This window comes from Coregonus lavaretus, assembly GCF_964263955.1.
Source record: "Coregonus lavaretus genome assembly, chromosome: 13".
Classification (NCBI taxonomy): domain Eukaryota; kingdom Metazoa; phylum Chordata; class Actinopteri; order Salmoniformes; family Salmonidae; genus Coregonus; species Coregonus lavaretus.
The window spans coordinates 38,019,241-38,091,329 of record NC_140000.1 but is presented as its reverse complement, the minus strand read 5'-3'; positions in this window follow the sequence as shown (position 1 = coordinate 38,091,329).

Here is a 72,089-nt window from a genome sequence, read left to right as displayed (position 1 = left end):
ATAAATATTTCATTAGTGGATATTTTCTAATCATGTTAAAGTTATGCATTAATAATACAACAAACAGTCCGGAGTAAAAAACAACAACATTTCAATGCGTTTCAGTGGATACCCTGTGTTCTTCATCAAAGCTCTTCTAAATTAATGTTTTAGAATGTTATTAGCTTGTATGTTTCTCCCATAGTGAAATCGAAAGATTCCTGCTTGCATCTCCTCTATAGCTACAAAATAAAATGGAACCACCAATCATTATGAAATATAGACAGCCCAACTACAAAGCGATGAGTGATGTTTACGGGTAATTGGCCAACGCAATTATGGAAGGTAAATATGGATTTTCATTATGGAGAAAACATGGAGGGTCTCGGAGAAGTTTGCGTGACTAAAATTAATTTTCCAAAGGCCCAATTTACATTTTGATGTCTATACGATTCTCTCTAGATACTCTCCCGTGGGTCTCCTGTAGCTCAGTTGGTAGAGCATGGCGCTTGCAACGCCAGGGTTGTGGGTTCGAGTCCCACGGGGGGCCAGTATGAAAAATGTATGCACACACACTAAATGTAAGTCACTCTGGATAAGAGCGTCTGCTAAATGACTAAGATGGAAATGTATTGCAAGAAATATAAAATACATCATTTGGATACAAAAGCTTATCATTATGTGACTAAAAAATCAAAACATTTCATCAAGAGAATGCATTTCAACCCTGTCCAGTTTCCTTGCTACATCAAAGACAATATTGAACAAAGTTCAGGGTTTCTACTCAAGGGCTTCAAACAGTGATGTGGCCTGAGGCAACGGTGACATCAGACCTAGGAACTTTTATTCGGAATATCACAGTTCATTAAACCACCACAGCTTTGGAAACTCAGGGGCAAGACAGGGACACAACATGTCTTATATAGACTGACAAAACAGTCTGACATTATTAAGAGTATCCGATAACAGTTTAATATTGGAAACATTAACCCATACATTAAATAACTAAAGATGAATGTAAAGATGTAAAACAGAATAGTTTATAATATTTAAAATCTTCCTTGCTATGGTGCTGCCATGCCCTCTGTCTAACCTTCTGCATAAGACAGATATTGTAATTATTCCTCTACTAGAATAACTGCCCAAACTGTGTGGTTTATAAAATAATATTTCCATTGCTTTATTGTGTAACTTCTGTGCGTAGCAGAGTGCATTACCTCATCATTTCCTGAGGCAGCAGTAGTTCACTGCCATAGTTCACCAGTAGGTGGCAGCAGTATGCTGTGTACTCTCGTCAAAAACCCAAAAGCTCTCGTTTACCAATCACAATACAAACCCATAGCGTTATAGTACTATTGTGGTTGATTTAACCAGCAAGGCAAACGAACAAACACCCAAAGGCTTTCATGTTAATGTGAAATTAACTCCTTCCTTTCTAGTATATATAAAAAAGAATACTTATTGCACAGAAATTATGAACATATAATTTTAACATTACCACAGTAAAATTACAAGGAGTACATTTGGGTTTCTTCTAGATGTACAGTATATGGACTCCAATACAGACTCACCAGTCTTATAAACCCAATTGATGTAATGAACCTCCGAGGTGCTAGCACGGTGTTCTGTCACCAAAGAATTTCTCACACCTTTTCTCACTAAAGTTGACACGGATGCTGCAGAGCTGTCACCTGTACAGAATGCCACAGCTGCCAGCGTAACGCGCTACAATGCTTTCACGTGCTGAAGCTGCCAATGGCAACTTTGGAACACAACGAGCACTCTGACACACACACACGCATATGTGCGTGCGCACAGGCACACACACCATAATCTCACCTCCTCACCTGCCACACCAACCCGAGCAGGAAGAAAAAAATAAAATGTACAAACAGTCATCAGCATCCGGCCTGTGACAAGGCTTGTGCACAAGTTAAATGAAATTTGACAGTGAGTAACAAATTGACAGCAGGGCCCAAACATCAAGTGTCATATGTATTTTCATGCCTCGACTCAGAGTTGCCATGTGGTAAACAACATGCTGATTCTGATCCAGCGATCCTGGGCACTGGATACATATGGCAAATTGCACTCCATTACCAATCTAGTACACTACTTTTGACCATCGCCAAATGACACCGTATTCCCTATAATATAATGCACTACTTTTGACCAGAGCCAGAGTGTCATTTGATACTGTAGCGGCCCTCCGCCATACTGTATGATCCCATGGGGCTTGGCCTCCAGTCCATTGAGCCTTTACGAGGCGAGACCACACCCTGACCAGACTCTCACGTCACACGCCAACAAACCATCGCATTAACAACGGAACACAAAGGGATGAAAAATAACCAGCTGGGCTTCGAAACGCTATAAAATTAAAGCGATTTCCAGAGGTTTTTATGAATCGAAACAGATGCCAAAACATAACTTCAAACAAATTGACTTCCAATTATTTGAGCCACACAATTCCAGATGTTCAACAGATGGGGGAGCGGAGGGGGGGACCAAAGGTGTCTCGAACCGCGTTTTTGTTTTATTCTGACAATAAAGGCAGGCGGTTACAGTTGTATGTGTTTTAAATCAGTGGGTGGGGCTGAGAGGTGAATGGAGGGACATGGATAAGAGAAAGAAATCACATCATTAGGAAAATGTAAATCCAACAAGCGACAGAGAGAACAGAACACTAGCATTCATATAGTCAGTTAATATCTCTGTGCTGAAAGCCAGGACCAACCATATCAAGGTTTCTCTGAAATGTTAATGTGATGCCTCTGCATATCTTTCTTTCAGTGTTCAAATTAAATGAAAAAAGGAACAATTACTGAACTCACTATTTTATACGTGTGTTCACATGAATAGCCTAGGCATATGGTCGTGCACATTCAATTACATGGCCAGGTGTTGTCTATACGCACGTCTATGAACATACCAAGAACTACCGTATAAGAATGAAGGTACTGATAAAGTAGTTGCAGCTGGCAGCCTCCTTTTCCACCACAGACTCGGCTAATAGTGTGTCTAACTGCACTGTGTCCAGGGAGGGTCCTGGCTGGCTCTGATCCCATTATAACCAGAGCCCTGGGGCCTGAGGGAGCCATTGGGGATCCACCAGGGATCCAAGATGTCCGTGTTATTCAGCTTGGGCCCATAGAGGAGCCATCCACTGGGGCTCCATTGGGGCTCCCTGATTCAGCCTCAGTCTCCTCACTAACAGGCTGCCTTTAGCACCTCCAGTTCAGCCTCTGATCCGAGGGGGCCAAAAAAATCCCTTATCCACCTCTCTCCCCCTCTCAGGCTAACGTATTCTAATGGAGCAGAAAAGCAGGTCCGTTTTGTTGGGTTAGCATCTAGCTTTCCCCGTTTAATTCCTCCACTATTGGGAACTGCTATGCTAATCCTCCCATCATTAGACCCCTCTCCCTCCCTTCCTTCCTCGCTCTCTCTCTGGTAACCTTCTGTAATCTGGGTGACCTTGGTGGGGCAGTGGGGATGGCGGGGACGGTGGGGGGGATGGCGGGGCCGTGGCCATGGAAGGCCCTGATTGATTTGTAATTCAAAACAGGAGCGACAGGTCTAGGGCTAAGATGGTCGCTGCTATAACTGCCGACACCAGAACCCGCCCCGAACACCTGAGGGGGAAACCAACCAAGCAAGCAGGGAAAATATGCTGTAAAATAAGAGAAAAATACTAGTTGAATCTATTAGTGGAGAGTGCAATTGGACGATGTGCTGTAGTGTGTCTCTCTGTTCTCTTGCGTGTCTCCGGCGTAAGTGAGTGTGTGTGAGTCAAGAGAGAGACGAGGTGAGGCGAGGTGCAGGGCGTGACATGTTGGTAAATGTCAGCCAGGTTTGGGGGGATATGATGATCATTACCACAGCGAGATAATTGGCTCTAGCTGTGTGGGCCGAAGCGTTTGGTGGGCGCCTCTTCTCTCCAATGGGCATCTTTCTACTTGTCTACATTATTAATCTATTCATCCACCTCTTTATCTCCCTCTCCTCTCCTCCCTCACCCAGGAATCCAGGCCATCGCTGGGCCTTCATTCATTATTGATGGGTAATTGTTTATTAAATGCAACACCTGACCCTATTATGCTTATTAGTAGTGACGTGTGGATTCTTCCATATTCTAAAGATCTTATCATCCCTTTTAGGAGATGGGATCATATAGATAAGTGGGTATGGATGGATGGATGGATGGACGCAAGGGAAAACGGAGGTGTAGGGGAAGGGAAAAAAAGAAAGAGAGGAAGCAGGCTGAGGGAGGAGAGGAATTATGAAAAAAGAAGTCAAAGCCCGCGCGATTGGCCCATGCATAGTTAGTGTGGAGTTAGTCCGTCTCCGTACAGATTGAGAGGATAGGACGAGAGACAAAGGAGTTAAATAACCTCTTTTGCTCTCATTACATTGACTCTTAATCTCTCCACGGCCCGTCGTGGGCAATCCCAGCTCTGGGCGTTTGGAGGGTAAAGCCTCCGACGAGACCGTCCGTCCAAAGCGGATTCATTACCTGAGATAGGACTGAGGCTGCGTCCCAAATGGCACCCTGTTGAGCTATGGTCAAAAATAGTGCATTATATAGGGAAAAAGGTTGTCATTTGGGACGCTGCCTGAGTCTGTCTGTCTGGCCACCACTGATCCCAGTTAAATGTCATCTCTGCAAGGGGGGGACAGAGACGCAGAGAGGACCTGATTGGGACCAGGCACCACTAGAGGTCAGTGTGGCTACAGAATTAAAAGGTATCTCTAAATGCCTGACAGGGCTGAGGCTAAGGCTTGGTCTCAAGTAGATGCAAACATCACAAAAGGGAGGACAAAATATAATTCAGGTGATGGAAATGAATCGAAATGAAATGATTAAGTTCAGTTAATTACTCGGTAGCTTAGGCAAATCAGCTTAACTTATATCAAAATCATTATTCCAGCTAACGCGTAGTCAGGCAGGCAGATTCCGGGAAGATATTTAGCCAACATGTACTTAAAACAGCCTATATCAGTGTATATAAAGTAGGAACTCGGTTAATGGATTAGATAGCATACTGTGTGCCCCATGTATCCTAACACATATTAATGTGCCATTAAGTTATATTAAGTCTTGGGGAAAACAGTAAAAAAAAATGCATATCCACAGATGGCTGAGTGTAAATAGAGGAGGTGGGGTGTTTTATTTCCCATCGTACTTGGTGTCATATCATACTAAGTGTTTGTATAGTCGATGTGATGCCACAAAGTGATTGACAGTTTTGTTCAATACAATTCCCTTACGAAAATAGAAATAACCCTTTTTACACACATTCATTTAATGAAAGCGCTCATTGAAATACTATAGTATCTTTCCACAAGAACACAGACAGAGAGATGAAAGAACAGGAGGAAATATTGTGTGAAGTGTAGTGAGTGTAGCGATCTGTATGATGGAATGTCATTACCTTGGCTGGGTTCAAAGTGATTAACATGGAGTGTTAATTAAGAAATCGTAGCCTAAGGAGTGGGTGTGTTGCTAATCTAACGACACAGTTCTGAAGAGTTAGCTCCTCTCTACACATAAACACACAGTAGAGATCAGCTACTGTTGGCTTCTTTTAAACAAAATGTATTAACACAATAATATGGTTGCCATTGACAATAATAATCTAAAATAGACTGAATAAAAAAAGGTGTATATTGAGTTAATCAATGTCAATGTATGCTGTGATAAAATAGCATAATTTACAACATGATAAATACATATTAATATTACCAATAATACTTGTTATGTTCGTACATAAGACAAAATGTTATTGAAACGTTTTATATTACACATACAATGTTGTGGAATGCAGTGCATTTTAACTGTAGACACTGCACTTCAGGCTCACCTAGTGTTATAGAAACATTGTGGGAAAGTGCACTCAGCCTCAACTCATAATCAATGAATTAAGAAATTGGTTTCTTTAAACTGGATAAAGAAATTGCTACTAGTGAAATCAACTATAGGTACATGTGAACAACGGAACATACTATTCTGAAGCAAAAGATTTCAGAAATTAAATAAATTACAAAACTAATTACTATGAACATTTTTCTAATGAACAATGATTATAAACCATTAATAAACTTTAAAACATTTAAATCTCTTTCTTTAAGGACATAAGGTGTAGGCCTATATCAAATACCAATCTAGATACAAATCTCCTCACCCCTCCACCATGATGTACACTACTGAACAGTAGGGGAACAGAAGTTCCAGTGTCAGACCCTCTCAACACTATTGAGTTGATTAACTGAACTAGAGAGAGGAGAGAGGAGAGAGGAGAGAGGAATGAAACGCCCATCTATCCCAAAGCCTATTTATACCAGCAACGCCTGCCGGTGATTATACAGGGGTAGAGCAGGCTAATGCCGTCCAAATGAATGAGCAAGCCAATTTAAAAGAGCTTATCTGTTGTGCTATGCATAACACGCGTCGTGTTCTGTAAATAAAACCACAGCCGCTGTCACCCCCAGCTCAAACACATCGTACGGAGCAGCTACGTAGCTAATGCCATGTTAGGATTAGCTAACACAGATGAGTGAATATCTTATGAACTGAAGAGAAGTCATGCCAGGCCAACAACAGTTTACAGTACAGAAGGACTCTTCTGCAAGTGTAACAAATAAAATGTAATTAAGGAGGGGGAGAGAAGAGGAGAGAGATGTGGGGGGGGGGGGGGGGGGGGGGGGCATACACACACAACATGCAAATGCTCCTTTGTTACTTGCTGTTATGCATCCTAATACCCAGAGAGTAAAATACCTTTTTTCGCATTATGGAATTTGTCATGTTCAGTTGGAGCTGTCATATCTAGGAGTGTGTGCGTTAATGTGTGTAATCTGCTTTGCAACACATCAATTATGATGGATATTCCTCCAGCGACAGGGTTTTGATAGCAGCCTTTATGGTAATCAGTCTTCTCTTGTTAGGCAAGCAACCTGTTTAGTAAATAATGATCCACTTTGGCGGAGGCTGGCTGCTGTTCTATTATGATGCTGGCTGGTGAGAGAGAGCGTGTGTGTTTGTGTGAGTGTGAAAGTGAGTGTGTGTGTGTGTGTGTTTGCCAAGGAGCAAGGATCAAGCCGAGTGGATAAAAAAATGCTTTAGGCTAGAATTCAATCAAAGCCGCAATGTGAAAAACAAATACATATTTTACAAACTATTCCACACAATCTTTCACTGTCTCACCCAAGCATACCACAGAGTGGATGTATGCCAGTTTGTGGCTTCCCCCTTAAGTGGGAAGCAGGTAGAAAGAAGAAAACAGAGAGAACCTTTGCCAGCTTTCCACCTTCTCTCCCGCCATCCCACTCTCTCTCCCTCCCTCCCCCATGTCTCACTCTCCCCACTTCTCTCCCCCCACTCCCTCTCTATCCTCTCCCGCTCTCTCTCCCACTCTGGGGCTGGGGCCTCGGGGAGAGAGGAGCAGAGCGTCAGTCCTAATCCGCTGCTCTCCCTGCAGCGGTCGTAAGATAACAGTGGGGCTTAAAACGCCCGGCCCCTCTCCCTGTTCCCTCTCTCTTCCTCAACAAAGGCATGTTTGTTCAAACTTCCACACCTGAGACTGCTGGAACATCAGCACCGTGAGGGCGTCTTCAAAAATAAATATGTTTAAAACAAGGCCCTCCCGTTTTGCTTGGCTCAGATCCTCCTCTTATCCCCCTCCATTTTTCACGCTCTTATTTGGTGGGGAGACGGAGAGAGGGCCTTGAAAGGCTGGTGATGGTGGAGGGCTGATTACACACACACACACACCAACGGGCTCTGGAGGGCTTTAGCCCCTGAGGCCCATCGGGAGCTGCATGGATCAGATGGAGGTTTCTGTCAGACCCAACACTTCAGTCAGGCTTTGACTCTATTCCCCCAGCATCAGCACAAATCCAGACTGAGCCACCTGGAATTCACTCACAGACCCAGGCTTGTAAGTGCTGTATGTATATTGCGCTGTAATGTTAAGCACCGTAGACGGCTATATTGAAGTTACTTGAAGTGCTTAAACAAATTCAAGCCTTATATTGCCAATCAATGGGAGAATTTGGGGGAGAGTGAAGGGCAGGAAAGAAAATGGCCGCCACCTACTTATCCCCTCAGAAACGACAGTTAAAAAAGCAAGATGAAAAGAGTCAAAATCTACATTCCACTTCTAAAATGACAACAATCAATTGACATTGACAATGATGTGACAATGAAGGAAAATACAATATCAGATACTTTCATTGTTTGTTCATTGTCAATATATTCGATTTACTTCACTACCTCCCTTAGTTCTACCCCTAGAAGTCATTCCATCAGGGTTGAGTGAGTGAGAGAGACGGGGCTTGAATCGGCCCATGACAGAAGAATGAGTACCTAGCTACCTATCCTCAGTGCATTCAGTGGTGTGGAATGGCTTTATTTATGAAGTAGTACAGGCAGGAAGAGAGATAATGCAGTCAGCCACACGCTACGGCCACTAGCCATGCAATCCTCACACATTTTAAAGATTGATGCTGTTTTGCGTGAGGAATGCTCCATCATGTGAGGGCAAGCACGTAAATAAAATGGTGCTAGAATAAAAAGAAGACAGATATTTCTGTTCTGTAACTGTATTTTACAAGGAATTGTTGGTGTTGAAAATATTTCTAAGATGTTATATTATTATATTCTTCTGACTTGAATGTCGTTAACTGGAGGCAGTCACATGTGAGGTCTGCACCAGAGGATTTGAATAGGCCGGAGAAATAAAAAATGCCCTTGAGATGATCTTCTCCCTCTATTGGTTTGCTTGATCATCAAGTCGGACTGACGGGCAATTAAAATTACACTCACGCGACACGGTCATTACATTCAAATCAGCAGCATCAGTAGCTACATTGCAGTATTCACTGACTCTTTTTGACGCACAGTGTTGAGTATAATTTTTTGAATTGTGTGAGGGAAAACAGTTGCTCTCTAACTGGCTATAAAAGCATGAATAGATCCCTTTTTGCAGACACCTGGGGAACTTTCCAGTCATGGAAAGGCATGTCTCTAAAAACAGGAAATCAGGAAATCTCTGCAGTACTGCCCAACTCCTAAGCAAAATTAATACATTACACTCATTACAGATACACCCACCTGTGGAGACAGATGCAGACAGAATACCCCTTATTTTATTTTATTCCTCCTCCTCTACCCTCTCCCTCCTCCTCCTCTACCCTCTCCCTCCTCCTCTACCCTCTCCCACCTCCTCCTCCTCCTCTACCTCCTCCTCTACCCTCTCCCTCCTCCTCCTCCTCCTCTACCCTCTCCCTCCTCCTCCTCCTCTAGCCTCTCCCTCCTCCTCCTCTACCACCTGTTTCTCCACTTCTCCATCTTCCTCCTCCTCTACCTCTCCTCAAGTTCCCTCCTTCTCTTCTACCTCTGCCTCTTTGTCTCCATTTCCACCTTTCCCTTCCTCTCATCACTCTCTCCCCTCCTGCTGACAGGGGTGAGAGCTAGGTGAGGTAGTGTAAGGGGTGTATGCAAGGGAGGGGGTAGGTGGCCTATTTTACCTCAGCTTAAACCTGACACACACACACCTGTGGAGTAGTGAAGCGTCAGGAACACATACCCCATTGTTTCTTCACTTCATTCTGTTACCAACTAACTGCAATCCCCCTTTCCCGAGGGCCACATAGTCCCAGTGGTGTTTACTGAGTAACTAAGGTGACTGGGAATATGGCAGAATACAAACAGTGTAGCTACTCACTCCGCAAGGCAATTAAACTGGCAAAACATCAGTATAGAGACAAAGTGGAGTCGCAATTCAACGGCTCAGACACGAGACGTATGTGGCAGGATCTACAGACAATCACGGACTACAAAAGGAAAACCAGCCGACACCGACATCTCGCTTCCAGACAAGCTAAACACCTTCTTCGCCCGCTTTGAGGATAACACAGTGCCACCGACGAGGCCCACTACCAAGGACTGTGGCCTCTCCTTCTCTGTGGCCGACGTGAGTAAGACATTTAAGCATGTTAACCCCCGCAAGGCTGCCGGCCCAGACGGCATCCCTAGCCGCGTCCTCAGAGCATGCGCAGACCAGCTGGCTGGTGTGTTTACAGACATATTCAATCTCTCACTTTCCCCGTCTGCTGTTCCCACATGCTTCAAGATGGCCACCATTGTTCCTGTACCCAAGAAAGCAAAGGTAACTGAACTAAATGACTATCGCCCCGTAGCACTCATCTCTGTCATCATGAAATGCTTTGAGAGACTAGTCAAGGATCATATCACCTCTACCTTAACTGTCACCCTAGACCCACTTCAATTTGCTTACCGCCCCAATAGATCCACAGATGATGCAATTGCCATCACACTGCACACTGCCCTATCCCATCTGGACAAGAGGAATACCTATGTAAGAATGCTGTTCATTGACTATAGCTCAGCATTCAACACCATAGTACCCTCCAAGCTCATCATTAAGCTCGAGGTCCTGGGTCTGAACCCCGCCCTGTGCAACTGGGTCCTGGACTTCCTGACGGGCCACCCCCAGGTGGTGAAGGTAGGAAAATGGGCGGCAGGTAGCTTAGTGGGTAAGAGCGTTGTGCCAGTAACCGAAAGGTCGCTGGTTCTAATCCCCGAGCCGACTAGGTGAAAAATCTGTCGATGTGCCCTTAAGCAAGGCACTTAACCCTAATTGCTGATGTAAGTCGCTCTGGATAAGAGCGTCTGCTAAATGACTTAAATGTAAATGTAAATGTAAACAACATCTCCACTTCGCTGATCCTCAACACTGGGGCCCCACAAGGGTGCGTGCTCAGCCCCCTCCTGTACTCCCTGTTCACCCATGACTGCGTGGCCAAGCACGCCTCCAACTCAATCATCAAGTTTGCAGACGACACAACAGTAGTAGGCTTGATTACCAACAATGACGAGACCGCCTACAGGGAGGAGGTGAGGGCTCTGGGAGTGTGGTGCCAGGAAAATAACCTCTCACTCAACGTCAACAAAACAAAGGAGATGATCGTAGACTTCAGGAAACAGCAGAGGGTGCACCCCCGTATCCACATCGACGGGACCGCAGTGGAGAAGGTGGAAAGCTTCAAGTTCCTTGGCGTACACATCACTGACAAACTGAAATGGTCCACCCACGCAGACAGTGTGGTGAAGAAGGCGCAACAGAGCCTCTTCAACCTCAGGAGGCTGAAGAAATCTGTCTTGGCACCTAAAACCCTCACAAACTTTTACAGATGCACAATTGAGAGCATCCTGTCGGGCTGTATCACCGCCTGGTACGGCAACTGCACCGCCCGCAACCGCAGGGCTCTCCAGAGGGTGGTGTGGTCTGCCAAGCGCATTACCGGGGGCAAACTTCCCACCCTCCAAGACACCTACAGCACCCGATGTCACAGGAAGGCCAAAAAGATCATCAAGGACATCAACCACCCAAGCCACTGTCTGTTCACCCCGCTATCATCCAGAAGGCGAGGTCAGTACAGGTGCATCAAAGCTGGGACCGAGAGAATGGAAAACAGCTTCTATCTCAAGGCCATCAGACTGTTAAATAGCCATCACTAGCACATTAGAGGCTGCTGCTGCCTATTGAAATCACTGGCCAGTTTAAGAAATGGAACACTAGTCACTTTAATAATGTTTACATATCTTGCACTACTCATCTCATATTTATATACTGTATTCTATTCTATAATATTCTACTGTATCTTAGTCCATGCCGCTATGTCATTGCTTGTCCAAATATGTATATATTCTTAAATTCCATTCTTTACTAGATTTGTGTGTATTGGGTATATGTTGTGACATTTTTAGATATTACTTGTTAGAAAATACTGCACTGTCGGAGCTAGAAGCACAAGCATTTCGCTACACCTGCAATAACATCTGCTAAACACGTGTATATGACAAATAACATTTGATTTGATGATTTGATAAGGTGAGTTACTTTTCCTTTTAAACAAACTTAGCTAAGACAAAGTTATTGAGCTCTGACATGATACTGAATTGGGCTGGCCTATGACAAAGTTATAACTACACACTCCCAGACAGATTTTTAACAGCATGACTTACATGGTTAAATGTAAACCAAATGCCAATATAAACACTACAGAGGAGCATCTGCCAGCAAGACACTTGAGAGGAACTTAAGGTTGTTATCATCAGTATCACTGAAAGTGTGTACTGTATCATTTAAGTCAGACAGGAGAGGAAATACTTTTCTATCTTTTCACAACACTTAAAGACTAAATATAGAGTCTGGCTTTTGTACCATTGGATCACATATTTCAGTCTGACCCCGTTTCAACAGACAAAGTTTTTTCTTCCTCAACACATCTAATATCTCACTTCTTCGTCTGGAGGACGGGATAGGATTTACAGCTAAAACAACAGTGTGGACTCAGATGGGTTCGCTCAGTAAACTGCTCGTTTGTTAAAGAGAGATGTTATACTCCAGTCACGTTGGTTCCCATCTTGTTTTGCCAGGTGGAGCCGCCACAGTCGCATTGTTTTGATACAACCCAGCTGGCAGCAGCCGATACCAGTTTAGTCTGAGGAATCAGCCTGTGCAAACAAACACACGGATCCCCGCTGCATCTGCCAACCATTAGCTATATATCGGCAAGGAGGGAGGGAGAGAAAGAGAGAAACAGAGAGAGAAACAAAGCGAGAGATGGTATGAGTGAGAGAGAGAAAGGGAGAGCTGGAGAGAGAGAGATGGTGTATGGGAGAGAGGGAAAGAGAGAGAGAGAGGGCGAGAGAGTGAGAGAAAGGGAAAGCAGGAGAGAGAGAGAGAAAGAGGAGAGAGAGAGAGAGAGAGAGAGAGAGAGGAGAGAGACAGAGAAAGAGAGGGAGGGCGAGAGAGATGGCGGAAGAGTGAGAGGTCCTGCTAAATAAGCCAGATCCTGTTTCAGAGCCAGCAAATGAACAAGAGCCCCAGCATCATTATTCATTAGAGATGATATGGCTAGGGAGGTTTTAAAAGCACACCTGCACTGTGTGGGAGGGCTGCATGCCCACTCACTGACTGACTCCCCCATGCACTGGTCCTCTGAAAGGAGTGGGCTGGCCTGACGTCTGCATACCTCAACCCCCATGGGAGATACCACCTAATTCTTACAGGTGTGTTGAGTTACCTCCATGCAATGTGAAGTGCTACGATGGGGGTTATTCAAAGTGAATTTATGCCATTTGTTCATTCTTCATCATTCTAAAAGCACAATTCAACAGTGCAATATGAGTAAGTAGGTGAAGTGAAATCCAGAATTGTTTTTATGGAGAATTCCTGGGGTGTGCCAAGAACACGTTCCCTGCAAACATGTATCGGATTATATTTTCAGTCAGTCCAACACAAAGCATGAAACTGATGAAACATTTGCTCCGCTAAGCAATTCCAGAGTGTCAGAACGATTGAAGCTTACTCGTAAACACGCACTTCTCCCGGGAATAGTAAATTGTTACAAAGCAAGGAAAAGCTTTTGTGTTGATGGCAAAGAAGTGAAAGCCACTCACATTGGTTACAAACCCTTATGGTGTGTATGGATAGCTTTTCTGCTTGAAAACATATCCAGTGCCAGAAGTAGAGTGTGACTAAGAGAAAGGAGAGAGGGAGAGAGAGAGAGAGGGGGGGGGGGGGGGGGGGGGGTGAGAGAAAATGGCAGATAGAGAGAGAATGAGAGAAAAGGGAAGAGTGGAGAGAGAGAGTCAAAGGAGGAGGGAAATGGAGAGGGGGGTAGCGGCGGAGTTGGTTTCATTGGCACACCGGTGTTGAAAAACTCCCTCTAACAGGAAGGTCTAAAAGTAAATTACATCACCAGCGAAGCCAAAAAAATAATTCTCACTGATGTAACTGGACAGTGATTTTAATTATGCTGACACTTATAAACTCATCAAATTATTGAGCAGTGATTGCTGCAATAATGCCACACTGGCTGCCTGTGCTTTTTCAACATTTACTCTGTCACACCCATTTCTATTCTAATGAAATAAATGAACATTTGACTTCCTAGTTATGGTAAAGTTAAAGGAGTAGTTCAGGATTTTCCTAGAGTCAGATGAACTTGTGGATACCATTTTTATGTCTCTGCGTCCAGTATGAAGGAAGTTAAAGGTAGTTTCGCAAGCCAACGCTAACTAGCATTAGCATGCTAGCTGTACCCAAAGACTTCCAGTCTTTGTGCTAAGCTAGTTCCCCTCCTGAACTACTATATTTGATCAGAGCCGACAGTGTGTGTGTGTGTGTGTGTGTGTGTGTGTGTGTGTGTGCATTTCTCTGTATCTATCTCCACTGGGATTTCCTTTCTTCCCCTGGCTCTGTTCATTAGCTGAGTCTTGTTCTCCTGCCCCGCTCCACAGCACCGCTCCTGGTGCTAATCATTCTTAATTTCAGAGGCCCCTCAGTGCCCCCACTACCCCAGCTAACCCCTCCCAGGGCCCCAACACAACCCACTCACCACAGCCTGGTCCTCCAGCCTCCACACACATTAATACTCAACACAGAGTGGACCACACCATGCATAACTTACTATTACAATACCCGGGTTAGGCCTGCTCAGCTATAGAGATACTGAAGTAGTTTCAGTCAATCTACAATAACAGACAAGGGCTGGACTGTGGGGTCTAGAGGTCTGGAAGACTCAAAACAACTTTATTGGTAGGAGAAAGAGAGAGTTTAGAATGCTAACATTGACACTATTCATCTCAGATGAGTGGCGTGTGCATGCTGGCTGACTTGTTACCATAGAAATCAATTCCATAGCACACCACCCTTCACCACCCATGATTGTCTCACTGTTTTGGAGGAGAGACTGTGACATAGCTGTATGTATGTTAAATGGTTGAGTAGACATAATTAATCACTTGGTGCTGAGGGGTATTTTGCGGAGGAATGGGGACGGCGTAATTTGTTCCAATAAGGCGTATCTGAAGGAAGGGAAAACGTGCTCAACCACATTGCAGTCTGAGAAAACATTGTGGAGGAGAAACAGACATGGAGCGCTGAGACAATCCTCCCTCTCCACTATGTCAGTCCCGGCTGGGCTGCTACTCAGGCAACCCTCCCCTGGCTGGCTGGGGCTGCTTACTCTGCGTGGGAGGGTGTGACTCTGGAGACATCAGCCACTCCACCATGAGAAACCTTGCTGCCTTCAATCACGCTGTCGCCTGAAATTAATATTAATCATTGTTCCTCCATCTCAGTCCTGCTGCTGCTGATAAATATTGATATGATGCTGTGATGATGACGATGAGCAATAACAAAAAGAATGTACTGCTAACGTTGGGCGAGGTCGTGAAAATGTGAGGAATTGAATACGAGCAAGCACATGCACCTACACACACATGACCCCCCTCCCCCCCACACACTACCATTTCTCTGTCGACTTCAGACGATATGGTTGGCCTGTACGCTGTTAGTGAGATCACGACCCTGTGATGACCACACCCACAGTAGGCCTGGCCAGTCACGGCTGGCTCCTGGTTCAGGAGGAAGTGACACGTTGACACCCAACTAACTGCTCTCTACTCTCCCCCACTGTGTGGACTGTTCCTCTCTCCTGAGGGCCCTGTTTAAACCACCTTTTACAATTTAATTGTCCCTAATCACTGTTGAAGGTCAAAGCCACTCAGTGAAACAGTGCCTCAGTCTCAGCACACACATGCACACTCACAGGAAACTTCCAACTGTCACTGCCAACTGGGAATCAGCGATTGGACAGCCATGCGTTGCCCCAGCAACCATCTAGGCTAGCTACACAGCACTGTACTGTACTACTGTCCATTATTAATAGGTTATTTTGGTAATACAGAAATGGAGTGAAACTGTAATTAGGGCCCTTTAAGGTCCAAGTGCTCTCATTGGAATTCATCAGAAAGGAAGCTGAGAATTAACAGTGAAAACATACATCATCGCTATGAAAATATCCACATTTCTGATATTACACAGCAATACACACAGACACAGACAGACAAAGAGAGAAAGCGAGAGATAGAGAGAATATATGAGCAGTAAAAACAGAAGTAATCATCTGTTTGTGTGTGTGTGTGTGTGTGTGTGTGTGTGTGTGTGTGTGTGTGTGTGTGTGTGTGAGTGTAGACTAGAGCAGAGGATGGTGTCTGAAGGTCAGTGAGACATTGAGGCAATCACCCTAATGAAATCAAACGAGGGAAAGAGAGGGGCTCTGCTATGCCTCAGTATAATCACACACACACGCAGGCCCGGTGCGCACACTCAGTCTCACACACCGCATTATTTTATTTACTGTACATGCTCTTCCAGCCTTTTGAGGCCTCACCAGCCACTAAAGACACTCTCACATGAAGAGAGAAAGAAATATGAGAAGGTTGTTCCTGGAGGGATGTTTATACAAGACGAGCTAGAAGCAGGAGGCACTGCACCCGACTGTGACATTCAACCTAAAGAAAATGATTAATGGCACAGTGCACTATGTATCATCATATAGCATGGAAATATATACATGCTCACTTTGACTGTCCAATACCTTTACACTGAACAGTCTTACACTGAGTCTTAAAGGTCCAATGCAGCCGTTCTTCTCTCAATATCAATTCATTTATGTGGGAACACGTTACTGTGATTGTTTTAAATTCAAATGGTCAAAAATAAACAAAAATAGCTTCTTAGCAAAGAGCAATTTCTTTAGCAAGAATTTAGCTATTGGTTTATTATCTAATCTACCATCTGGTGATGTCACCAGGCAGGCCAAAACTTCATCTCACCACAATAGGCTGACATTTCATGCTGTCTTTTCAAACATGATCATCATTTTCACAATTTCACAGTATTATTCCAACCTCATAGTGTGGAAATATATACACTACCAGTCAAAAGTTTGGACACACCTACTCATTCATGGGTTTTTCTTTATTTTTACTATTTTCTACATTGTAGAATAATAGTGAAGACATCAAAACTATGAAATAACACATATGGAATCATGTAGTAACCAAAAAACTGTTAAACAAATCAAAATATATTTTATATTTGAGATTCTTCAAATAGCACCCTTTGACTTTATGACAGCTTTGCACACTCTTGGCATTCTCTCAACCAGCTTCACCTGGAATGCTTTTCCAACAGTCTTGAAGGAGTTCCCACATATGCTGAGCACTTGTTGGCTGCTTTTCCTTCACTCTGCCGTCCGTCTCATCCAAAACCATCTCAATTGGGTTGAGGTCGGGGGATTGTGGAGGCCAGGTCATCTGATGCAGCACTCCATCACTCTTCTTCTTGGTAAAATAGCCCTTACACAGCCTGGAGGTGTGTTGGGTCATTGTCCTGTTGAAAAACAAATGATAGTCCCAGTAAGCGCAAACCAGACGGAATGGTGTACGCTGCAGAATGCTGTGGTAGCCATGCTGGTTAAGTGTGCCTTGAATTCTAAATATATGACTGACAGTGTCACCAGCAAAGCACCCACACACCATAACACCTCCTCCTCCATGCTTTACGGTGGGAGCCACACATGCGGAGATCATCCGTCACCCACACCGCGTCTCACAAAGACACGGCGGTTGGAACCAAAAATCTCCAATTTGGACTCCAGACCAAAGGACAACTTTCCACCGGTCTAATGTCCATTGCTCGTGTTTCTTGGCCAAAGCAGGCCTCTTCTTCTTATTGGTGTCCTTTAGTAGTGGTTTCTTTGCAGCAATTCGACCATGAAGGCCTGATTCACACAGTCCCCTCTGAACAGTTGATGTTGAGATGTGTCTGTGACTTGAACTCTGTGAAGCATTTATTTGAGCTGCAATTTCTGAGGCTGGTAACTCTAATGAACTTATCCTCTGCAGTAGAGGTAACTCTGGGTCTTCCATTCCTGTGGCGGTCCTCATGAGAGCCAGTTTCATCATAGCGCTTGATGGTTTTTGCGACTGCAATTGAAGAAACTTTCAAAGTTCTTGAAGTTTTCCGTACTGACTGACCATCATGTCTTAAAGTAATGATGGACTGTTGTTTGTAGAAAATAGTAAAAATAAAGAAAAACCCTTGAATCGGTAGGTAGGTGTGTCCAAACTTTTGACTGGTAGTGTATATACACAAGTTTACGCGCTGTATCCCGGTTGGCGCCATAACTCTACACAAATGCATTTCATTTCCGCCGGAAGTTGTTTGCACAACGTCTGCCGGTGTAAACACAGCGATGTCGACGCTAGCTTGGGAACACGGTTCTACTACTTTGACTGGAGATGGCGCTACTCTCCTCCACCCGAATTCAGTGCAGAACTGGGAGGATAACATGACGACGTGGCCCAACATAACGTACAGCAAGATTTGCTCCTACTTCGTGCAATCCATGGCAATCGATGGAAAAGCAATGGACAATCTGAAAGCCTCCGAGGCATATCAATATCTGCACAGCAACAAAGTCGGTTGTGTCATGTCATACAAACATGATCGTTTTGTTTATCTGAAAGCAAATGTAGAGCCTAGCCAGTGTTTGAACAATGCATGGCATAATGATTGGGTGCTGGTAACTGAAGCTGGAGAAGTCAAAACTGCGGGATGTACGTGTGTTGCTGGACCAGGGAGATCTTGTTCCCACTCAGCTGCGATCACACACACACACACACACACACACACACACACACACACAATTAATGATGTAGCTATCGTGGGCATTGTTTGTCCCATCTCCAAAACAATCAACTGCCTTAGCAAAATACCGGTAGCAATGTTAATGTATGACAACTTCTTCATAATTAACAGTATTGTCAGCTTCATAGCTAAAGTTGCTGAACTTACCCTCAGATTCAAGTCTGCGTTTCTTTATCTGGGGGGAGGCAGTGGTCCGCTGGGTGAGTTGACGCCTCTTTGGCTGGGGAGGGCGATTGTATCCCAACCACAACTCTGGGAAAGGATTATCCTTGGTAGGTTTTTGGTCCTTGATTCCGAGTCGGTATCAGGCTTGCGAAAAAATTTAAACAATGGAGCGCATGGACATTGCCTCTTCGTAGCTGGTTTGTGGTCGTAGCACTCTCTATCTAACCACTCGTTCAGGTGCTTTCTCGAGTTTTTGCAACCAACTACCGCACACGTCGTTCCCGAACCACTTTTCTTCATGTTGTAATTGTAATTTTTATATCCTCTTTGTCACTGCGATATCAGTGCTTTGTCGGCACAACGGAGCTAGCTAGCAAAACAAACCCAGCCCGGCAGAACGGAAGTGGATTGCATCGACGGGAGGAGTTCAGGAAGTAGAGCGGAAACGGCTCAAAAACTTGTGTATAAAATAAGGATGTAACGATTCAAATGTTTAAAGTGACATTTCTAAAATGTTCAAATTTATATTAATCATCTCCAGCACCATCCCAACATCAACATATGTGAAAATTGCGCTTTTCTATGTTTTGTAGTAAAAAAGATAGAGGAAATTAAGTGTTTCCAATGACATCATCGGTGTGCATCGTGTTATTTTACCCAATTATGAGGCATTGCCTACTAATTGCCTACTAATTGGTTGATATCAATGGAAACACTTACCTTTATCTTTGAAATGTTCCTTTAAGATAGAGTGCATCCCGGGGCTTAGAGTGCATCCCGGGGCTTAGCATGCATCGGTCAGAAAATCGCTTAAAACGTTACAATCACTGGTTCACTTTCTTTCTACCTTCACGAAAATACCTCTCAGCTTTTGTGACAACTGATAGGTCCTCTCCTTCAGTGTTCAACTAAGCATGTAACTGCGTTGACAGTCATTTATCTATTTTGCATGTCATACAACCCCAGGCAATATCAGTAACCTAGTCAAACTGCGCATTGTGCACTGTTTCACACGTTGACCAATGAGAGGTAGGCGGTCTATTCCTGATCTTGTACATCTGCGCGCCCCCTTCAGCATTCAAATGCTTGTAAAATGGCCTGTGCAATATTAGGCTTTATTAGTTGAGTGACAACCAATGTACTTTGATAGGTTATTCAAATCAAATGCATTGTAGAAAATTGTGTTTTACCGGAATAAAAGTAAGTTACTGGAGTCTTGGCTATAGCCTACCTGCTGAACGGTGCTTGCATTAGATTTTATTGATCAGGTCTACCATCAGCAATAGTTTTGGTAGTTGTTCAGTGTATATGGTCATTTTTAGATATACAGGGTAAAGTTGATAATTTCATAACGAGGACAGCAATCCCTTTTGTGAGCAAACGGGAGGAGAAGCTTACTCCAAAAAAGCTTCCAAACGGTCAAAACCATTTCATTTTGAGATTGGGTGAAATTCAAAGTTGTGCTATATATTTATTGGGTATGTCATGGATGGCTAATTTTTTAAGATAAATATTGATACATTACTAGCTCAAACACTTAAGTGGGTGATGGTGATTTCAGATCAAAAGTGGTGGGAGAAAAAAAGCATAATTTGCCTGCCCCCCCTCCAATCTGATAGTGGGGTGGTAGATGCCCACTGGTCTCCCTTATGGCTAAGCTCAGATGACTACATACACCATACATCATTCCCTCACACACACACACAGAAGTCAGCTCATGAGCTCCATCAGTAGAAGATTTTAATTTAGAATGGAAAATGAATGTTTATGCAACAAATGTTAGTGCATCGAATCGTATCGAACCGAATTGCATCTATTCGTTCCTCTAATCAAACCGAATTGCATCAAATCGTTTCAAACTAAAATGTATCATTCCTGTGTTTTATATACCGTATGCAGTATTTCCACACTATGTGGTTGGAATAATACTGTGAAATTGTGAAAATGATGACAATGCCCTTTTATGAATGGTTTGAAAAGACAGCCTGAAATTTCAGCCTGTTGTGGTGGGATGAAGTTGTGGCCTGCCTGGTGACATCATCAGGTGGTAAATTAGTTAATAGACCAATAAGTAAGAGAGTTTCAAATCTCTCTGCCAATAACAGGTAGTTTTCAGTTTTCCCCTCCCCACTCAGACCACTCCCAGACAATCCAAGCAAAGTTCTTGCTTGATAAATTCTACAAGTGTCTGGAACTCTATTGGAGGGATGAGACACAATACTTCCACGAGATCTTCCATTATTTGGTGTTTTGTTGATGTTGGTGAAAAACACTGTCTCAGGTGCCACTCCAAAATCTCCCATAAGTGTTCAATTGGGTTGAGATCTGGTGACTGAGATCCCTCTTTCAAAGTCACTGAGACCTCTTCTTCTAGCCATGGTAGACAAAATAATGGTCAACTGGCATTTTATACATTATCCTAAGCATGATGGGATGTTAATTGCTTTTAATTTAATAATAATGGCACCGGAGAAGATGGCTGCCGTTTTACAGCCCTCTAACCAATTGTACTATTATGTGTGTTTTTCCGCGTTATTTGTAATTTATTTTGTACATAATGTTTCTGCCATCGTCTCTCATAACCAAAAAGAGCTTCTGGATATCAGGACAGCGATTACTCACCTCGTATTGGAAAAATATTTTTTCTTCAACGAGGCGGCCGCAAAGGATATCCTACAGACACCCGACAAGGCCCAAATCCCCATCATTCGCATGAGGAAGAGACTGAGATATTGTGGACGTAGGTTGGGGTGCCTTGTAAGGATCCGACGGCGAGCGAGTAAACTTCCGCTCCCATCAATCCTATTAGCCAATCTTCAATCATTGGAGAATAAATTGGATGACCTAAGATTACGGTTATCCTACCAACGGGACATTAAAAACTGTAATATCTTATGTTTCACCGTGTCGTGGCTGAACATTTACATTTTAGTCATTTAGCAGACGCTCTTATCCAGAGCGACTTACAGTTAGTGATTACATATATTTGTTATACTGGCCCCCCATGGGAATCGAACCCACAACCCTGGCGTTGCAAACACCATGCTCTATCAACTGAGCTACATCCCTGCCGGCCATTCCCTCCCCTACCCTAGACGACGCTGGGCCAATTGTGCGCCGCCCATGAGTCTCCCAGTCGCGGCCGGCTGCGACAGAGCCTGGATTCGAACCAGGATCTCTAGTGGCACAGTTAGCACTGCGATGCAGTGCCTTAGACCACTGCGCCACTCAGGAGTATAAATAGACAGCTATTGTATGCGTCTGAACGACGACATGGACAACATACAGCTAGCGGGCTATACGCTACATCGGCAGGATAGAATGGCTGACTCCGGTAAGACAAAGGGTGGCGGTCTGTGTATATTTGTAAACAACAGCTGGTGCACAAAATCAAATACTAAGGAAGTCTCGAGGTTTTGCTCGCCTGAGGTATAGTATCTTATGATAAGCTGTAGACCACACTATTTACCAAGAGAGTTTTCAACTATATTTTTCATAGCTGTCTATTTACCACCACAAACCAATGCTGGCATTAAGATTGCACTGAATGAGCTGTATAAGGCCATAAATCAACAGGAACACGCTCATCCAGAGGCAGCGCTCCTAGTGGCCGGGGACTTTAATGCAGGGAAACGTAAATCCATTCTACCTAATTTCTACCAGCATGTTAAATGTGCAACCAGAGGAAAAAAAAACTCTAGACCACCTTTACTCCACACACAGAGACGCATACAAAGCTCTCCCTCGCCCTCCATTTGGCAAATCTGACCATAACTCTATCCTCCTGATTCCTGCTTATAAGCAAAAACTAAAGCAGGAAGCACCAGTGACTCGGTTAATAAAAAGGTGGTCAGATGACGCAGATGCTAAGCTACAGGACTGTTTTGCTAGCACAGACTGGAACATGTTCCGGGATTCTTCAGATAGCATTGAGGAGTACACCACATCAGTCACTGGCTTCATCAATAAGTGCATCGATGATGTCGTCCCCACAGTGACCGTACGTACATACCCCAACCAGAAGCCATGGATTACAGGAAACATCTGCACTGAGCTAAAGGGTAGAGCTGCCGCTTTCAAGGAGCGGGACTCTAACCCGGACGCTTATAAGAAATCCCGCTATGCCCTCCGACGAACCATCAAACAACCAAGAGTCAATACAGAACTAAGATTGAATCGTACTACACCGGCTCTGACGCTCGTCGGATGTGGCAGGGCTTGAAAACTATTACAGACTACAAAGGGAAGCACAGCCGCGAGCTGCCCAGTGACACAAGACTTCCAGACGAGCTAAACCACTTCTATGCTCGCTTCGAGGCAAGCAACACTGAAGCAAGCATGAGAGCACCAGCTGTTCCGGATGACTATGTGATCACGCTCTCCGTAGCCGATGTGAGTAAGACTTTTAAGCAGGTCAACATTCACAAGGCCGCAGGGCCAGACGGATTACCAGGACGTGTACTCCGAGCATGAGCTGACCAACTGGCAAGTGTCTTCACTGACATTTTCAACATGTCCCTGACTGAGTCTGTAATACCAACATGTTTCAAGCAGACCACCATAGTCCCCGTTCCCAAGGACTCTAAGATAACCTGCCTAAATGACTACCGACCCGTAGCACTGACGTCTGTAGCCATGAAGTGCTTTGAAAGGCTGGTCATGGCTCACATCAACACCATTATCCCAGAAACCCTAGACCCACTCCAATTTGCATACCGCCCCAACAGATCCACAGATGATGCAATCTCTATTGCACTCCACACTGCCCTTTCCCACCTGGACAAGAGGAACACCTACGTGAGAATGCTATTCATTGACTACAGCTCAGCATTCAACACCATAGTGCCCTCAATGCTCATCACTAAGCTAAGGATCCTGGGACTAAACACCTCCCTCTGCAACTGGATCCTGGACTTCCTGACGGGCCGCCCACAGGTGGTAAGGGTAGGTAACAACACATCTGCCACACTGATCCTCAACACGGGGGCCCCTCAGGGGTGCGTGCTCAGTCCCCTCCTGTACTCCCTGTTCACCCATGACTGCATGGCCAGGCACGACTCCAACACCATCATTAAGTTTGCCGACGACACAACAGTGGTAGGCCTGATCACCGACAACGATGAGACAGCCTATAGGGAGGAGGTATAGACCATGCCGTGTGGTGCCAGGATAACAACCTCTCCCTCAACGTGACCAAGACAAAGGAGATGATTGTGGACTACAGGGAAAAAAAAGAGGACTCACATGACCAACGAACTATCATGGTTCAAACACACCAAGACAGTCGTGAAGAGGGCACGACAAAGCCTATTCCCCCTCAGGAGACTGAAAAGATTTGGCAGGGGTCCTCAGATCCTCAAAAAATTCTACAGCTGTACCATCGAGAGCATCCTGACTGGTTGCATCACCGCCTGGTATGGCAACTGCTTGGCCTCCGACCGCAAGGCACTACAGAGGGTAGTGCGTACGGCCCAGTACATCATTGGGGCCAAGCTTCCTGCCATCCATTTTTTACATTTTTTTTTACATTTTAGTCATTTAGCAGACGCTAAACCAGGACCTCTATACCAGGCGGTGTCAGAGGAAGGCCCTCAAAATTGTCAAAGACTCCAGCCACCCTAGTCATAGACTGTTCTCTCTGCTACCGCACGGCAAGCGGTAACGGAGTGCCAAGTCTAGGTCCAAAATACTTCTCAACAGCTTCTACCCCCAAGCCATAAGACTCCTGAACAGCTAATCATGGCTACCCGGACTATTTGCACTGCCCCCCCCACCCCATGTTTTTACGCTGCTGCTACTCTGTTAATTATTTATGCATAGTCACTTTAACTCTACCCACATGTACATATTACTTCAACTACCTCAACTAGCCGGTGCCCCCGCACATTGACTCTGCACCGGTACCCCCCTGTATATATAGCCTCCCTACTGTTATTTTATTTTACTTCTGCTCTTTTTTTCTCAACACTTTTTTGTTGTTGTTTTATTTTACTTTTTTATTAAAAATAAATGCACTGTTGGTTAAGGGCTGTAAGTAAGCATTTAACTGTAATGTCTGCACCTGTTGTATTCGGCGCAGGTGGCCAATACAATTTGATTTGATTTGATTTGATTAACTCAGGAACCACACCTGTGTGGAAGCACCTGTTTGACACAATTCTTCCACGAGACATTCCATAATTTGGTGTTTTGTTGATGTTGGTGGAAAACACTGTCTCAGGTGCCGCTCCAGAATGGGATTAATTATTTAATTAACTCAGGAAGCACACCTGTGTGGAAGCACCTGTTTTCAATTTACTTGTTTCCGTTATTTTGGCAGTTACCTGTACATATGCCCATTTCTTATGCACCATATACATTTGCCCCTTTCTTAATCTTAATGCCATGTTAAACAATCATTTTCTTTATTAATCAGAACTGATTAGAATTACAGTGATTAAGAATGTGATTTCAACTGCACAGTTCAATTTTCATATCAAAAGCCTTAACAAGTTAGAACATGTACTAATGAGAGAGAGAGAGAGAGAGAAAGAGAGAGAGAGAGCAAGAGATAGAGCAAGAGAGACTTCTGTCTATGATAGAGAGTGAGATTGAAAGAGAGTCACATTGACTTGCGACACACATCGACTTTGAGTGAATGAACCTCGTTCGTTCGTTGTCTAGATTAATGTAAAGGCCAGGATGTGGGGCCTTAATTAACAGTGCTGCTAATTAACAAGCAGTTGTAAATGGGGGGGGCTGCCACCACCACCGCCATAGTAATCACACGCTTCGTTGAGGCCAGCGCCAGCCCACTCAGTATGCAGTCTGCCCGGCAAGCCCCCGTCTACCAATAACATGAGTGGGAGATCATTGAGACATTAGCACTGATCAATAAATGGAGGCCCCACTATTGCATATAAACCATCCCAACGGAGGCCAACAGCCTCAGGCAGGGTAGAGAGAGGAAGAAAGGAAGGAAACGCCTCAGAGAAAGGCAGGGAGAGAGAGGGGAGGGATGAGGAGAGAAAGAGAGAAGTGGTTGAAAAGGAGGGCGAGGAGGGGAAGAGGGAGAGGGAATGAGAGAGGGGGGAGAGAGAGGGAGAGGACGAAAGAGAGGAGAGAGAGCCCACCACATCCTCTCTGAGCAGCAGGTGAGCAATGGGTTTTGACATTTACACCCACACACACCGCTAACTTTAATTAAGACGTGATTGTGTTGCTTTATTGAACAGTTTTTACTCAGTAGGAGGACTAAAGTGAGGTGGCTGCTACAGTAGACAGGCCGGTGGATGCTCTACCTACTGTACATCCACATTCCCCATAACAGATTCTCTGAAGGTATAAATCAAACCAATAGGCTTTTTGAAAACCAGGAAGTGGAAAGCTGATCAATTCAACTACTCATTGAAGTCCTATTTACAGTGAGAAATGACACATTGAAGAGCCATGATGAGTCAATCTAAGAGCGCAGAACAGCTGTTGACGATACCCAGCAAGACATGTACCCACAAAGCGTCAGAGTAGTAGTGCTGATCTAGGATCAGTTTTGCCTTTTAAATCATAATGAATAATATTATATGGACAGATCCTAAATAAGCACTCCTACTCAGACACTTTGTGGATACAAGCCCAGCACCTACTCTGGGATGCTTTGTGGATACGGGCCCTGGTGTGCTACACAGACAGCCTAGTACATTACACATGAACTGACATCAACCTCTCTACTGTACCTCTGGCTGGCTGGCAGATTCACACAAAACAACCTGACTCAGCATATCTGTCTCTCTCTCTACTGAACTCTGTTGAGCCGTGCTCATCCATTCTCTCTCAGAGAAAGCCTGGTGGTTTATTTTTCATTTGAAGGGTTTTTCATCCCTATCAAGCGTCAGCAGACCAGTATCAAACGCATGTGAACACTGTGCTGTGGGGCTTGTAGCCTTGTAAACAGCAGCTGGCAGCCCTTCAGACCCCCTCCAGTGGCGTGGAGTTGTGACACTGATCCCAGCCCTATCGCTCGCTCACAGCACACACACACCCCTGTGTAATAGACCCTTCAAAGATCACCTCTATCTATATTTTATTTGCGTCTGTGTGTAGTGTGTGTAGTGTGTGTGTAGTGTCTGTCTGTGTGTGTGTGTGTGTTTTCTTCCCTCCTCCGCCTCCTTCCTTCGCCAGCCTTGGCTTCTTTATTGCTTGTTGTTGACATGGATCCTTTTAGCCCTCAACAGGAGGCAGCTAACCAGACGCCCGCCGCCTGCTACCACACTACCCATAGTGCACTGCACTGCTCTGCCAGGGCAACAGACAGAGAGCGTTATTATTGAGCGGGTCAGGACTCAGGCTGCATCCCAAATGGATCCCTATTCCCTATATGGTGCACTACTTTTGGCCAGAGCCCTATAGGGTACCCTACGGGCCCTGGTCAAAAGTAGTGCACTATAAAGGGAATAGGGTGCCATTTAGGACGCACACTCAGACACAGCAGCCAGCCAGTAGTGCTTGAGGCAAAGACACTCCACTGAAATGATGTTCTCAAACAGACTCCATGTTGTCCTCTTTATTCTGACAGCGAGTGGCGGAACATCCACAAATAAATAAGCAGCTTGGCCAGATGTGACTGCTGCTGCCATCTCAGGCTGAGCCACTGCAGGCCTGGAGGGGCTGGAGAGAAAATGATTGTTTTGTCTGTGACACAGGCTAAGTGCTGTGTGTCTGTGCCACTCCGACATAGACAGTTGTGGAGACGAGGGCGAATGGGTGATATGAACCGTGTCTAAAGGGTTTCTAAGGACACATTGAGTTATGGTCAGTTCTGAAGGCCGAATAGTTACTACAAAGGCCTGGTATATACAGACATACTTTGTACAATATAAAGAAGAATCTATTATGAAAGTTCTCGAAATCAACAAGGTCTTGGTGGAGAGTTTTAAAAAAGAAAAACTTTTTATATTTCTATTTCATGATATCCAATTGGTAGTTACAGTCTTGTCCCATCGCTGCAACTCCGCTACGGACTCGGGAGAGAGCCATGCGTCCTCCGAAACACGACCCTGCCAAGCTGCATGTCACGTTCGTTGAATGACGGGTCAGACCAAGGCGCAGCGTGATATGCGTACATGTTTATTGAAACTATTAAACACACGACAAAACAACAACCGAAACGAAACGTGAAGTCCAAGGTAGCACACACAACATACCTTAACCGGGACAAGATCCCACAACTCAATAGTGCCAATAGGCTGCCTAAGTATGGTCCCCAATCAGAGACAACGAGCGACAGCTGCCTCTGATTGGGAACCACACCGGCCAACATAGAACTAAACATACTAGATCCCACATAGAAAATACTACATAACAAAGAATATACACACCCTGACTCAACATATACGAGTCCCCTGAGTCAGGGCGTGACACTGCACTGCTTCTTGACACAATGCTCACTTAACCCAGCCGTACCAATGTGTTGGAGGAAACACCGTCCAGCTGGCGACCGAAGTCAGCTTGCAGTCGCCCGGCCCGCCACAAGGATTCGCTAGAGCGCGATGGGACAAGGAAACACGGCCGGCCAAACCCTCCCCTAACCCAGACAACACTGGGCCAATTGTGCGCTGCCTCATGGGTCTCCCATTCACGGCCGGCTGTGACACAGCCTGGGATCGAACCCGGGTTTGTAGTGACACCTCAAGCACTTCGATGCAGTGCCTTAGACCGCTGCGCCACTCGGGAGGCCCGTGGAGAGGGTTGTTTAAGAATGCATACAGAATTTTAAGCATCATTATGAACTGCCATTTTGTTTTTGCATTTTTGCCAGAGGGAATATAATAGATTTTTGTGTTGACGCCGGTTTATTTAAATGGCCAGAGCAAGAAAAATCTTTAAATGCTGCTGATGATAATGAAAATAATAAAATATCTCCCCAGCCAGCTTATAAAAGAAAGCAGACAGATGTGTTTGAAGGTCCTCCTTCAAAACCCGGCTCGACACCATGGCCGCGTCGGGGGAATTTCTGTTATTAATTGAAGTTAATTTTCTGGGATATCAGTTTGCCGGGCACGTGGGAAAGATTGATAGCCCCGGCCACTGTGTCTCCCGAGTGTTGGGAAAATGACACTGCTCCTTCACCGGAGCGCTTTCACTTTTATCATCACAAATCAAATTATAAACATTGCAGCCAAACCTTGCTGGGGATCTGGCTGGAGGAGATTTCCATAAGATTAATTAGGCTCGCCAGCTAAAGACAGGGATGGGCGGAAGGGACAAAAAATGAAATTAAATAAAATACGATGGGAGGGGGTTGGATAGAGGGGGTGGGCGGGAGGCGGTGGGGAGGCATTCATTGCAGTATGTGAATAAGGGAAGTCAATTGGACAATAGGTAATTAGTGTGGACTAGCATGGATTCTCAAAGACACCAGAGGACACCGGACCCTCTCCCTCCTTCCTCCCTCCTCCCTCCTCTCCCCTCTCTAGGCCTGTGATGTGGAGGGCCGCGTGGTGAACCCCACATTTAATTAGAACACTTTGATACCCACAGGAGTGCCTGGAGAGCCCCGGGGCATCCTAAACACTGACTGACACACGGCACACTCCGGCCGCTCCCCGCTCTCCAATTAGAGACGCACCACGCTGTGCTACCACACACTCCATATACACATCTATGACTGTACACTTCTACACAAGCTCCACACACACACACACACACACACACATCTACAGTACATCTACACACAGCCGCCATTTGCCAGCCCAAACAAGCACAGCCCTAACCCGCCCGTCAGTATTTGCGTGCCTTTCCAAATTGGCATTTGGATTAAATGGTGCCTAAGATGCTCTGAAGGGTGTCAGAGAGAGAATCTCTCACCTGAGCTGATCGGGATGCAGAGAGACTGCAAACAGAGTGATTAAAACTAGGATACATTTTTAGGGGGGATAGAGAGAGAGAAAGGAGGCATTGGTGTTTGCAAACTGTGTCTAGCATGAGGAAAAGACACACAGAGTTTGGTTGGCATGCCGATGTGCAATCTGCAATATTAATGTGGGTTGGGCTGAATAAATGATAACAATGCGGGGAGCTTTGCTGTGTTACACTGGTGTATTTTTTATGTGTTGGGATAAACCTGACACCACAACATTTTACATTGCTTGACTTACGTGAACAAACACTGGGTTCATGCATTATGCAATCAGGATGCTTTCATCCAACACATATAAGTGTTAAGTAAACAAACTGCTTACTCTTTAGCTAACAAGATGTTGCTGTAAATAATAGATATTCAAATTTGCTCTCTGTCTCTCTCGCCAGATGGAGAAAAGAAGAAAGTTGTGTAATTTGTTGTATTATTTAACACTTTCCCCCCGCCGTCGCTTCCCCGCTGCTCAATGACAAACAAACACAAACAACGAAAACATCAAGAGAGGCGTCTCACGCTGTTGTTGTTCTTTCACAGAACACAATCTTGTGAAAATATTTCCTTTTGCATAACAAACCCCTATTAGAAATGTATTATCCAACTTTGAAATATTAATATGAATCTGACATATACTTCTCTCAAAGAGAAAGAGCATGACTATCTCCACCACGACAGGAGAATTGTATGGTTAGAGATTTTAATCAAAAGAAATCAATAGGATAAATATTTTATTTCAAAAGACAATGGCAACTCACAATACCGAACGCCATCACAGACTTTGCATGCGTCTGTCAACGTTAATCCCTCTAGAAGTCTGTCATATGAAAACATAATGCATGTCAGGCTGTGTGAGGAACCAGTTGAGAGACTCTAAGACATTGCTGTAATGGATTGCTAGGACATATGCCTATCTCAACACAACAAGCCTGTCCTGTGTGCTAGTCTGTTTATCCAAGCTTCAGTCGGTTGCAGTGTTTCGTCAATAACCTTGTTTGATCAGAGATTATCTTTATCGATGGAGGAAATCAAACAAACAGAGAGCACTAATGGTTTGATAATCACTGACAAGGACAGGGCTCCTCTTAACCACTAGGGGCTGGATGGGAGGCTTAGTGGTGGCTAGAGGAGGAGCGTTTTGTTTCCAACACCCCCATCCCCTAACCCCCCTTCAGAGATGATAAAACCCTATTACCATACCACCCTATATTCACACTCTCTCACCCCCCGCACACCCTGCCGCCCCAACTCACCCCCACCCCCACCCCCAGACTCTCTCTCACCCCCCACCCCCAGAGGCATTGGGTGTCCCTTCCCTTCCCTCACCACACAACCACCCCCCTGCCCCCCCTCCCCCTTGGTGCATGTGGGGCCCGGGGACCCCAAAACACCCCCAGATGGGTTCTCATTACCCCATGCCGACACCAGTCATGCGCCTTTTTAAGCATAAAACCACGTTTTATACATCTAAATGACATATGCCTTTAAAGCCAGGTCCTATACATATAGATGTTGCTAAAACTTAGCATGACTGGCTGAAGTGAACTCCGATTCGTGTGGAACTCCAACAGCTGTCAGAAATTACGTCCAATCATCTTTTCTCTGGGCAGGGATTGGGCGGTGAGCCCAGACTGTGAGCACCAATGGCTTTATTGGGCCCGACAAATTGAGCGACTCTTAGAAAGCCAGTCATTTGCTTTATAATGCACTTTGTCACTGTTTGCCTAGATTTTGGCGGTAAACCAACAGTATATCACTTTCTAAGGTTGAATGTGGTGTATGGTGCACTCACTGCCATATTTACACCCCTCTCAATTCTTCTGTTCTCCTGTTTTCAATTCTGTCTTCTGTATCAAAGCGCCTCTCAGCACAGCTTGTGTTCCGTTCAAAAGTGATTTGTCAAAACGTGATTGAGGGACACATCTTTCTCACGCTCACGTCAGTCTCTCCGACTTCCCACCCTTTTAGAGGTGATGTGAGCGAGATGGAAGGGAGCTGTCAGAGGATCCTGAACATCTGTATCAATCAACATGGATTTGTTGTTGGAAACAGACTTGTACTGTATAAATCAGTTATCAGGTTACTGACTCTGTCTGTACATTTATGTTATATCCCAGTAGGGGATTCATACGTATGCGATTATTGTTTTGATTTGTTTCCGTCACACTCGTGTATGTATAATTAAGGCCTGGGGCTTTTAAAAATCACCATTCTCTTTGCTATGCTATATCAAGTCAATTTGATGACAGGCATAAACATGCTATGGTGAGTTAGCTATAGGGACCTCGATAGTTCATGTAGCCAGTGTGATCATGGTAAAAGTGAATAGGGGCCAAATACTGTAGCATACACAGATAAAAAATAAGTCTAGGTCTCTCTAGGGTCAGACTGGCTGCTTTTATTATATTATTTTCATTTCTTCATTTTATTTATTTATTCAATCAAAGATTTGATTTCCTCCCAAAACTCTTCCATCTGGGAGAAAAAAAACTGTTTAAACAATAAAACAGTTGAACCTTTTGAATAGCTCCACCAGAAGCCAACTTGAGAGTTAATGCTGAATCATCAGCCAAGTCTGGTGCTTTCCAATGATACACAGCCTGCCTCCTACTCAGTACTACACACTTGATATGCTTCTTCTTCTTCTTCTTCTTCTTCACTGGAGCGTTCATTACTCCAAATGGAATGGAACAAGCCGGTCACAAAATCCAATCAAAGGTCTCAACATGGAAACCGTTGGAACTGGTACATGAGGTAATTCTTAAACATCTCCATGCTCACTCAGGCCAAGCGACCAAAACATATAACACTGCTGAGCTTCATCCATTCAACAGCTGCTAGCCTTTATCATTAGTTATATATTCTGTATATCAACAAGGAAAACATTAAATAAAGAGTTCCATATGGTTTCAAAATGCCATTTGTGTGTTGGACGTTAAACGGCTTTGAGTAATTTAACATGATCCGTTCGGAGAAAGAATCTCTCTCCCCCTTCCAGCAAATGTTCTTCCACAAAGACACAAAAACATATGGCGTGGAAGGCATGCAAGTACAATAACATTTACACTGGAAATCACAACCACATTGGGCTTGTGTTGTGTCAGGTAAGCAGCTCCATCCAAACCAATCCACACACTGTGCTGCGCTGCTGGGCTCGCTGCTGTGTACTCGTGGGTGTCGGACCTGTTGCCTGTTGGCTCACAGACATACAGTGTTGGCAGGGGCCCAGGATAGCCTATTAAGGGGAACGCCAGCCAACACCGAGAGACAAACAAGGCTTGTCTCCGCTCTGTGACATTGTGTTATATTAAGGCTTTAATCGGTGACAGTTCGCCGCTAAACTGTTGTAAACACTCCTCGTCAGCGTGGGCGGAACTGTGAGAGAAGAGCTAACGGCAATCTGTTGGTAAATTAATGAGGGGCTTTTCCACTCCTCCTGCCCCCGTTGGCACGATGCCAGGCCTTGAGTATCAACAGGCTGGCAGGGAGAGGAGGAGAGAAGGTTGGGGGAGAGGAGGGGAGGGAACGGGAGGGAACGGGAAGGGATGGGAGAGGAACCCTCAGGATCCAGTGGAGGAGAGGAGACGGGGGTTTAATGTGAGAGGATCAAGATGGATTCAAGGTTTCCCCTAAAAATAACTCCCAGTCTCCCACCACCATTTTATATCCAGTATCCACATCCTAGACTGGAGCTGGCTGCGCTCTCTGTGAGTTCAAAGTGACAGTTCACATTGAGCAGAGTTGCCCTGCCTGTGCCAGAGAGGGCTTTTAGCTGCAGCTAATTTACAAAATGGCTTGTGTGAACAACCCCTGGCCTCACCCCGCCCCCTTTCCTCACTTCAAAGCAACTTTATTAGGGGAGAGATTAGACTACACTTAACCCCTAACGAGCCATATGAGGGACAGAATAAAAGGTTTCTTAACTGCACTTTTATTTGATGGTTTCAATATGAGCCACGGGGTGGGGAGGGGAGGTCTAGAGCTCTTGATGGCTTCGTATGTAAAAGCAACCTTCTGTCTCCGACCGACACAACTCATACCCACCTCCTTTTGACTATACACAGCTGTTTCCCCTCCCTATTTCTTTCTCTCCTCGCTCTCTCCCTCTCACTTCTTTTTTTTGTTGCAAAATAGGCCAAAGTAACTTCCAAGGGTTTCCCCCTGGGGTTTATGTGATATTTAACTATGGCTACAGTGGCATTTACTAATTTTATATGTGCAGAATTTATGTCAGAATCTTATTCAGAGATTTCCGGGACGCGGAGCAAAGGTGGCCCGGTCTCTGTCCCGCTGTGTATACAGTGGTATTAAGTGAACTATTCACAACACGTACGGTGACATGTGCATCGCTATTTTGTCTATAACTTTGCTGCCTTTCCTCACCTTGCACCACAATTAAATGCTAACCTTAGCATTTGGAGAGGGTGACCTGCAGGAGCCAATTTGTTGTCCGCTGCACCTCACCTTCAATACAGAACAGCCAGATAAACGCAGTGGGGTGTCTTGTCAAAGGAAGCCTCTCTGAGGGGCCATCTTGTTGACAGGGACATGGGATAAATCAGACAACATGAACACAGAGACACATGCTGTGGGTTGGTATAAGTCACCCTGGAAATAGTCTATTGACAAGCTGCATCTAAAATGACACACAGTCATTTCCTCCACAGTACACTTCTTTTCACTACTAGAGCCACATAGGCGTTCCACATAGGGCTCTGGTCAAAGGTAGTGCACTATACTCCCGAGTGGCGCAGTGGTCTAAGAGATCCTGGTTCGAATCCAGGCTCTGTCGTAGCCGGCCGCGACCGGGAGACCCATGGGGCGGCGCACAATTGGTCCAGGGTAGGGGAGGGAATGGCCGGCAGGGATGTAGCTCAGTTGGTAGAGCATGGTGTTTGCAACGCCAGGGTTGTGGGTTCGATTCCCACGGGGGGCCAGTATGAAAAATTTAAAATAAATATTGTATGCACTCACTAACTGTAAGTCGCTCTGGATAAGAGCGTCTGCTAAATGACTAAAATGTAAATGTATATAGGTGAATAAAGTGTCATTTGAGATGCAGCCACAGCTACAGTCCAGAAAGACACTTTCAGCATCCCAAGCTTTAACCAGTGGCCTCCGCATATATATAGGGATTAAACCAGAAACTGTCCTGAAAGACAGTTCTTCACCATAAAAAAAACGTAAATATTCAAGTCAAGTCAAAGTTACAGTATGGAGAATTGGGGGGAAATGAAAGCACGATAAAATAAAATGCCAGAAAAAGGGTTCAGAGGATTGACCCGCGGGGCTTAAAATCAAATTGCAACAGTATTGTATTCCCTCCCATTTTCAGTAGTGCCGGTAAGCTCCTTATTGATACACATGTGATGAGACCACCCATACCTGGGGCTCATCCCCGTCATTGTACAGGACGGAGGATAGTAAGGGGAGAAATCACAGGACCCTTTTCTTATTCTAAAAGCTAAATCCCCTGACTCAATCAAATAATTACCTTCTGGTCTGCATGCTCGTTAATCAAGTACTTTAACGTTTTATGCAAAAATAAAAAGTATTCATCTTATCCCCTCTTTTTTTGGACTGGCGGAGGAAGGATCGGTCGGTGCCCACTTTTATCTCTGCAAAGTCGCTGATGTGCAGTTTTGAGATTTCTATAAAACATACTGTATCGCAAAGATTGCTTTATAATTTTATGTTTAGTCTACAGGAACGCAGATTATTGTACTCCCTGGACTGGGTTGAGAAAGTAATTTGAGTATCAGCATAACTGTTCCGTTTAAAATAAATCTGCTCTGAGCCAATGAGAGGGAAAGTCATGTAATGATGTTGTTTAAATAAACAAAATGTGCAGTTTTTCCTGAGGTTCCTCTGTTTGTAATTGTCAGTTATAACCGCTAACATCTGTTTGGCTCTGACGTCCCCGTTACAAACGGCCCCAACAATTCCAACACCCCTTAGACAAATAGGCAGGAGGGAACAAGGCCAAAAAATGTTAAACTAAAAGTCCAATGGAGATTTGGGAGGAAATCTTTGGAAGCACCCTGATGAGGACCATAATGCCAAAACATGTTTTAGATAATAATCCATTTTTTTGAACTTTCATTTCTCTCCAAGAGCGACTTGAGTATCTTTTCTTCATACATTTTTTGGAATGAAATATTACATCCATTTGATTATTGTCTTCACAAAATGATCTAAGACCAGAGAGAGTAGGAGTAAAATATCTTGTTGTAACAATAGACTTGATTGCTTCTTGAAATGAAGCGACGGAGAACAACACTTGTGAGAAAGAAGTGTTGAAACCGGTTGGAAGTGTAGATGGTGTCTGACAACAAGTGAGATCCTTCCGTCTGTGGACACATTACATATGACACTACTCAGTTGGCGATGGGTCTAAAATATGGAGCGTTAATTCAGGTCCTGACACGTCTTCATGTTTTTTCTGCTACTTCACGTTTCTTTGCAACATATCACAACTTGAAGGTAGCAGAAATATGTTTTAATCAATGGTATTTCACCTATGACAGGCAACTGGGATTTACTCGCAAAAACAACAGTAGACCTACTGCTATATTTTATAACCATAAAAGTAAGAATTGATTCAGAGCAGTATCTATCTGCTCTAACCAATCAGAAGCATTCCATTTAGACTTTCAAATCTAGGGCATTCAGTTTACACTAAAGGGCTGTAGGGAGCAGACAGATTCAACCACTCCCCTCAGTCTCCTGCACAGATAGGGGCAATTCCATGGTAACATAATTACGCTGAGAAAATGTATACCAAACAAAAATCATTGATTTCAAAGTTTAACCATCCATAGAACTCTATGCACAATTACTACTTTAACAGACAAAAACTGATGGAGATTTTACCTTGATTCTGTTACCAAACTTTGCATCTGCACAGTTTTTCCAGTAAATGTTTATTTTTTACTGTGTAAATTGTTCAAAGTAGTCATTGTGCATAGAGCTGGATGGTTTGTTAAACTTTGAAATCAATGGTTTTTGTTTGGCATACATTTTAAAGTGAAAAATTGGAGTCTTAGCGTAATTCCGGTACTGAGGATTGTCCATAGTTCTATCCTCCTTTAAATATGACCAGTATTCTTGCTACTGAACTGGGTCCACATAGGGGGAATCAAGCCAACCTATTCTCGGCCAAGCCATCTATCTTCAAACAATTTCAACCTAAAGTTACACTCACTATGAATACACTGCCACATTTTCTTTTCTTTTCCCCCAAGAAAAACAAAGGAAACATGAATTAATACCGAAATGCTAAGCAATGAGCCTTCTCCTCCGTTCTCCCACCAAAATAGAAAGAAGCAAGCGTCCCTCGTCCTCCTTCCATCCTGCTCTTTCACTCCATCGAATGTACATTTCTAATGCATGAGGCCCATGGTAAGGCATTGTGGAAGAATCCAGTATCAACCAACAAAACGATCAATAAAACATGGAGGCATGGCGTTCAAAGCCATGGTAAACGCACCTGACATGGAGAGGGAGAGGACGTGCATATTTTGTCAGATAGGGAAGGGAGAGAGCTACTAGTAGTGTACTGTAGATGTATATAGTGTGTTGAGGAGAAATAGAAGACCCACAACTGTTGTGATGGGCAGTAGAAAAGGATGGGGCTGCTTATAGGTGACATGTGAAGCTAGCTTACCTTTCAAACTCCCTTTGAACGTCTTCTTTAGGGAGGGACGGAAAGAGAGAGAGAGAGAGAGAGAGAGAGAGAGAGAGAGAGAGAGAGAGAGAGAGAGAGAGAGAGAGAGAGAGAGAGAGAGAGAGAGAGAGAGAGGAGAGAGAGAGAGAGAGAGAGAGAGAGAGAGAGGAGAGAGAGAGAGAGGGGAGGAGAGAGAGGGGGAGAGAGAGAGAGAGAGAGAGAGAGAGGAGAGAGAGAGAGAGAGAGAGAGAGAGAGAGGAGAGGAGAAGGAGAGCGAGAGAGAGAGGGGAGTCATTTAAAAAATCTCTAAAGAGATAATTATTGAGTATCACATCTAATAGTATGTAGCCTATACACTAGGAAGTCTTGTAATTATATCCCATAGGAAACAGATAAAATTAGGGTTAATTCACACACTTTTATCTGAAGGCATAATTGGATTCCATTTTAACCATCCTCGTTACACACAACCACAACACATTATTGTCACAATATGAGAAACACACTCAGAGAGACATTAACACTCATGCCAGGTGGGTATGGAAAACGGTAGATTCTCACATAATTAGATACATTTCACCAGAGGAAAATTTATAGGAAAATCAGATTAATCTACAAAACATTTTGATTTCTTAACCACAGAGGTTAATTGGAAGAAATAACTATTTGTCTGTTGAATAAACACATTGTGAAGGTGACTACGGTTGACTGTGTTGCTAATCATCGTTTATCATAATTATCATGTGTAGTCGAAATTAGCTGGAGCAGGAATGTTGAAAATGTCCATCATCATGTCTGTCTGTTCTCTTTGGACAGGAGCACCCAATCACCTCCAAAAACTGTCAATAATATTCAATCGTGACCGCTATCCTCGATCCATAATCTCACAGTCCCTTGATGGACAACCCACACTGGCCCACATCCATGATCCATCCACACATATGGTGAAGATTACTTAAGAAATAGAAAAGAGACGAGTCCAAATGAAATAAATAAATAGACAAATAAATAAATAAAAAATACAAGCTAGTGTTCCCATAAATTTTAGATGACAAGCTCCTATTGATTGGGTGCATATGAAACTAAACAAGCATATCCATGCCCCAGAGCGCTGAACATGCACACTGATAATTATTTATGACATATCTGGCCAGAGAAGTTTTCTTGGCATAATAAACTGGACTGCTCTCTATTTTACCGTGCAGTAATCTACTGGGTGATCCCAGAAACCCACAAGGCTAGGCCAAGTAGAGTGGAGTAGTCTCTTAATGAGATACAGAACTTTTGGAGAGAAGGGAAGAATCCTATAACAAACGTAATGTGTTTCATTATCGACCAATTCCACACACACTCTCGATAATAACACTCAAATCCCAAATCAATTGCATTTCTCACAGAGATCTACATAGACCTTGTTAATAAAAATGCATAGGGAAACATACAAATAAATGATGATCTCGCCATCACGGTTGACAACTCCATTGTGTCCTCCTCCCAGAGTGCAAAGAACCTTGGCGTGACCCTGGACAACACACTGTCGTTCTCTGCTAACATCAAAGCGGTGACCCGATCCTGCAGGTTCATGCTCTACAACATTCGCAGAGTACAACCCTACCTTACACAGAAAGCGGCACAGGTCCTAATCCAGGCACTTGTCATCTCCCGTCTGGATTACTGCAACTCGCTGTTGGCTGGGCTCCCTGCCTGTGCCATTAAACCCCTGCAACTTATCCAGAACGCTGCAGCCCGTCTGGTGTTCAACCTTCCCAAGTTCTCTCACGTCACCCCGCTCCTCCGCATACTCCACTGGCTTCCAGTTGAAGCTCGCATCTACTACAAAACCATGGTGCTTGCCTACGGAGCTGTGAGGGGAATGGCACCTCCTTACCTTCAGGCTCTGATCAGACCCTACACCCAAATGAGGGCACTACGTTCATCCACCTCTGGCCTGCTAGCCCCCCTACCTCTACGGAAGCACAGTTCCCGCTCAGCCCAGTCAAAGCTATTCGCTGCTCTGGCACCCCAATGGTGGAACAAGCTCCCCCACGACGCCAGGACAGCGGAGTCACTGACCACCTTCCGGAGACACTTGAAACCCTACTCTTTAAGGAATACCTGGAATAGTATAATAGTAATCCTTCTACCCCCCCTTTACTACCACTGTCTTTTGTCTAAACTAACACCTGACTTATTTCACCTGCTAGCACTGACTTGTTTGAAGAAGTGTACTTACTGTGATCAAGATGTGGTTGTCCCACTGGCTATCCTAAGTTAAATGCACCAATTTGTAAGTCGCTCTGGATAAGAGCGTCTGCTAAATGACTTAAATGTAAAAATGATTCTTTAAAACAGTGGTGGATGATCATCCAATTTAGCCCGTCATAAGTGTCAGCTGCTAGGTTCAAATCATAATAGCATGATGTATGATCTTGTTAGCCGCACCTTGTCATGACGCCAAGGCAACATCTTAATCTGATCTATGAACAGGCCGACCTAAGCAGCTACGTGGCTGGGTGGAATAAACCTGTTCAACGTGCAGATAAGCCCGGAGAAAGATGAGACAGGCCCTAATGTGACAGGTGATACACTTCACATTTAACAAGCTTACACTCCAGTGTGTCCGTACATACAAACAACCCGTAAGTAGCTTAGAAATCAATGACCAGTGAGCAGGGAGCAGACAGGGTTGGTATTTTATTTCCTGAGGTGTCTAGCAGACAAGAGCTTAGCCATCCATAATCCATGTTTAATATCAGGAGAGGAAGAAGCCCCGGTCGGGCCAAAATAGCAACCAATATCCAATTTGGGCCCAAATAAAAAATTGAACAGTAATGAAATACTAATCAAGTGGGTTGTTTACTTAGCTGTGATCTCTGATCTATGTGTCTGATGATGTTTTCTCTCAGGGTGTGTGTGTGTGTTTGTGTGTGTGTGTGTCCTGAACTCTGAGCTGTGTTGATGTGTTAGCTGGCCGGCCTCCTATGCTCTTCAGACAAAACGGTCATTCCATATATCAGCCTTGTAGCATTACACAAGCTGGACCAGTCGTCATTGCATTATGGCACAGAAGTAACTACACACAGACACACACAAACTCGCTAGGGATCCTGCAGAGGTCAGTATAGTAACGCCACAGAGATCAAATACTTTTCCTGACTTCACACACACAGACCAAACCCTGCATGATTCCTGAGATGGTGGACAAGACTTCTGAGATATCTATAACTAAAACTAGGCATCTGGACATATAGATAGAAAGTCTATGTGGACTGACTGAATTAAGAGGGAAAGATCAACTCCATAAAACTGAGTCACACTACAAGCCTTCCTTCCTCACAGGTTGTGTTGTAAAACATATCAGACTCCTAGAAAATATTTTCTTCCACCTTGGAAGTATCGCATGTTTAATATTCACAAAGTCCCCTTCATGGTATCATAGGAAAATAATGTAAAACGCTGATATTATCTACTCCAGCTGAAAGGCACCGTGAGATCTCCTGTGTTAATTAATTCCATACCTGTCATTCTCGTAAACTCTCAAATCGTCACACATACCATCTCTTCTTCTTCCATGTGAACGAGAAGAAGAGGAGATGAGAAGAAAAGCTGCAGGTTGTACTGAGATTGAGAGAGAGGGAGGGTATGAAAGTAAATGTCTCTCTTCCCTCTTCCTCTTCTGATTTTAATTGCGAGGTGCAAAGTGAAATGGCTGCACTCCATGGTAGCGTTAAAGAAGCCGAGTGTCAATGAGACTGGATGGGTGGAGGGGGGGTTGGAGGGAATAAGGGAAGGTGACAGACAGAAGAACCCGTCCCCAAGGTGCTCTCCAAGAGCAATAGATAAAGATTCCCCTGGGACATTTTTCTCATTAGTCCTCAGACACAGTTCAGTAATTCAGGGGTGTTGGGTTACCATTTGTCATGAGAGTCACTCCATGCTTTGCTTCCTTTATTTGGATATGTCACCTCGGAGGAAAAATTATAAGCCTGGCTTGCATTCAAACAAAGGGACTGCTGCACACACACACGCAAGCACGTACAAACACACACACACACACTGAACGGTGGGTTTACATTGAGGCGCGTAATGAATGATGGCAAACTCTGCGCGATGCTTATCGGCCCGACCATTGTGATAAGTCCATCTTTAATGAATATGAGGTGTTCTCCACCAGAGAGAGACTGCTGGCTGTACGGTTACTTCTCACCTCAGTCTCAGACAACGAGACATCTGCATTAGGCTATCTGGGTTTGTCACTCACTGAGCTTGTGCACTTTCCTTATTTACGGCTCAATAGAAAAACCAGAAGGATCGAGTCACCTTAAAACAAAGAAAATACAAAAACGACTAACGGCGATGTTGACACTAGAGGTAGTCTGTCTAAAGTAAAGGTGCAGGACAGCTGGAAAACATGTTAATCTTGCACCCAACACGGTCTGTGTTTGAACAGTTATCTTCGACTGCAATATGTGCTCCTCCAACAAAAGGAGAAGCTTTTCTTCAAACGCACCGTGCAAGTTCTGGACGTTTTTATTACACCCGTTAGCCACATTAATTCTGCCGCACAAAAGGAGCCTTTGCTTGTGTGTCACCTCGGAGACAAAGCCATACCAAGACAGATGAATTCCAGAGGATGTGCTTGTTTCTAAAGGGAAAGATCTATTCTCTCTCAGAAGTCTTGACACTACACCGCCAGATACAACAAATGTGCCCTTTCAGGAACATCACAGAGGCAGGAGCAACGGAAGGACAGGGGAAATGGAAAGTGCTCATGACAAACCAACACATCCACCTCTTTATAAATTCACTATCCCAATCATATCATCAGACTTCTTTCCGAGAAAGGAATAATATTGAAATTCATTTTCAGAGAGAGAGATGGAAGAAAACCTACATATAACCCTGTTAGATTTTCTACACCAGGAGGGTGTTAGGTGTTAGTTATCCCCTTGGCTTGTGACTGTGTGCCATCTCTCTCCTTATCTCTGTCTCTGTCTGCATGCTTAAGAGAGGAGGCCTAGGCATATTAGGGAAGACCTAGACTGAGACTGTAGGAGACTAATTGTGTCAGCGACTGTACCCAGGCCCATCTCATCTCCACCATCATCATCTCACATAGTGACCTTATCATGAACAGAGAGCGAGAGATAGAGAGCCAGAGCGTGTGGCTTCACCGCGTAGCGTGCAGTCTGGCCTGCCCCCGCTATACTGATGGACTGCCAGTCTATAATGGGGAGAATAATACGCCTCGCTCTCGCTGTCATCTCACTCATGACCCCCCCGCAGGGTCAAAGGTCAGGCCATATCTGTCCCGAGTGGTCATTTAACTATTCTTAACACAACAAAGAATGCAGATTACATCCCTGTTGCATAAAAAGGTTACACACGCCGTGCCAAGAGGTCTCGGGCTCTCATTGCATATTTAAAAAATACTTGAAGCTCGGCTCGGCCTCGACGGCAGGAATGACCACAGGTTCAGGGAGGCTCGCGGTGGGAGAATAACAGTGAATAACGGTTGGTTCATCCTTCTAGCGACCTTGGAAATCTTCTCAGCTACTCACAAATACAAACTCTGGCTCCTTCTTAACAGATGCCTTTCATTATTAATATTGTAAGAAATAAGCAGTGAGAGAAAAGTAGGGAGACTATGGGGTTTTATAATACTAGTACCCAGCAGAGTTAGTCCACATAGACCACAGGAGGTTGGTGGCACCTTAATAAGGGAGAACGGGCTCGTGGTAATGACTGGAGCAGAATCAGAATGGTATCAAATACATCAATTTCCAGGTGTTTGATGCCATTCCGTTTGCTCCGTTCTGGCCATTATGAGCAGCCTCCACGGACATAGACAGGGATAGGTGACAGAGTGGTGAAATTATTATTCAGACCTAAAATAAACACAGAGGTTGTTGAAATGGAATAACAGGACTTGTCCTGTGGTAAGTCAAGGCTACACAAACTTGAACAACACTCGTAGAGTATTAGTATGTTCATTTCATAACCCTCATTTGTCATGTCTCGATGCCAATATCATAGCTCTAGTAAAACTTAAAACTTAAAACCCCACAAAGAAATTGGTGCTGTTTCAACATCATACCCAGCCTAATAATAATAATATGCCATTTAGCAGACGCTTTTATCCAAAGCGACTTACAGTCATGTGTGCATACATTTTTACGTATGGGTGGTCCCGGGGATCGAACCCACTACCCTGGCGTTACAAGCACCATGCTCTACCAATTGAGCTACAGAGGACCACATATCCCCTCAAAACAGTGTCCTTCCCTTCATGTAGGGGTTATCAGCAGTCACCCAACTCTGTCTGACAAGCCCCCTTCTACAGTGCAGGAAACAACTGTCTGTCCTACAGGCCTTATTCTAACCAAGCAGAAGAAGAAGAGCTACATGCTACATGCTACACTCAGATGCAACTCAAGTGCTTTAAACCAGGACAAGCCCCTGCAAACGTACAAGAACAAACGTTGATTTCTGAACAAATTGTCCTTGTTTGACAAAGAGAAGGAAGTGTTTTGTGTTGAAACATTCAAGTCAGTGTCACTTTATTTTTTATTTTTCTGTATGTCAGATGTATTTATCAATTTATAACTATGTCATAACAAAACTATATATGTACTGCATGTATCCCTTCACACAACAATGGAAATACTTGTGTATCAATACAGTAGCTAACCTTGTCCTCAACAAAGACTCCAGCTGGAGTTCGCTCAATGGTTGGACTAACACCAGAGAGCAGTAATAGCTACAGATACAACACAGTAAAGAGATTATGAATTTTCCCTCATTTGAATTCATGTTGAAAGTTGAATTAAGATATATATAGGACGACAAGCTTTTGAGCTGCAAGCAGAGAGAGAGACAGAATTATGTAAATTCAAATAACATATTCTTTATATCAGAAAAAAAGAATGAAGGGGCTATAATATGTTCTCTGTAACAATGAACGAGTTCGAGGAAATTTCCTCCCAAACCGTGATCTAGCAGAACAATGGGCCTGTTCATGGACAATTAAAACAAAGAGCCAATGGAGTTCTGCTGGGGAGCAGTGATGAGCATAAATGTCCTTTATGAACCATGCAAATGGTCCCTTTTATTAGAGACACCATATTCAACCTTAAAGAAGAAACATGGGATTCATCTCATTCTTGTCTCTCTTTCTCTGACCCTTTTTTCTAGCTTTGCCTCCCTCCCTCTTTCTCTGTCTCTCTCTCTCTCTCGCTCGTTCTCTCTCTCTCGCTTTCCCTCTGTCTCTCTCTTTCCCTATCGCCTTCTCTCTCTCGCTCTTTCTCACTTTCTCTTTCTCCCTCTCTCTTGGTTGTTTGGGAAAGATGCCTTCCCTCTCTCCTTCTGACTGTTCCTCCCCAATCCCTGGGAGTGGAGTAATCACCTCTTTACCATGGCACCGGCTGACACTTTTGGAACGAACCAGAGGGCTGAGGTTGGTGAATGTGATTTCACACAAGGCAGGGTTTGCAGGTGACAGGACTGGGGGACTATCTGATTAGTCCCTTGCTGTAGTCTCTGAGCAGATTTACAGAGAATGGTGCTCTAGTCTCTGTCTCTCCCTCCCTTCCTTCCTCCCTCCCTGCTCAGGCCCTGTCACCATAACAAACACTCATTCTTTTCATTTACTTATTATAGAAAGCAATTTATTATCAAATTATTATCATTGCAATTTGTACAAACAAACATGTGCTGTATCTGTATGGAGATAGACATATATATATATATTGAAAAAAACATCATTTGCATATATTATGGGGAATTTTGTATAATTGCGAGCATGCATACACATGCTCGTATGCACTCACGCACGTATGCGCACACAGACAAACAAACACAGACAACAATTTGCCCTGATTGTAGATCTATCTGTGCTAAAAACAAATGCTATGGAGTCAATTGGCTCATTCATCACCCCTCCTCTCCCCGCAACTATTCCCCAGGTTGTTGCTGTAAATGAGATGTGTTCTCAGTCAACTTACCTGGTAAAATAAGGGTTAAATAAAGAAATAAAAAATCAAGGGGGTATTCGTATGTGTGTGCACGTGTATGCTTGTGTGTCTATGTCTACGTGTGTGTGTGTATATATAGAAGTAGAAGGTTAATGCAGATCTGTGAGCAGAGATGACAGCAACTGGACCCCAGTGAGCACCAACACGAAGAGTCCAGAGACTTTCATCTTCATATGCACTGGCCTCTTTGTTCCTCTCCAGTCTCAAACTTCACATTTATTGCCAGGCTTTAGAGAAGGCAGAGTGACCTTGAGAGGACCCTGTAGTCATCTATTCCACTCAAACACTAGTTAATTAGCGACACCACGGTTTGGGGTTTGCTAAATCACTGGATACAGTAATCAAACCACAAGCTGACAGGCCGCGATACAAACGGCTAAGCAAAAAAGAAAGGACCACGGTACTAGCTCTGAAGAAAATAATTACAGCACTGTGTAGTGGTGTGTGTGTGTGTGTGTGTGTGTGTGTGTGTGTGTGTGTAGTAAGTGTGTGCGTGTGCTTATAATCTGTGCTGTGCCACGTCAAAGGCACATTGGACAAGGAAAAACATTCTACAAAAAAAAAGCCTACTCAATTAAGATAGATAGGGACTGCATATGGGAGACTGAGTAAAATGTTTAAAAGGACTATCAAGGCAAACATCAACCTGCTGTCAGAAATGCCCCTTCCCAAGATAAGTCTATGGAGAGGAGGGAGAGAGGGTGAGTGACCTGCCTTCCCTCCCTCTCCCTCTCTCAGATAGGCCTATTGTTCCTATTGACAATCAACAACCAGCCAGAGGTTACACTGAGGCATTAAAATCACTCACTTCCCTTTTATTATTTCACATTCTTCCTGAACAATTTTTTTTAACGCTCACTTTTCAAAAGAAAAGGAGAGAGGAAAAATACAATATGGCAATTTAGCTAAATAATTACAGCATTTTACTCCTATTCCGCCTACACTTGGAGGCTCCGCTGGCGGAAAAAGCTAATAATTCAATTTCTCAGTGCTATAATTGTCACCGATGTACCTAAAGGTCATATCATTCACCCAGAAGAAAGGGAGAGAGAGGCTGGAGACATGCTCAGAAGAGGCAATTTAACACAGGGCTAATGGGAGGAGTGTTACTCAAATGGACGGAGGAGTGAGGGAGGGAGGGCGTTTGGTTAGCAGCCACATGGTAACGGCGGGCTCATACTGTATCGGCTCTCTCCCTGGTCGCTACGCTCTCCATCACCACCGCCATCATTCTCAGGTAACTAACAGATGAGTGATGGAGACAAAATGGAGATGATGTTTAGGCCTGTGTTAGGGGTTAAGCCTGGTGGCCTTTCAAATGGCTGCCGTAATAAAAGTGCAGTCGGGAGGCAGGATTGGGGGAGTAGCAGCCCTGGCTTTGAAAGTAATTGACTAATACAGTGCTGGGTATTAAAGTCATAGAGTGCCAAAAGGGAACACACAGCCGCTTGACCCTAAGCCACTTTGGAGTAATCTAGTATTCAATCCAGCGTGTAATGACTGCTGGGGCTGTCAATCCTCGGGGCTCTCTGTCTCTGCCTGGCTCCCCCACTCTCTTAGTCTCCCTCTGTCTATCTCTCTCTCTCTCCCTCTCTGTCTCTTTCTCCCTCCCTCTCTTCCTCATAATTCCCTCTCTCTCCCTCTTCTTCTCTCCCCCCTATATCTCTCCACCTATCCCCCTTTCTCGCCTGGCCTATGAATGCTGTTGTTTCACAGAGAGGAGATGGAGGGATGACTAAGTTGAGGGTTGACTGAGGGGCCTAGAAGAGCCAGGCTTTAGGGTGTTAAGTCCAGGGCTCACACCGTATCTACCCACTGTCCCTCCTTCATCCTCCAGGCTAATCCAGCGACACCAGAGGGGTCAACACACTCTCCGTCTCCCCCACTACCTCCTCCCCGAAACAGGGCGCACCGCACACTCCTTAAACTCTCTCTCAAACAGGTTATTCATGTTTAATACAAATGAATGTGGAACCGTTGGTGAGGTGAGGAGTTCAGAAGCGGTGTCTTTGGGAACGGGGGAAGGCATCATTAAAGAGTGGAGCGGTTCGAGCAATTTGCTTAACCTCTCGACGGTCTCTGTTCTCTGTGATCAATAGGTTTTATCCACCGTGTGAGTCCATAATGATGAGCGGACTGACAGACAGATAAGAAGCTCTGAGTCAGATGAGGATTTTCGACGTGTTCTCTTATTAAAATCATTAATCTGTTTCCTGAAAAACGCTCTCCATGGACTTTCTGTATTGTTCATAATGTTGCACAGCAGTGTTGTAATCTTAGCAAATAGTATTTTTGGTCCTTTTCCTATTACGTACAGTATATATTAATGTACCGCAGTCATGATGAAATGTGTGAATCACACACAAATCTTTGTCAAAGTGATCTGGTGAATCAGCAAAAGACTTAATATGCACCTGTACGTTTCTAGCTAGACAATTTAATACTTGTCCATGCATCACAGAAGTATCTAGCAATAGCAAGATAAAAACCTAAGGAAACCAACCATCGAGGACAAGAGCATACTGCACCCCCCGAATCCCCGCCCAGGCCCTCACCCCACCCACCTCCACCATCCCTACTTTCACCGCCATCGCAGAAGAGACCGGCACCTGTCACACTGTTTGAGCAGAGGTACGGGAATGGAGAAAAAAAACACAGCAGCACTTCACAACACTGTCATTGCCATTCATAATACGCATTGCAGTATAAAGAGGGCTATTAGGGCCCCAACCTGGGAGCCATTAAATCATTTTAAATCGCTGTAACATCCCATTAGTGTCAGTGGTGAGACCACATAATAGTCTGTATTATAGAGATCACCACCGTGGACCCATTTGGACTAAATCACAGCAGCCTCTATCCTCGGCTGGGATCCTTATCCCCCGTCCCCAGCGCACGGGGACACTCATGCCGAGGATATGCTGGATACTCCTGGGGATCTCCTGGTGCTTTAAAATCAAAAGGATTGGGCGGACCGTCCACAGCACCACCCTATGAATTAGGCATGATGCAAACTCCATTAGAAATGAGTATGCTATCTGTGGCTGTTTCTGTGGGAAAATCATACAACGGTAGCACGATTTGCTTGTTTAGTGGTCAAAATATCAATTGAATTTGAACCAAAATGCACTACTGAGATGTGTTGATATACAAGCATAATTAGGATTGGAAGATGGACTTTACTCCCCAAATCAATTGTATGAGATCTGAGGGGAGGATAATGAGTCAGAGCTTGCGGGGGTGGATTTGCAATCTGGAGATGAGATGGACAGTAATGTGATATTACATTTTACATTTTAGTCATTTAGCAGACGCTCTTATCCAGAGCGACTTACAGTTAGTAAGTGCATACATATTTTTTTTTTTTTTCATACTGGCCCCCCATGGGAAACGAACCCACAACCCTGGCGTTGCAAACACCATGCTCTACCAACTGAGCTACACGGGGCAAGGTCTAGTAGTCCCTAACTAACCTGTGAGGAACCAAACCATGACAAAACAGCCATGCTAGAGGTCAGAGGTCACTAAATCATAGGTCTGACACAACCATGACAAAACAGCCATGCTAGTGGTCAGAGGTCACACAATCATAAGCCTGACACACAGCCATGACAAAACAGCCATGCTAGAGGCCAGAGGTCACACAATCATAGGCCTGACACAACCATGACAAAACAGCCATGCTAGAGGTCAGAGGTCACACAATCATAGGCCTGACAAAACCATGACAAGAAGCCAGGGATCACATCATGAAACAAATAATGCTCTCTATAATAATGAATCAGAATAGAAGACAGGGAAGGAAAAAACATTTTCAGAACGAATACCTGACTGCTGATTAGGCGTAAGACACCTACAAGCTTGTTATTGAACTCAAATATTGATGATATAAACAGTACAAATGACGAGAGGTCACGGTTACTAAACTGAAATGAAAAGCAGAACAAATAGATCAGGTAGGTGCTCTGGGTTTGAATGAAAAAACTCCATGTGAAATATGCATCTTCCATTACATATCTATATCTCTCTCTCTCTTCCTCCACATGATAAATAGCTCCTTCCACAAACCCTTGGTCTGCCCTATGAGTTCTTAGAGGAAAAAAGCTATGATGAATGGATTAATGCCAGAGCCCAAGCAAACACCTCTCCTGGCTGATAAAAAGAGATCTTGCCAATGACAATTTGGGGACACTGGTGACCCGAGGAGTGGTCTATGGGGTATGCCCCCCAGAGAGGCACGGTGATGGAGCCGAATCACCATTAGGGGGAAGATTAAGTGCCCCTTGCTTCCGACACTCACTTCATTATACATGCAAGCCCTCGCCCGGCGCATCTCCCGAAAAGGCACAGTTCCTTTGTTTCTAGTGACTCCCGCCACTTTGATTGCTTATTTATTGGCTGTCTCCGTTGGCAACCCCAGTCTAGAGAAACAAATCCCATTGGCCGCGGTGCCCCTCCTGTCAGGTGAGGAGAGGAAGAGAGGAGAGAAGTGAGAGTTAAATTTTTTATTGCGCAGAATACTTGCGCAGGTGGGAGGGAAATGTTTTTACCTGTCAAATGTTCTGTGTCTCAGGAGGAAGAGGAAGCATAGTCGTGGCATTCCCAAAACTACAGCTGACAAATAGAGAGCCCTCAATATGAATGGCTGTGCTTAGAAACAATGGGTATGAATAAACAACAGCTCCCACACAAATGCTAATAAAAATGATGTCATGGGGGAAGGGGGTTCGGAGGCTAGAGTCATTAGATGAAAAAATCTCCTCTAATAAGCATGCAGCACTATATTAAATGACTGGATAAAATGACCATATTATTACTTTGTCTTGTTAGACTAAACGAAAGTGAAACATATACTGGCATACTGCATTTTAGTCCAATCTGTTCTCAAGCCCCCTTTTAAACCAACCAATCACTACAAATCGGCAGCTGATATTTTCGCCAGATTTTTACAACGTTTTTACAAGCGGTGATCAGAGGAAGGGCGAAAGTCCTCGTCGGACATTTAAGAGCCAAAGTGGTCTTCGTGAGGACTTTCATGGCTCTTTAAGTAAATTCCCAATACATGCCACATGTGTTCCAACATTTCAGGGTAGGAGGACAACCCCCAACACCTCTACAGGGTGTAAAACAGGAACACATTTTATATAGGAGAAAAAGCTGAATAAAGAATCACTTTTAGAGCGGGTTGGGTAAAAGGACAGTGTGAATAATTAATTGCTAATCTAAGTTACTCGGTCGGGTTTCAGTGTACTCCTCATCCTGTTATGAAGATAAACAGAGACTTTTTAATATGTAATGGCAGGAAATGTTTTTTATTCTGACATTTCCAAAGTGAAGAAATCAACAGATATGTCCTCAGGCACCCCTGTGTTCAATGCAGAGCAGAGTGCTTCCACAGTTAAACACAACCTGAGAACTTTTAGAATGGATTAGGCTATTTTGTTCGCTAGCTATAGGTTACTAGGAAATCAATACAGTTTGCATAAGACGGCAATGTAATCCTAACGGCAATGTAATCCTAATGGCAATGTAATCCCAACGGCAATGTAATCCTAACGGCAATGTAATCCTAATGATTCTTAATCCATACTGTACTGTATCCTATCAAAATAAAATCAGAATGGCTACTATATACAGGAGCCATCATGGACCTGAATAGTTTAGTTTTAACAGCCTGATAGTAGGTATCAGAGTACTAAGATAAATGTCTATTTCACACCTCAGAGCTGAAGATAACCACATGGCTGATTAGCTTCCAAACATCCCTCAATGAACAAACGTTACACTAACCGTACCTCTGTCACATATCAATAGATAATCAGCTTTGACATTGAAACCAATAACACTGGACTCACTGTGGGAACTTACGATTCTGTTTTCTCTCAAGAAATTTAGGGCACCAAAAACGGAGTTGTAAAAAGCACCGACGTTATCTTAACCAGATTTATAAACCACATTAGTTGTCTGTAATCCAAACTGAGATGTACTGAGAAGTATGAAGGGTTTTGATAGCACTAAGTGGAAAGTTTGCTGAAGAAGTTATAAGCAGGCCACAAGTTACATATTAGGATTTTTTGGGGGCAACAGCATGGACGTGGAGAGTACTCTAATCTAAATACAGGATGCCATTTTCAGAAAATAAAATTCTATGCAATTCTGCATTAACATTTATGCCCGAAAGCCATCCATTATTAAATATAATTTGAGAGTGATGAGCTGAAAGTGACATTAATGGTGGTAACGAGATTGATATATTTAGACTTAAAACTTAGACACACGTTGTCATGCACACACACACCAAATATTAGGGGGCGCTCTCCACCTGTATTTTGATGCGACTCGCATGCCAAGACATTTTCCTGAAAACCATTAATGGGTGTTACATTATAAAACAATATCCATATTCATGTAGACTGACAATGAATGATGACAATAGAATTACTACTATTAACTAATATATTTCAGATTTTGATTTATGTCACGCTTATAATCAAAAAATCCCAGCATTCACACGTTATGCAAAAAATGTATCCTAATATTATGCCCTGTTGGATTGATTGAATATATTATGACACCAAATCAATATATAAAAAATAAGTAGTTACAATATGGCTATGCTATACATTTCATCACAGTATATCTACTGATCATTCCTAACAGTGGACAAGTGCATCCAAGAAGCATATGTCAAATCAATAAAGGAAAATCTATTTAAAAAGTGTTTGCATGTATAGATTGACATGGTGGATCATCAGCACTATCGATTTCCTGTACTGTGATGTTCATGAGACACTACATTCAATCTAAACTTTGCTCAAGTAACCAATACATTGTTCCCTCTCTCCCTTGTTTGCATACGGCAAAAAAGTGCAAGAGTTGTGGCAAACTGGTGTTTTTATCAAGTTCCCTCATACAATTGAACTGGTGTTTTTATCAAGTTCCCTCATACAATTGAACTGGTATTTTTATCAAGTTCCCTCATACAATTGATAGAGATAAAAGTACAGTAAATTAAGTACAGTAGTTCTGTAAAGTTAAAACAAAGGGCTCTATCCTCTGACTTGGCTGATTTCAATCAATTAAAAATCATGCAGTCATTGTAGGCCCACAAAAGAAGACATCTCCACTCTATAGTCACATGTAATTACCCAAGTCAGCTGCTCCGTGGCGTGTGATCTTTGGCTGACAGGAACATTGACTGAAGACCTTCCCAGAGAAAGGACTCCCCGGTCGGGTCGCCCGGCACGCTAGGCCCTCCTCAACCTCCATAACTACCCCTCCCAGCCCCAACATCTCAATACACCCCCGTCACACCCGGCTTTCAAATACAAAGCTATTGACAAATCAGACCGTCAGTGTGAAAGCTGGTCTCGCCTATCACTCACAATCAAGGATCTATCTATCACTCCTCTGCTTTGTAGGGCAAGAGAAATGACTCCTCGTCGTCTCGGCCCGTGCTAATTTGACACAGCCCACTTGGCTCGCCATAATTGCTCTGTCACTGTCAGTCCTTGGTGGAACCCCCACACTGTACAATTTGGACACAATTACCAGGCGTTTACCGGCATCCATTATACCAGCGGTGTTGCCCGCTCTGCTCCTCACATTGCCACGGCTCATCAAACGTGGATGCGGCCCATTAATGAACATTGTTAGCATTTCTCTTAAACTTCTCTTCTCCTGCCTCTAATAAACAGCCAGTGTTCCATGAAGGATATTTATTGTCTGCTGGGTGGGGGTGGGGTGGGGAGGATCTGCTAGAACAGGAGGAGGGGTAACAATAGATATCAGGTTGGATGGAGAGCGGAACAAAGAGAGAGAAATAGAGAGGCCAAAAAAGAGAGACAAAGAATGCCACAGAAAAAGAAAGTGAAGAAAGCATTACATCCTAAATCTATAGGACATCACAGTAAGCCTAAAGAACACCATTATGACCAAAACTGCATTGGCAGCTATGAATACATCAGTGGCCATCAGAGGTCATTCTTCAGCTGCCTGACACCTGTTTTGTCCTCACTGGCCCAGAGGAGAGGACACCCACCGTGATCTAATGGCGTCCGTGTCCTCTAAAGACCGCTCATTTCCTGCTCTGCCCCCGGGGTGGCGTTGTGTGACACAACAGGGGCCATCTTTAGCGAGGGGGGTCACCATCCATCATTGGCCCGTGGTGCTGCGCTACATTGCTGTTTCCCTATTCCAAGGTAATTATATGCTGATCAGAGGAGTCAGGGGTGTCACCCCGCGGCGGCCACAGGCTGAAACTCAAGCTGAAACACACTTACACGCAGGCCGACACATACACAAAAATACACATGCCCCCCCCCCCCCACCCCACCCCACACACACTTTCCCCACACACAAACTGTGACCATGAGTCATGCGCGTCATCTCCCCTCCCATATCCTCCCTTTTCACAGACCCTCCCCTCCCTCCCTAACAGACAGTATGGGTAAATTAATGAAACCCAATGCAACTGCGCTCGAAGACACAAAATGTCCTCTCATTAGGCTCCTGTCTGCCTGCCATCCCAGGGCCACATCATGAAATATACAGACATACATTTTAGGAAGGGTTCAAATCGGCCACGTTATTTATTTATGGCCAGTTTATAGGGGCTAAGGTCTTATTCTGGGGGAAAAAGAAGACAATTGGGTGAGGAGAGAATGCCATTTGAGGTACTAGAGTTGTATTGGGTTGCAAACCTAGACTTACTGTTAATCAATTTAAACGTATTATGCAAGTAAATTGTTATTCCTTAGCTGGCTATTGCAGGCACCTGTGATGAGGCTTTTCATTTCAGAACGCAGACTGAGACAGACAGACACACTCACCAATACCCGCCGTACAAAAGTAATACTTTCCATGTCTCTGCAGTCCTGATATGTACTAAGTGTTTGGCTGATCACAGAATAAACTCATTAATTTGCTTAATTATTTAGCCCCATCATTTTCCTCGAGTCTTGCTGGGAACTGTCAGTGAAGCAAAGGAAACAACACAACATTCATGTTCTCACTATCACATAATAAACAAACATAAAATACACCAGAGACTGATTACAGGCACTATACCACAGAGAGAGAGAGAGTTTTTTCTCTCCGACAGATGAAATTGTTTCAGCTTGTTTTTGACAGCTACAGCACAGACGTGGGGTGTGTGTGTGGCTATTACTGTGGCGTGCGTCTGGTTGTAATAATTAAAGCCTACCGTACTGCCGACCTGAATAAATTAATACTTCCTGTGTGAGCAGCAATGTGCCACATTCAGACATGCTTTGTTCCTCCTGATTACTTGTTTTGTTTCTTGTACTGTTGTGTATCGTGTGTGTATGTGCATGTATGTACGCACACGTGTGTGTATGTATGTGCATGTATGCGCACATGTGCGTGCGCACTTTGCGTATGCTTGTGTGTGTGAGCGTGATAAAATGATGCGAGTGATAGGGAAAGCTGTCTTTCTCTAATGTTGCACATTTATCTCATGAATATAAATTAAAAGTTTGGCGCCTTTTACTTTTTATTTTTATTCTAATTAGTTGGGAAGGGCCGTGAAGGAGAGAAGGCTTAGAAAGGCATTAGGTTGCAGACAACCCAGGGCAATGCTCTGTGAGACTAGAAGTGGACACAGAGCAAGGCTTTATCATATCACCATAAACATGCAATGTATAATTGTTTTGCATAGAACTGGTTCAAATCACAATTCATATTCCCTATGGCTGTTTTCCAAGCCTTGTCATTCATCCAACATCTCTAATTAATCCTGACTCTCCATTGGCAACACACACACTGACACTGTACTGACAGTACACTCGCCACAAAATAACATAATGGATTATTTGAAATGCAACCTGCCCTCTCTCCTCCTAGTCCCCATTCGCCCCCATAAAACATTTACCCTATCAAGCCATTTACCATTTACTCTCTTCCACCCTCTTGACCCCTTAGTGGTGGGGAACCAGTGCATTTAGCATTAGGCTCTGATGTGGTGATGGTGCTGCTGGTGGTGTGACAGTGCAGGAACTTTTCTGGATAGTAGTGTAATTAGGGAGGAAGCGGTGGCAGGCAGGCGCTAGCTAGCTACCAAGCCAGGGTAAATCCCATTATTTGGCCCTCTTCCCGGAGAGTGAATTGTGTGTCAAGTAGGATGCATGTGGTAACCACTATGAAATTACTGCTGGGAGGGGAGGAGAGGGGAGGCTGAGGGCATGTAATGCACTTCCATTGTGTTGTCGAGTGCATCCAAATAAGCAGGGGTAAATGGAGGAACCACGGTAGGGCAATGGGGCTGGGGGTGGGAGGGATGGGAATCAGTGGGATGCTGTTGGTGGGACCACCTGTAGTTGGGGAGATGCTGTGTGTGTATAGTGCTGGTAGCTCACAAATAATATGACTGCGATGATAGAAAATGTTGAGAAATAGAGTACCACCCACCCACAATCCCTCCGTTTTTTTGTCTGCCATAAAGCTGTAGTCACAGGCTTTTCAAAGGCCTCCACTCTAGTAGCAGTATGACTAGGGTACAGAACTGCAGACTTCGGAAGCAGAGGGAAATACCTCAGGCTTACAGAAAGTCACAGACGAGAGACCGGGACATTAAGAGAAAAAAACAACACTAAAACTGTCAGATGAGGACAAAAAACAGAGTTCCGGAAATCTATTATGAATGAAATAAAATTGAAAGGTAGCGGCAGAATAATAACACAGAAGGAAGAAAAAGGAGAAAGGGAGAAGAGGAGACACATACGAACAGCCTCCAGTACCGCTAGCTGACGCCGTTCATCAACAAAGGCCTCCAGTCAACACTGTTTTTATTTCATGTAACATTTATCATCAGTGCTGTCCGTCAGAGGCAGACGAGGCGCTGATCTAAACCAGACATCAACCTCAGCAGAGCTACAAAACTAGTTGACGGTCTCAGCTCAAGAATGCTAGCTAGCACCCGTGTTATTAGGTCTAGAGAGACAGGCAGACACGATATTGCCAAGATAACTACAAACAGAAATCTCTTTGTAGGAAGAGAAAAAAGAAGTCTTATGCTTTAGATAATTTGGGCCCAATCATACTAGTGTTGTTTAGACTTCTAACACGCACTCGGTAGATGAAGTGTGTCTCCTGCTAATAGCTGGTATAATGACTTGGTTAAGCTGCTTATTTCAGACATAAATAATGCATTTAGGCAGATGCGCTTGACTTTTGTAGAATAATAATCGCACTGTGATTGACACGCTGGTTTGTTGAACCTGGAGTTGTATCTACATGTTCACCTTTGGAAATAGGCCTGTCTTCTTTAATATTGCAATGTTAACATAATTATGAAAACCACCCCTTAAAGCACATCGCCCCTTACATCCATGACAAAATTAGCTTGCTATTTTTGGGTGCCTGGATTTTTTTTAATAGCCAAAGCAAATCCAAGCAGAGCATTGCTGTTCGACTCTCATACATTCCTCATTCACTCAATCAAGTTTCAAAATGTATTCTCCACGTGCACAGGATCCTGATACAACAGGTGTAAAACAATACAGTGAAATTCTTACCTTGAGAGCTCTTTCCAAACAAAACAAAAAACACACTCAAGAACTAAAATGCGAGTCAAAGAAACAAGAGAATGCAAGTATATACAGGTCAGTGCCCGGTTACATAAAATATCTTAAGTGTTTCCCTTAAGGAATAATTTCCCCTTACCTAAGGGAATTGTTTAAACTCTACGGGATCGGTGTCCCGTATACGGGATGGCTGAGCTAACGTGTGCTAATGTGATTAGCATGACTGTTGTAAGTAACAGCAAACTTTCCAGGACATAGACATGTCTTATATGGGCAGAATGCTTAAATTCTTGTAAATCTAACTGCACTGTACAATTTACAGCAGCTACTACAGTGATAAAATACCATGCTATTGTTTGAGGAGAGTGCACAACAACAGAAAACGTATCACGGCAACTGGTTTGATACATTCACCTCTGAAGGTAAATAATGTACTAACATTCAGTAATCTTGCTCTGATTTGTCATCCTAAGGGTCCCAGAGATAAAATGTAGCATAGTTTTGTTTGATCAAATCCATTTTTATATTCAAATGTAGGAACTGGGTTCTACAGTTTGAACCCCTGCTGTCTCTGGCTCCACACCCACCCCGCACGGCCATCTAGATGTGTGAAAGTTAGTGTATAAGCTAATGATCCATCATTTATGACATTCCTGAGAGTGTGTAAACTTACATTTTCTATTACCATATCATTTTTGTATGTTCTCTATAGTTATGTACTTGAAAATGTATCAATTGACCAATTCAGCACATTTGGGCAGACTTGATACAAAATAGTCCAGTATTGCAATGCTTCACTGGATCAATCTGAAACTTTGCACACACACTGCTGCTATGTAGTGACCAAAATCTAAATTGCGCGTAAACTGCAATATTATATTGTGGCCTTTCTCTTGTATTTCAAAGATGATGGAACAAAAAAATAAATAGAAAATGCATGTTTTTTGTTTATATTATATTTTACCAGATCTAATGTGTTATATTCTCCTACATTAATTTCACATTTCCACGAAGCTCAAAGTGTTTCCTTTCAAATGGTATCAAGAATATGCATATCCTTGCTTCAGGTCCTGAGCTACAGGCAGTTAGATTTGGGTATGTCATTTTTGGCGAAAATTTGAAAAAAAGGTCAGATCCTTAAGAGGTTAAGGGCGTTGCATAGAGGCCCTCAAATGTTTTCATTTAGGTAAGGGCATAGTGAAATGCTTACAAGCCCTTAACCAACAATGCAGTTTATTAAAGAAAAAAGAAAAGAAAAAAAGTTAAAGAAAAAATAGATAAGTAAAAAATAAAAGCAAATAACTAAAGAGCAGCAGTAAAATAAAATAACAGTAGGGAGGCTATATACAGGGGTGTACCGGTACAGAGTCAATGTGCGGGGGCACCGGCTAGTCGAAGTAATTGAGGTAATATGTACATGTGGGTAGAGTTAAAGTGACCATGCATAAATAATAAACAGAGTAGCAGCAGCGTAAAAGAGGGGGATGGAGTGGGGTGGGGGGGCAGGGCAAATAGTCTGGGTAGCCATGATTAGCTGTTCAGGAGTCTTATGGCTTGGGGGTAGAAGCTGTTAAGAAGCCTTTTGGACCTAGACTTGGCGCTCCGGTACCGCTTGCCATGCGGTAGCAGAGAGAATAGTCTATGACTAGGGTGGCTGGAGTCTTTGACAATTTTGAGGGCCTTCCTCTGACACCGCCTGGTATAGAGGTCCTGGATGGCAGGAAGCTTGGCCCCAGTGATGTACTGGGCCGTACGCACTACCCTCTGTAGTGCCTTGCGGTCGGAGGCCGAGCAGTTGCCATACCAGGCGGTGATGCAACCAGTCAGGATGCTCTCGATGGGGCAGCTGTAGAACCTTTTGAGGATCTGAGGACCCATGCCAATACTGGAGTGGTTGAGGTGGGTTTATACATAAAAAGTGACTGGTAGTAGGATATACATGTAAACAGGGCTAAAAAGTGACTGGAAGCAGGTAATATACTAATGGTAATAATCAATCAACACTAATCATATAATCATACTAGCTCCTATATAATTACATCTACTGTATGTGACACGGTAATATGATTTTATCCAAAGCGACTTACAGTTAACACATAATGACATACTATGCCTTTGGGAGAGGAGGCGTCCATTTGAGAGCATGGGAATATGGGAATACACATTGCGGCACTTCAGACCTGGAGCCTTCGATGTATTACTATCTTATTTAGTGTTTATTTACAGGTTAACACCCATAATCATACATTTTACATTTACATTTTAGTCATTTAGCAGACGCTCTTATCCAGAGCGACTTACAGTTAGTGAGTGCATACATTATTATTTTATATATATATTTTTTTTCATACTGGCCCCCCGGTGGGAAACGAACCCACAACCCTGGCGTTGCAAACGCCATGCTCTACCAACTGAGCTACATCCCTGCCGGCCATTCCCTCCCCTACCCTGGACGACGCTGGGCCAATTGTGCGCCGCCCCACTCGGGGACGTAAAAGATAAGGTGGCTTTTAACATTAAATGCCACTATCAGACTACACAGAATATCCATGAAACAATGATATGTAAATAGGCATGTAAATATGTCCCTATGCAGCTATATAATAAACACTATTTTCCATCCATGCATGAACAAGACTTAGAGCAGATGAATATCTCCAATACAAAATATTTTTCCACATTCGTTTTTTAAGACCTTGTCTTATGGCAGGGAAATGCATCTCAGTTCACATTTAATCCCCCTTGGTGTTACACTGCTAGGAGAGAGAGAAGAGAGAAACTCATATTACTGCACCCCCTCCCTAGTCCCCGGCTGAAATTAGCACATTGAATAGCTTAGAGGTGGGTACTAATAGCTGGAAGCATGAGGATGGGTCCCATGTATAAATATCCACATCAGTCAGGGACTTTAATGTCTGACCTTGGGCCAAGTCACCCAGCTATTGTCACTGTTCATCATGGGAAGCATGTAGGTAGTACAGTACACACACAGGGGCAATGAGCTAATACACTGTATAGTAGGGATGTGTAGCGTACAGCTAGATCACACACATAGAGAAACATATTGCACTGTAAGTGCTCCAATAAACGGTATGACTATTAGTGAAGAAGTCATTTGATTGTCTGGTAATGTGGTGCGTAGATACCACAAGAGCCTATAAAAGAAAAACGTCTGTGAAAGAATATAGCTTCTGTTATCTTACTACAAAATCGTACACCTGTGTATGTAACTCCGACCTGCGTAGGCAAACTCATGATTCATTTTTGTCAACGTACTGTCTATGAAATTATAAACTGGGTGGTTCGCGTCCAGAGTGCTGATTGTCTGACAGCCGTGGTATATCAGACCGCATACCAAGGGTATGACAAAACATTTATTTTTACTGCTCTAATTACGTTGGTAACCAGTTTATAATAGCAACAAGGCACCTGTGGGGGTTTGTGGTATATGGCCAATATACCACAGCTAAGGGCTGTATACATTTTACATTTTAGTCATTTAGCAGACGCTCTTATCCAGAGCGACTTACAGTTAGTGAGTGCCTACATTTGCATACTGGTACCCCGTGGGAAACGAACCCACAACCCTGTCGTTGTAAGCGCCATGCTCTACCAACTGAGCTACAGTGGACTACAGTGTATCCAGGGGACTACAGCGTATCCAGGCACTTCGCGTTGCGTCGCGCATAAGAACAGCCCTTAGCCGTGGTATATTGGCCATATACCACACCCCCCCGTGCCTTATTGCTTAAATATACAATTGCATTCTCATTCTTTTGAATGAAACTACAAGTATGATGATAAAGTAAAGTAGGCCTTTGTCCTTGTAAACTCTGCATCACTCTAGAAGCATAATAACTTCCTCCTCTCTGTTGCTCCTCTCCTCCTTCTTCTACTTTGTTGTGAGCAAATTGGAAAAAACCCAAGGTAAATTCTGCTGGTATTTGTCAGGGAGTTCTTGCTGGTCCCCAGTGATAATTATTTGATCTTGTTTGCTTCATTATTCATCTTGTGGGACCCTGTTGTGACTTGTGGATAAATGCCATATGAAAGCATTGTGATCTGAGGATGCATCTCCACTTTTATCCCTGCTCCCCAAACAGATCAATTAGTAAAACTAAACAGTAAATTATTAATCAGCTTGCTTTGTGTCCTCGTTCCGTCGCTGGAAAAAAACACTTCATTAGAGTGAAAAACATCTTGTGATTGAGGGAAAGTATAAGCCGAGCTGATGTCACTCTGGCGTCGAAACATAAAAGAAGAGTATAATTATTGAGGGTGTCCATCATGCCAGATAAGTTTATTTTCCTCCAACACCGTCCCCCTAAAATGACGTGCACTCGTAAAATGGGGTCAAGTAGAGTGGTTCAATGTCATTGGCGTCGTGTGTCGCTAGATGGGGGCTTGTGATTAAAATAACACCGGGCTGTTACATGTCACGGAGAGGCAATCAAAATATATTTGCAAAAATATTCAGATCAGTCAAATTTTAATGAGGTGTATGGACTCAAGAGGGTTACCCATCCACCAGAGAACCAACTGGAGGATGGCGGGATGGAGAGACAGCAAGGTACATAAACTTTTTTTCACAAAAAAAAAGAGATCCAGAATTCCGGGGTCCACTCCCTCGGTCTACAGATTGCTCCGCTGTTCTGAGTCGGGAGCAATTTGAATAAATTATTCTGGGGGAGAGAAAAAAAATTACTTGGTGGGTTCATTTTGTGCGAAATTATATTTTCACTGGAAAGGTTAATTTTGAAGGGAGCTTGAATGGCTGGAAACGGTGCAGCTGAGAGAGCCAGGCAGGCAGCCTCGCTCGGTACGGTGTGGAGGAGAGGAGAGAGGAGAGGCGGCAGTTATTAAAAGCGATTGCATTTCCTCCCGGATGTCTCCAGAGAGCAGAATCAGTGGAGATGTTAAACCTTGCTTGACACCCCAGTTGGATAATTGTGGGTGTGGGAGCTAATCAGCGGAAGATGTCTCCTCAATTTAAATCTTGTCAGTTAGTCGAGATTAGGCCCTCCTGTATCGGGCGCCATTAGCTTTGTTGCATGTCAATGTGCGAGTAAAGATGTACGCAAGGTCCGGCTGCAAGGGTAAAAAGGGGTGCTTGACGGTGGATATATAACAGGCAGATTTATTCAAGCTAAAACCCAGTGTGGCATTTTCTGAGGAAACCATAAAAAACCCAGGGAATTTATGCAGCCTTTTGAAATTGCATGTGTTACCACTGACCTAACCAGGCGCCCAGTGGAATAAGAATGCAGTACATAGGGATGTGTTCCAGTTTTTTTTTTAGGTACAAAAGCATTTCAACGTCTTAAAATTCATTAAAAAAAAATTAAAAACAAGGAGAGGGCAACGAGGCAAATAGTCTGACTTGGATTCAACACATACAATCAAAGACTATTACAATTCCACTCATGTTCGGGATAAGTCATAAAATATACAGTACTGTATATATACGCAGGCCTCTTTTTAACTACAGATATTGAATTATAGATCAAATCTGGGGCTAGAGGAAATCATATAGGACCCATGCGTTAACGCCGCCGTAAATAAATGGTTAATCATCTGTGACAGCATGTCAACTCATTAATAAAAAAGGGGTAACATTTTAGCCAGGGTTTGAAAAGAGGGGACTAATTCAAGAATGTGCAGTGAATTTTATAGCTCTTCAGTCTGGCTGGCGTGGGGCATGCCTTTGCATTCCCCCATGGTAAATATTTGTAACAGATTTTCTCCTGCAAGACAAAAGCTCCTTTCACCGAGCCGGTCCCTTAACCTCGGCGCGAACGCGGGGTCAGGCCAAATAAACAAGGCAGTCGTGCCAAGTTCACCGGCCCCAATGATTCCTGGGCTGGGCCCGCCGCATACCAGCTTCTCTCTTCATCACAAGTGGCTGAGTGCTGACAGATGTTTCTGCTAGCTGGGCTAAATGGAAAGGAGACCCCTCCTCTTCTCTCTCTTTCCTTCTCTCTGTATCACTCTCTCTCTCGCTCTCTGTCTCTCCTGTAGCACTGTCTTTCTTTCTCGTCAATGCTGCCGGCAGACACTTGTAAGCCCAGACAGAAGGCATTCTCAGATTTATGGAATATGAACTCCAGTAGACTACAGTGACCAAACAAAGACTACCTGAACAAAACAGCAGTCCAACAGACCGAACAGTCAGAAATACAGTATATAAACTCAAACCAGAATACCTGAACAACAGAGACCCTAATAGTCAGAAGAGTCAAATATACAATAGACGGGTTGGTTGTTTATCAACAAAACCGACACGTGCGCAACTATGGGGCAAAACAGACAGGGTTGTCTTAGATTGTTGACAACATGTAAACTATATTTCATCTCCATTGTTTATTGAAAACATAAATACATATGCACAATGAGCACTTGTTGTCTCTCAAATACATCGTTACAGTTGTTGGTTAGCTAGCTAGCAAATTTTAGCAATATTAGCATAGACGTGACATTAGTCAAAACACCTCAAAACAAGATATGGGATCAATAACAAGATAAAACTAGCTGAAACGAGCCACCTACGATTCCCCACAAGGCAGTTTCTTGTCATTGTTGCTAGCTTTCTGGCCATCCATAATCACAACACACAGACTTCTGCCCCATTGAAGCGTGTGCATCATTTTCGTGACGTTGTCAGCTAACCCATCTCTATCAACTTAGATTTTCTTGAATGACACCAACACCCATATGTGAACACAACACCTTCTCCCTCTGAATAGTAACAGGTTCTCTCGTACAGTCTGAGCTCCTAGCATTGAGGTGTGTAACCTGAGAGCCAGGTTCTAATTATCAGCTCAGAGGAGGGAGGACGATGCTGCGCCAACACAGAGGCCCAGCCAGACCTTCCCTGGCTGGGGTCGGGAACCCCTGTGAACACCCCTCCACCACCATGCGTGGGAAGAAAGTGAGACGTCGACTCATAGCCTAGCCCACCAGACTTTTACCCCACGATTAGAGGCATCAAAGCGGGGCGGCAGAGGCAGCGCTGTGAGGTGTAACAGGTTGTAACGGGTTCACGACCGGGCAGCTGGAGGGCCAGACGGTAAACAGTTGTTGCTGGCTGTTGTCTTGAGCCTCAGACAAAGGCTCAGTGTGGGAAACAACAGCTACAGCTGGGGGGAGCAGAGTGCGACATCGATCCAGAACCGCACGCATTTGACACACCTCTGAGCTCTCCACTGGCGGCCTCGCCTCAGCAGCCAATCCATGGCAGCCAGAAGTAGTAGTGGTGGTATTGTTTGGTTTGTAATGTCTGTATTAATATGTCGTTTTTCTTATTCTGTAAACGTGATTATCATGTGCTCGGATTGGGTCAGAGTTTCTACATTATAATAACCTATACAGTATAAGGGTATCATATAATATTGTACAATATGTATAAGGCTATCAAACCAATTCCGTATTTATATTATAATAATGTTAATGTAAAGAAGGATGTCTCCTCTGAAAAAAAGAAGATTTGTGTTTGTGTTTATATATCAAATCCAAGTCTGTACAGAGGGACACATTAAATATATTAAAATGAAAAAAAGCGGTTGCCATTTTATCTCCTAAGTTCTAACAGTCAGTAAAAACATTAATTATTGATAAGGCTGGCAATTGATTAGTTAATCAGATAATGTAATTGAAAAATGAAAATCATCAGACTTGAGTGAGTGTCTGCTACATTCAAATCCACATGGGGGTAGTGGTGATGGTGGAGGGGGGGGTTTCAGTTCTTTGGGGATCGGCCTACGTAGAATTTCATCATTACCACGCCACACTATAAAAGCAGAGTGGTGATTAAAAGAACTTGATTGATTTGGCTCTCATTGGAATTAGTCATCCCGTTCCGTCACATGACTGTGTGTATGTGTGTGTGAGAGAGAGAGGGAGGACCAGCAGTCGCAGCACGGCCAACTCTGGGAGAGAGCGTGTGTGTGTGTATATGTGTCGTCAAGAGGTGGCCCCACTCCCCCAGTTTTCACTCTCCAGCTGTCTGCACCGCTCTGCACACACTCACACACGTTCACACACACACTCTGCACTGCTCCACACACACACACACACAAGCTCACACACACGCACACACTCCTCCAACCCACACCACAGAAAGAGAGAGCATCAGCACCAGCGGACACAAAAGCTATTGATTTTACTATCCACCACAATTAATTATCATCCTTAGCCAATTTCTGAATTTAGAAATGAGTTCAATACTAATAATGATAGTGGAAGGGTTCTTTAAACTGTAGAGAATTGAGAGAGAGGAAATGGGCTAGAGAGAGAGAGAAAGATGGAGGAAAGGAAGATTTGTGTAGTGTTTGGCTTTGGAAGAAGAGAGGATATGACTTCTTGCCATGGGTGTAATTAAATAAAGATGACACCAATGGTTTTACAGTATAAATTACTACATTTTACTCTCAAATACAATTAATCTTATTTGACTTTCCTCAATGGACAGTTTTTTAGCAACTGACAACTTTTAAATGAAACTATTTAAAATCAACCTACTTTCATGCATCACTCTTCGGCTTTTATTATGCAATTTTCAACATACAGGATTCTACCAAATTCATATGCAGTCTTATATTATGTCATGCGTCATAAAGATATATTGTAGCCAGTTTCACATTCTCCATGCTTTCTGCTAAACACTGTCTTCCATAAAACTAAAACAAGCACATCAATATATTTAACATTCACTTTGATTGGACGAGGAAAAACGATTTATGTCAAATTAACAATAGACGAGCAGAAATACAGCAACTAACCATACTGTAACAATTATATATTTTCTCATATCTCCACACAAACTTCATGGTTATTCAGATAACACCAATAACATTCAAGAAAGCTTGCTATGTGAGTGTGTGTGCATGGCTGTATGTATGTGCCCCTGCATGTGTGTGCACATACATGTGCGTGTCTGCGTATGTGTGTGTGTGCTCACAAGTGTGCATGCATATGTGTGTGAGCGTGTGAGAGAAGGGGGCTAGTCTTATTTCGGTAGCATGCAGGCAGGCACACACAGAGGGGTGATGTGTGTTAATCAGAAGCCCTCTGCCCCTGCCGGGGTGTTAATTCGGGGCCCGTTAAAGAGAGGTGTAGATTAATAGATAAAGGAGGTCCATGGGAGGGTCAGCCTGATACGGACGCACAGTGTTCCGGGTGCTTGTCAGACGCCTGCTCGGATTAAGCTTCGGGTTCCTTCTCCATTGTGGAAGGTGAGAGGTTAACCATTTACCCAGTTCATTGGGCTCTCAATCAGGTTTTCAAGGTGGATGGTGGAATATCTACATAAAGACATAGCATCTGTATGCCCCTCAGGCTTCATTTGTATAGAGCTGAACTGAGGGCAATGCAATGCACTAGCAATATGCTACATGCCATTGGGGATTACAGGGACATACAGTAGGGTGAAAGAAGAAATATCATGTATATGTACATGTGGAAAACTACAGTATATTAATTGGATCATATTTGTAAATGCTGAGATGGCGATGCGTTTGGATAAAATATCTACAGGCTATCTGTGAATTCCTAAACCCTTATATACCACAGGCATAAATCTTAATGTGGGGTGCAATGCTTTCCTTTCTCTTTTCAGGAATCCCTTGGAATAATGATGAAAAGGACGAGAAAATCCCGGGGAGGAGGAAAGACGGGGAAAAAAGAGAGGAAAGGGATAAAATGCCGAACATGAAACTCTGCAAATTTGACTTATAACAAGCAAAATTACACCCTGCTGTCATTTAAAATGTGGCTGCCCTCTATAAAGGTGTCTTTTAGGTGTGTTAATTGAATCCGGCACTATTTTCCAATAATAATCTGTAAAGTTCAGCCATCCATCCCTCACAAGATCCCTGCCGTGTGCCAGAGGAGGACGTATCTATTTCAGTGGCTTAATTTATTTTCATGATTCGCTGATAATGACTGCCATGCAGGCTGTACATCAGAATTAACCTTCATTTCACTGAGGTATATTACGATGACAGTCTCAGACACATTTCACCTACACAAAGGGCATTCTCCCCTTCCCTCTCCCCGCACTTCATAATCATCCTCGGCAAGATGAAGATTGTTTGATAGCCGATTAATTTTCATAGGAAATCAAGTGGCCACAGCTCCCCCCTCCATGCCACCACACCACACAAGCTTGTGCTTAGTGACTTTTCTGGCAATTAGGTATTTTATTTAATATTTTCAATTTATTTCTTTCTAAATTGCATTTTTTACTAACCTCCCCACCCCGTCCTCCCTTTCTTGATATCTCCGCCTTGTAATTTATTTTCGGCGATGGCAACATAACAAAAGTCCTGTAAATTGATCAGGGACATCAAGCGACAGAGAGCGAGAGGAGAGAGAGACGGGGTCCCTCTCTCTAATTTCTATGCAAACCATTAAGTGTCAGATACAAATTCTGCCATTTACTATGGTTTCTGTGAAAATATTTCATTAGGGACGTGACGTCACATTTGAAGCCAGCGCCGGATCATCTCCGTCCTATTTTCTCCCTCATGAGCTCTTTGTTCTTCTAGCCTTTGTAGGATCTTGGCACTAAAAAGGCCATATGCAAATTACAATAATAGATTTAGCTAAGCACCGCAGCAATGGCATGATATCCTATTTAGAGTGAAACCAAAGCAACATTCAATTTATGGTATTAACCCAGGCACATGCAAAGGTTGCCAAAAAAGTGATTAAGAAATTACGGAATTGGTCCTCACTGCATGAAGTTTTTTTCCCACCCTCATTGACATGGCACCTATAATAAGGAAGGCTGATAATTAGAATATTCTAGAGAGCAGAGAGCAGCCAGAGCTCTGTTGGAGCTAAGAGCTGGGGGTGTGCTCTCTCTCGCTCCACTCTCTCAAGGCCTGAACCAAGAGTGCAAACACACCCATTCTGTCTCTATGGTAGGTCATACACCTCTATGGGCTAGAGCATAGACTCACAGCCTGCAGGTATGTGTGTGTGTCTCAGAGACACCGATCCTCAGCCCTGTCTGTGCCAGCAAATAAATATAATCAATCCTCCATTTACATACAAATAGGCTCTCCCCCTCTACCCCTAGTAATCTGCTGCCTTCTTCAGGGAGGAGAGTTATATTCACTCCATACTGCAATTTCATATTTATCCTCAGATGGTCTATTGATAGTTTCTTCTCTCCTCCACTTCATTTTATTATTAGAGGATATTGAAGGCTTGTTGGGGCTGACGAGGCACATATGCTCCGTGATTTCCTGCCGCGAGGACATGATTATCACAACTATTGACATAGTCACTTCTCCCATCACTTATCATTGCTTACCGCCCCGTTTTCTCCTAAGATCTGGCTACATTATCATGCCGTTTAGATAATGTGTGTAAACGGTGGGGGACAGTGCCACCGACGTCCGTGTCACTAATGTGCCTCATTCACTCAGTGTCAAGTTGATGGGCCATGGACCCCTGAGAGCGTGTCAATCCCACTTTGGACAAACACCCTCCATCAAAATGATCAGTAACACTGGGGGCCGCCGCAACATTACTCACACAGAGAGGGGGGGGGGGGGGCAGAGAGCAAGGGAGGGGAGAGAGAGAAACATAGAGAGAGAGACAGACAGACAGAGAGAGAGAGAGATAGAGCCAGAGAGAGAAAGACAGCCCCACATGATGACCTTCATCATGTCTACTGATACAGCACTTGGGAAAAGGAGGGAGAAAGGTCCCATACAGTATCTTTACCCTTTAGGAAATGGCCCTTTTATGCAGAATGGTGATAGCCATCAATAGCGACCTACTGTATTGTCAAGGTCCATCTTCAAAATGCAACTTGTCACTTCATGTAATTAATGTGTCAGAAGCAAGGCGTGATAACACATAAAATCATCCACCATCCGCCTACACTTTGTTGGATGCTTGATCGTGTAATCTTTGTTATGCATTGGATAAAAACATTCAAAGCGATTGCACTATTAACCGTTTCAGTCACCCTTCTCTGGCCTTTTAATCAGGGTTTAATAGCCGTTATTAACTCATTAAGGACCCGTTGGGGAGCTGCTGTGACCTCCAACAAAAGTTAACACTCTGATGCAAGAGTTATTTCCTCATGTTGAATAATTTTAATTGCGACCTATGCAAATTCACTGCTGCTCGTTACCAAACCAGCTGAAATAATTAAGTTGAGTGGCTCAAATTAAAATACAAAGGGGGAGAATATTGCATTAGCCAGTACCCATCCCAAAAAATCGATCCTATTAAAATGTGTTCAGTTGTTTTTGGTGAGCTCAGCAGCCTTGGCAGAATGTGCGTTCTCTGTTTTTTAATGCAAGGCCTCTTTAGGATGTGTGGACTGGCTTTGACAAATAAATAGAAACACATATTTACGTGTCGTACGTAAATATTTTCCAGTCGATGTCTGTCAATAAAACTTGTTAGGCCTCATCGCACGCCTAATTTGTATAGTCAAAAGCGGAAAATAATTTCATCAACATCTAATTCCATCATAAGCGGTAATCGGGAGCTGGAGAGACGAGTGACCGTGTGTGTACGTGCATGTGTTTTGTGAGAGTAACAGTGTGTTTTGTGTGAGTGACAGTATACCATGTGACTGCTGCCAGTGGAGTCTGACAAAGTAATGCAATTAGCTGCGATAAGAAACTGTTAAGATGCTTTTCTTTAGATGTAAACAAAGATGTCATCAGCTTCAGAAATAAAACTGAAGTGAGAGAAATATGTCTGACAGCACTGCATATCTACAAAGACTGACTGTCACAAATAAATGACTATTATTCTCAAGTAAATATTATTTTTTTCCCAGAAAGTGAACAGCTGTTTCCTGTCTTTTGGAGAGTGTGACCATTGTGTTGATGGAACAGAACCAGGAAGTAAGTTAGGATGTTGATAGTTTGTCCTACCATGTGTCTGACTACAATTAATGGATATCAGTTTCGATCATGCCTCTCTACTGTATGTATGGGCTGTGAACAGAGTAAGACAAGCCAACTATAAGTATGTATTTGTTTTATGTTAGAGTACTTAAGTAGGCCTATCACTGTGGAAAGTATTCCAACACAATGACAGGTGTACTATGATAACCAGATATAGAACAGATACAGTACAACTGCTGGTAGCCCCGCAGTTTACAGAGAACATGATGATGAAGAAGTAGTTTGTTAGGACAACACACTGCCCTGCCTGAGTGCTATACCTGAGAGCATCCACGGAAGCAATCTGAATTCCCTTTCCCCTCTCGGCCTCGAGCAAAGTTCGATCTGGGAAAAAAAACTAGCAAATTAACCAAAACTGTCACTCAGGAATTACGATGTGGCTGAATACTGCAAAATATGTTCTTTGAAGTCCTCATTTCAGCAAAATGTATATAAATATAAAAAACGTTATATCTAATTAAAATGATAACTGCATTCTCATTTTTCTAACTCTCCATATCCTCAGGGCCAATTGGGATAGAGTGGGTTTTTTCCCCTTCTGCAGCCTTTCTGTCTCTCTCACTCTCTCCTCCACTGCGGCTCTCTTTCTCCTCCTGAACTGCTCCTACAGCAATATCACATCATTACCATCTCCCCAGCTGAGCTGCAGCCAGCCATTATCATGCAGCATTATTAATCTTCTTGTCTTATCAACTTGCAAATCACAAACCATTGAGCCTTATGGCGTGGTTTTGGGTTGGCCGTTATTCATTTTGTAGGTCTACCTAGCCTCCCGGTCCCCCCCTAAATCACCTGACGATTGTCAGTCTCTTACTTTTGCCCTGGCCCCTGTGGCCCTGTACTGAAGCAGTGGCAGGGATCCACGTCTCTCTCTATCGCTCTCCTTCACTTTCTCTCTCTTTCTATTTTCTCCCTCTCTCCATCCACCCTTGCTTCCTCTTTCTCGCTCGCTCACTCTCCATCCTACCCTTTCTCTCTTTCTCCATCTCTCTCTCTTCATCCTCCCCTCGCTCTCTCTGTCTCTCTCTCCCTTTTTAAAGAGAGGGCCCCTGCTTTTGAAACGAGGAGAAAGGACACATTTCATTAATGAAGAATTAACATCCCACTGCTATGAGTTCACCTCTTTTCCTGACACGTATGTCCACGTCATTCTAGTCATTTTTTCCCCTGCCATTAGTATTCTGGGTGGGATAAAGCAGAGCCAGGCAGAGCAGCAAACAGCCAACAGAACAGAGTCGGGGAAAGTTTCTTTAAAGCGCCAACACTGACCCTGTGATTCTGTTCCTCACTTAAGTTCAACTTTTTTTTACTAAGGCTAAAATATTCAATGTGTTGGAAATGCAGTGTGGCTAATGCTATGCTATTTGAGAAAAATATGTGGGTAAAGAGCATGTGTGTGTGTATTTGAATTTGCATTTCCTTTGAAAACTTTGCATGATAAATTACTTTTTCTCGCCCTCAGCTCATTAAACGCTCTACAACAGGTAGCGACCATTAAATATTAAGCAGAAGACAAACTGTTGTATGTGCACATACCCACATACCGGCCAAGTCTATGTGGACCAAAGTACTAATCCACCATCTCATCTCATTTAACATCAGTTAAAACTGACAAATCTGTTTTAACTTCATTAATTTTTATGTAATCATTAAGAATTATTTACAGTAGAACATGAGAGATCATGATTTCAACATCAAGTTAATAATGGTGAAAAATACTAATTGTCATACAACATTTATGATGCAAAGTAGTCTTTCATTCCGGTAATGTAATTGACAGCCCCTATATGGATTGGAAACTTCAAAAGATAACTTCCTCAACATTTTGGATAAAGAGTAGGCCTAGTTTACTTTTAAAACACACAGCATTAAGGCTTTCACAGTGGATGATATTTTAGAGGAACATTTTCCAGGAATACATGGCCAACATGATCATTCCCAAAGCTTATCTAATCAATTCTGCAGGCTTCATCTGCCTCCTATCAGCCCCTTAGAAGAAATCAGCTCTGTTACACCTCAAGAACACTTATAAATAATGAAAACAGTTTCTTAAAAAGAAAAGACCGCTTAAGGACAAAATGTTGATTATAAAAGTGCCTTTTACCCATGTCTTCATATTTTAGGATTCTCAAGATGCAAGACTCTGGGCAAGGTACTACTAGAACGAGGAACTACATCTGACCAAAAATTAATTTGAGATTTTTCAAAAGTGCTGACGGTATGAAAACAGACAGACAAGTGGTATTTGGATATAGACATTCAGATTCAAGTCTCTCCATGCTAC